Source organism: Maylandia zebra, linkage group LG8, assembly GCF_041146795.1.
Source record: "Maylandia zebra isolate NMK-2024a linkage group LG8, Mzebra_GT3a, whole genome shotgun sequence".
Taxonomy (NCBI): domain Eukaryota; kingdom Metazoa; phylum Chordata; class Actinopteri; order Cichliformes; family Cichlidae; genus Maylandia; species Maylandia zebra.
Window position 1 is genome coordinate 20,476,590 of NC_135174.1, and position 72,089 is coordinate 20,548,678.

At 40.4% G+C, this 72,089-nt stretch overlaps 1 protein-coding gene and 1 long non-coding RNA gene across 2 annotated transcripts; one reads left to right on the forward strand and one right to left on the reverse strand.

Annotated features, from left to right (window-relative positions):
* Window positions 1–678: 678 nt before the first annotated feature.
* On the forward strand, window positions 679–5,344 carry LOC143419972 (uncharacterized). The gene is made up of 3 exons (XR_013099997.1): window positions 679–848; window positions 1,114–1,160; window positions 4,912–5,344. It is a non-coding gene; the product is annotated as an uncharacterized LOC143419972 (long non-coding RNA).
* Window positions 5,345–6,207: 863 nt separating this feature from the next.
* LOC101469675 (carbohydrate sulfotransferase 15) lies at window positions 6,208–44,824 on the reverse strand. The gene is made up of 8 exons (XM_004561192.6): window positions 44,571–44,824; window positions 19,317–19,922; window positions 17,612–17,951; window positions 13,738–13,878; window positions 10,217–10,373; window positions 8,822–8,978; window positions 7,278–7,425; window positions 6,208–6,732 (listed from the first exon to the last, which is right to left on the reverse strand). The coding sequence occupies exons 2-8, from the start codon at window positions 19,755–19,757 to the stop codon at window positions 6,533–6,535; spliced, it is 1,584 nt and encodes a 527-aa protein (XP_004561249.1). The 5' UTR covers window positions 19,758–19,922; window positions 44,571–44,824; the 3' UTR covers window positions 6,208–6,532.
* Window positions 44,825–72,089: the final 27,265 nt, after the last annotated feature.

A 72,089-nucleotide genomic window follows, 5' to 3' on the forward strand; every position in this document is an offset into this window, starting at 1 on the left:
GGTTTATTTACAGCAGTGGGTGGAATAATTACATATGTACAGTGAGAGGGAGAAAAGGGGTCCAGGGATTCCAGGTGTAGGTCCAGGGTTGGGGAACAGTCACGCTCACAGTCCTCTTCAATCCGCTTGTGAAAAACACACACTCAGTCCAGATGTCCATACCTTTCCTCACTCACGCTCTTGCTCAACCAAAGGGTTTCCAGGGAAGGCAGGCTGGGGTCCAGGTAGGTCTGTGCAGGAGGAGATGGAGAACCAACAATTAGCCGCAGAACCAGGGAGCACAAGGAAAAATATCATAGAGAGCTGGGCTACACTAACTGAAAATAGCACAACAATCCAGCAAGGACCAACACTCCACTGAGGCCTTAAATGGTGTCAGGGGCAATTAGCCAGAACCAGCATCAGGTGAGTAGAAGGAGCGTGAGGCTCCAGGAAGGCACAGGTGTCCAGACACCACCCTAGCAGAGAAGTTGAGTAACACATCTACAGCAGAAGCTTGACACACCTGGTATGGTCTTCTGCTGTTGTCACCAATCACATTCAAGTTTTGACATTACATACGTTCACAGATGGTTTTCTGAATACCTTGGCTCAGTTGTTCCTCTGAGCTTTGACATTAACAAGGAATTATCACCCTGAGAATTACTGGCCAATGGATATTTCTCCTTTTCTGACCATTTCATTGACTGTGTGGGAAAATCCCAGATTAGCAATAACGACCATGCCATGCTCAAAGTCACTTGAATCACCTTTCTTCCCCATTATGATGCTCGGTTTTAATTTCAGCAGGTCATCCTGACTACGTCCATGTATCTGCCATAAGAGGTTAAACAGGTGTACCTAACAAAGTGAGTTAGCGTATATCTACCTACTGCATATTTCTATAGTAATTTTTTTACTGATATTGTTCCATCATATTCTAAGTAAACTACTTTATGATTTATGACACTATTTCATAATTAAACCACCCTGCATACAACTGAAAGCTAATAATGTTGCATCCGGACAGTATGGAGAAGAAACAATTATAGAGCCTTTGATGCTACTAGCTAACTGTTTGCAACATTTCACCAACCTGGAATCTGATTTTCTTTTTCCTTCCTGGGATTTTAGTGACCACCTTTCCTGAAGGAGCTGTGGGGAATCACGTCTTCACGCATGTAAGTTTATTTGCTAATATTTATTTGTAATACGTGTTATGAGTTTCTTGGTGGCTTAGCTTGGAGTTTTGTTAGTAGCCGCTAGCACTTGCAGGCCGGTGTTGCTGAACCTCTTGCATGACGTAATTCTGGGATTAATATTGCAGTCATTTATGAATTACTACACTTATTTTAGTTAACTTTCTATGTTTTGGTCTCCTATTTGTGCACTATAATATTTATGTTATTGGTTTGTTTGAGTATGTTTTGTGTTGTTTCATTTTGCTGCATATTTCCTGCTGTCTTGTTTTTTTTTTTTTTGGCTCACAACACTAAAGGACAGTAATATGTGTTGACTCTAGGAATGGAAATATGACAGCTTGTGCTAGAATATTTCACCTGATGCTTATGTCATCTAAGAATCAGGCAAATAATAGCTCAAAAATCCAACTTAGACCAATGCTACTTGATACTCTATATTTAGCTGGATTCCTTCCAACCCTCAGTGTTTATGTGCTGATAATTATGCTGATAATATATTTTCTAGATGTTATAATATCTACAGCTGATGCTGATATTATTATTATTATTATTATTATTATTATTATTATTATTAATATTATTATTATTGTCATCCAAAACATCCAAATTAAATTCAACCTTGTGCACCCAATTCTTGTTTTCTAAAGTTATTAAAGAAGAATTATTGCACCCTGGAAAAAGAACATCAATAAAAAAAATCAATAAAAGCCCAAAATTGCCTTTCATGCCCATGATAAGTGTATGTTTCATACTGTAGTCTACATACTGTTACATGCCCGGGTCGTAACTTATGACCACAACCCACATGCACATTAGTGCACTGTATTTCCCTTATAGTCTTTGTTGCCCTTTGCCCTGCTATGCTTGCTCTGTCCAGCTCTTCTGCTGCACACTGCAGCATTTCATAAACTCCACCTACATCAGCAGGATTCATCTGTGGGCTAAATTTCAAAGTTCCCTTGAGCTAAAGTTTAAATTCCTCATTCTCCAGCTTCTGCAGTGCTAGTTTTAGTATATACCTGTGGGAAGTGTTGAGATCAGAACCTAAATGCCAATCTGTTCAATGTTTGGTTATTCATTAAGAAAATTGAAATAGTGTGATCTAAGTGTGCATTTCAGAAAGTCTCTTCTTCAGTTTCTTCTCAGTCACTGTAATCTGTATTCCAGATTAGGATGAAAGATACTTTGATAATATTTGTGAATTCAAAGACAACTGAAATTGGTTGGAGGCTCTCACTAAAGCCAAACTCCTTCAGCCAGTCATATACACATCCAACTCTAAACACAGTATGCAAATGACTTGGAGTCACTATTTTTCCATTCAGATTGTCTTGATTTCAGTGAGGATAAAGTAGCCAAAATTGCTGGCACTTCGGGATTGCAGAGTGAAAGGGCTGCATTACCTTTTGAAAAACAGCAGCGAGAAGTAGAAGATCTCATGTCGTTAAACTGTTAAGCTCAAGTTTCTCATAGCTATTTGGGTCAGGTTGTCTTGAAGTTAAGATGGAAAACTACCACGGAATCCAAAGTACCATCAGGGTGTACACCCCACCCCTGGCGTCGTTGCCCACCTCTCAATGTTAAATACACTTAGTCATTGAGGGCTAGCAGGAGGGACCATGCGTTTACCTGCTGCTCTCTGGCAGGTAGCTCCATGCCCTCCTGGGTTTTAAATGCACCTTAGAACACACATGCATCAACACTACAATGAGCGGGTGGAGGGAGGTTTGGAGTCTTCTCTCACCCCCATTCTCTGCGACCTGCTGGAGCGGGGGGGCTAGGAGGAGGAGTTGGCCGTCCGACTGCGGTCTGGAGTGTGGGGCCTCCCTGCTGCTGCGGAGTCGGGGCGGTCTGCCTCCCCCCACCGCAGGGAAAAGGGTAACACCACCTGGGTCTGGGTGCAGTTCCCCCCTCCAGGGGCAAGGGTACCTAGACCCGGTTCGTAGAGTACGCTTGGGGAGTGTGATCGTGTGTACAGCGTCTCTTTATGTCTGTCTCCACATTGGTTGAGTGTGGAGTAAGTGCATATGAGAGCATGAGGGTGGGAATGGATGTTTGTATATGTGTGTGCCTGTATGTCTGTGTCTATATGTCAGGTTGGGTGTCAGACGCCACCTCGCTGGGGACATCTCAGGCCCTCCCTGCCAGTGGCGGACTCCCTCAGACATCGGTGCGTTGGTGGTTCTTTGTGTCTGGGGGTGGGCGTCCAGGTACACACCGGCTCACTCCTTGGCGGCCGCTTATCGGGGCCTGGAGCCTGGGGCTCGCTCGGGCCACTTCGGAGGTGGGGTGCCCCCGGCCTCTCGGCCTGGGGCTCAGTCACTCAGGCACGGCTGGCTGCCGGCGGAGCTCACGGGCGCGTCACTGCAACTCCCCCTGGCTTCTGCTCCACGGCTGCTGAGTGAGCCCTCATCTGGGACTCTCCTCAGCTCTTACTGAGACAGTGGCGCGGCTGCCCCTCTGTTGGTCTTCCTTGGTCTCTCGTGTTCTGGGGGCCTCTGGATGTCTGGAGTTTTGATCTCCTCCATACCTGCTTCATGCCCTGGAGGACGGGGCTGTGGCCCCCCCCCCCACGCCCTCTAGCAGATCATTACATGAAGGAACCTTTTAAAAAAAAAAAACAAGCGCGTCCATGCTCACAGGTGTACACATGGGTGATCACACCCACAAACTACACCCTTTTTGGCTCCTACCTCAAAGCACACTGTGTTCTGTTGATCTTATGTGCTGCACAATAATGTTTAATATTTAGTATTTACTGTCATATTCCCATATATCATTGTGATGTTGTTTATTCTATTACTCTTGTTCTCTTCTGCTTGTTTTCTTTTTTCTTTCTCAGCAGGTGATCCAGGTGATTGATATATGTATTTTTTTTTCTGCTCATTCTGTTGGTTTTTGTCTTTTGCCCTTCTCCCCCGTCCCTCTTCTCAACTGTTTCTCTTTCCCTCTTTCTTTCTCCCCTTCTTTCCCCCAGTCAAGTCTGTCCCGTATTCAGTAAGTGAAAATAAAATAAACAATAAAAGGTGAATCAAATGGACCATTACGGCAAGGCTGGGATGGTCAATTTGGTAAAGTAAATCCGTTGGGTATCTTTCTTTGCCTTTAGACAACAATTCTGATGGCAAAAGAGCCAAATGGGACAGGCAAAAAAAAAAAAAAAAAAAGATGGAAAACTATAAATATTGTCAGGAAAGAAAAATTACTGCATGATTTTTCTGTTTTTTTAACCCATATTCAAAATCGAGGCACATTTTCTTAAAGCATCACAATGTTTAATAATAATATTCTCATTAATGATGGCATTAATAATTGCTGTAACTTACTAAACGTCCTGCTAAAATCGAAGTTACAATTAGGTATAGTTAAGTCTTGTCTGCCCTCTGGTGTAGAGAATAGATTGTACTCGAATTTCATTTTCACAGTCTCATATTTTCGTAATTGAAGTCATGCAACATTGTTTTAAAGATGTGAAATATTGTTTTTTGGGGGAATTTTTCTGGCAATATTTTGCTCCTTTGTAGGTGTGCTTCTGTATAAACTGTGAAATTATTTGCATTGTTAAATTAATTTGAGCTATGTGTTTCAGCAACACTCTGCAGCTACAGAAGTCCAAGAATAAACAATGCTATCAATCAATTTTCCCTCGAGTTTGGGCCTTCCTCCAGATGTTGGCAAAGCGGTGACTCATTCAGCACCACTTATTAAAAGAGTATCTTTTTTACCCTAGAGAAAATCCAAAAGTGGAGGAGTGGACATTGCAATCGTCTACATGCTGCTTATGATACTGATGACCCGACAAGACAGACTGCATGTAAGACTGTGCAGTGCTCTGTATGATTTGGTGATGTTCAGTACAGGAGCTCCACAGGAGACTGTGCTGTCTTCCTGCTCACCTTGCAAACCTCAGAACTTCTTTGTAAGTTTGATTCATGCCACCTGCAGAAATACTCTGATTACTCCGCAGTTGTTGGATGAGGTTGGAAGTGGAATGAGGAGCAGTACAGAGCACTAGTGGATAATTTTGTGGAGTGGTCTTGAAGAAATTGTCTTCTGGATACAAATAAAGGACAGAGGACAGCTATAGAGCTTGTGGACCAGAAATGCTGATGTGGCGGAGGAGCACCTGGACATCCATGTCAGCAGCAGGCTGAACCAATACAGAGGCTGTATGCCAAAAAGGTACGAACAGGCTCTTCTTTCTTTTCTATAGAAAGAGATGATTTTTCAATGTGTACAGCAAAATGTTGGAGATTTTCTATCAGTCTGCTGTGATCAGTGTACTGTACTTTGCTGAGGTCTACTTGGGGAGCAGCATAGGAGGTAGTGACTCCAGCACTGGTTAACTAATGAGGTAGGCTGGTCTGTGACTGTACAGAGCCAGCCCAGAAGCTGTGATGGAGAGAAGGTTACTGAACAAACTGTTATCCATTATGGATTATCCTGACTCTCTGCACCTCTTACCGTACAGGCAGCAGAGCACCTTCTCTAACAGACTGATTAAGCTCTGCTGCAACAAAAACAGATACAGGAAATCTTTCATACCACATGGACTATTATGCATAATACAATATAACTATCTGGCAGGAAGTCATCTGCCAGATAATAAGTCCTTCAATTTAATTCAGAAACTATTTCTTTTAATTTCCTGTTAAAATCTCTGCTAACATTTAACATGAGACAAACCATTGTATTAATTTTGAGGATAACATATATTCCATTTCACATCTGTGTTTTTAACCTTTTAGTCTTGAATGAGGCCAATTTTAAGACTGCAGTTACACCTTCTTCACAGTAGAGGGCGCTGTTGTTTCACTAATCCATTGTGCCCCTACAAGCTCGTTTCACTATGCCATATTTACAATCCTTCTGATAAAGGTACAATCAAAGTAATTTGTCTCTGTGAGTATAGCTATCTTGGAAGAAAAGGACCAAAACTAGTAGATCTCATCTTTTCTCATCTCATCTTTCAGTCCTGTCGGACGTCTTCCTCTTTAAATTAATTAAACATAAAGAGACAACGTAATATCTTCAGTTTCACTATTTAATTTTGGTACATCTGGTTAAAAAAAACAACAACAACAATCAGGGCCAAGAACAACTCAACTCTCGCTCACACACTCTCACACAAAACCACCACACTTGCTTGTGCTATTTTTCTATCGTTGATTCATCTCTGCTTTTATAACTTAAAAAAATAATTTAAATAAAAAAACATAGATTTTATTGTTTTTGTTTTTTAATGGGCACTTGAGAGAGATGAAGTCCAAAGGGGCTGGTTGACACATCAGTGGTATTTTTTTTTCTTTCTTTCTTTTTCTAAAATAACAGGAGTTGTGATGTTGGGATGTTCAGAGTTTAGAGTTATTCTCCCAGAGGAAGGAGTCATTCTGCAGCACTTTGGCCAATTTTTCATTGAACGGTGTGTAGAAGTCCCGCAGGATGTCTTTAGTGATGGGCAGCATGGGTCCTAGGTTTTTGTCAGCTGGCCTCCTGGTGTTTGACGCCGGGCTTCTTGTGATTTCTGACTCAATTTCTTTTGTCAGCGGCCCTGTGAAAAACACAGAAACATTTCTTTCACACCCCCTCGTTCTGGTCCACTTATTTTGATTTTGACGCAACACTAAACAAATGGAACAAAATAGTGAGAAAGGCAAAAGATTCTCTGGAAGGTAATCACACCTTAGATGGTGTTGGCAGCTCTTTGAAGAGCTAAGTCTGAGCTTTGGGGCAATTACACTGTGGGATAAACCAGTGAGTTCAGAGGAAGGAAGCTTCCACAAAGCTGGAAGGGGCTGTTTTTGGCTGTCATATTCATACACTCAAACCTGTGTGCGTGTGTGGTAAACTGTTCACGATTACTCCTAAGTGGAGATTTTATACTCCCGTATTCTGCATCGACAGATTTTAATTATATCGTTGCATGCCATTTTAAAGTGACATTTGTTTGCACAGGTTTTAGGTCGACGCATTCGTTTTTCTAATAATCACATTCACTGCTACACTACATATCCATATTTGTATGTATCTAGGGCACTGTTTGGAACTGTACTGATCAGAGTCCCCATGACTACACTTACTCACTTGTTCACTTACCCAGGTTAAGGAACTCGAAGACTTGATGCATTGTGTATTTCCTGTTAGAGGCATGGTCTTCCAACCTTAGGACCAGAATTTGTTTCCTGCTGAAGATGGTCAGCCAGTCCATTAAGTACACAATGTATAAGCCAACTTGCAATCTGACCTGAGGGCACAGAAGAAGAAAGTCAACATGAGATAAGAAATTCCTATGCAAGGCACTTTTTCTTAGCAAAGTGGTGCATGCATCCTCTTCTTTAAGGAGATAAACAGGTGGAGGGAGGAAATTTTAACTGCTTTCTTTTTCGTCTTCTCCATGAATTCGGCTCAGTGATGCTAGATGCTGTGTAGGCATGTAAATGTGTAGTGTTTATTATTTGAAGTGAGAGAGGGAGATAAGAAAGAGGGAAACCTGCATCATCATCACAACCAAACTAAATACTTTACGGCCAAACATTATATAGTATTTCAATTTAGTTTTGCATCATAATAAGGTGATTTTCCCTCTTTTGTAAAAGTGCAAATTGAAATAATCTAAAGATTTAATAATCTTTAAATTATTTTCTGGTCAAAACAAGTATTTTAAAGATCTCAACTTGGGCTCTGGGAACACAGGATAGACGTTTCTTTTAATTTTCTGAGGTTTTATTTGAGACGTAGATTAAACCACTACACAATTCATCAACCCCAGAAATAAATGAGCACACTGATCTTTTGTGAGATCTCATCAAAGCATTTGCTCGTAGCCTAACCCTTGTTGAAATTGATTTTTGGATTCCTTTGTGACAGTTCACTGCAGAACAGTAGGTGTGCACAAAATACCCTGTCCTTTCGCCTTTTTAGCGAAAATTGAAAGGCCATTTAGAATCGATGATTACAAGCCAGCTCAGCAATTCCTTCTTTGTTAAATCAATTTGGTACAACAGTTTAGGTCAGACGTGTTCTCATGCTGGGGTTTATTTGTTTTTTTTCTCTAAGACACTAATCCAAGCTCTAAAACCTTTATCAAGAAACCACAGGCATGAGAGTCTGCTGTAGGGACAGCTGTAATGCTTCTCACATGGGCTAATAACTCTTATAGATATTTGCGGATGAACAATTAGGTCATCGCTAGAGAGCAAACATGCTTATGAAGGGCCATAAAGACTGTTGGAGAACCTCTAAATACAAGGCAGCATAAAGGGAAAGCCAACAGAGGACAATCCTCATCCCCATCTCACACAGTCTGCCTCAGGGTGCTATGAGAAAAGCTGACCTAACACCGGCCCGGGCACTGGCTGGCACTAATACGTGGTCCATGAGTAAGAAGCAAGTTCACAGGAAAACGAGCTTTTGTAGTACACAAAGAGGCTTGAGGTGTTGAACTGCTCAGTGGTCCCACAGTGCTGCCAATCCTTTCCATTAAGTCTGTCCTGCGAACTTTAGCGTTTGCTAATGAAGCACGGACTTCTCTCCATCTGTCTTTTCTTACTTTCTTCGTTCCCACCAGCTAATCAACTGGTCACTAAGTGCCGCTTTTCAGCGGAGCTTTGAGACAAAAGCAGGAGGCGGGGAACACTCACTGGCATGGCGTTGTTGACGGTGGTGTTGTACACACAGGAGCGCATTGTGAACTCCGTAAGGCACCCCTCAAACAACTGCAGTGACTCTGACACCTTCTCGTGGAAATCCTCTGCAGACTTATTGGCACTACCAAAGTAAAGGTAGTCAGAGTACAGCCTGCAAGACAAGAGACAAATTTGAACATGGAAAAGACATCTCATTATGTTTCAGGTTTTTGTCTTCAAGCATTTACAAGCTGTAATATCACAGATATATTTCCTCTTCTCTGGTATTTTTAATATGTCTCCTAATTAAACTGTAGACAGTCATCATATTGGTCCAGCAAGAGGAATCCCCAGTGCCTCAGCCTCCTCTGACAGCAAATTATTTTAGCTTGTTAAGCCAGCCAGATGTTTATTGATGCTGGCACTGGTCTTGACTCTTATCTCTGTCATCTTAGTGCTTCCATTATACTTCTGTTGTTCTCTCTTAAAATGAAAAAAGATATTTCGATTTTAATTAAGCTGCCAGATTAAGTGACAATTAAATGAATCAAAATAATCATTTGGGGTTCAATTTACTAAAAATTGCTACTCTTGTTTGCTTTCAGCCAGCCCTTGTGAAAGATTTCTCTCTGTAATTAATTTGATCAGTCAGTAATGGGTTCCAGAATTGACAGGCCTTCACAGAGAAACCCAGATGTCCAAATTAGGACCTACAATTTGGTATTTTGTCGTTTCCAGTCAGTCTGTTAATGTTTTGTATTTAGGCTTTTTTTCTAAGTCAATCAAAAGTATTCATAGTGAACTCAACTCAGTTCTTAATGGTTGACTCTATGACTGAAACATGTTTCTGCCCATATGTCAAATGAGAATGAAAGGGAATTGTGGCGACACTGATCCATATAAACTCTAAGTTGCAATTTAGTTTGAAATGTAAGATCGTATAGAGGAAATGCGGTACAGGGTGTAAACTGATCTCACCTAATAAAAATGACACAGCTAATCTAATTGAGCATGCAACTCATTTTTTCCTAGAATTGTTTCGGGGGAGAGGTTCCACGGGCCACGATTTGACAGACAGAAGCAATTACAGAGCATGCTTAGACATTCTCAGAAGTAAAAATCAACATTAACAGCGTTAAGAACCCTCCCCACCCCCGTCTAAACACATTATCACACAGGCATTCAGCTGTAAGGTCTCCACATGTCTGATAAAGGCATCATAATGATACTTTTGTAGCAGCCTGTCTGAGTAAAAGTCAACACATCTCTTGTGACAACAGGTCTTTTGTTTCTTATGAACCTGGAAAATGTCTGTCTGTGTCAGCAGTGTAAACACTTATGATAGGGGTGCAAAGACATGCACATCAGAACTAGATCTGCATCATCGCTAGCAAAGCAGATTTCTCCCACCTTTCCACTGGATCCCTGAGCATGACAATGAAGCGGGCATCAGGATGCAGGGCATGGATGAAGTCCTGGATAAGGAAGGGAGGCTCTCCCTTTGTTGTGTTGTCATAGAAATATACCCAAGCGTTGTTATCCCACATGGTGGATGCGCTGGCTTCTCCTGGAAAATACAGCCACAGTGCTTCAAGTAAAAACATGCACACATACACAAAAATATTGTGCAGTCACAGACACTTTTAGTTTTTAGTGTAAGGCTCATTATTTGTGTTTTTTGTGTATTTTTACCAAATATACACAGTACAGGATCCCTGTTAAATTACATCAAATTACTGTTATATGTGTTATCTTACACCTAATAATCTAAAACAACATAAAAACATCATACTAATACACTTTTGTATTGTTATTTTAGCGTTACTATTCTTATCACCATAAACGTATTTTATTGTAAAATGTGATGTTGATTGATATTTAAAAAAACAAACAGAATTTGGTATCTCGTTTGGCTTAAATGTAAACTGGCCAAATGTTATTAATCACTGAAAGTTGGGTTTTAGATGGTGGACAATACAAAATAAACAGTTTGGTTATTAAGAAATAATGGGCATGTATTGGGAAAACCATTGTTGTTGTTGTTTTTGCAACTAATTTTTAAGCCTATTTTCATTTTTCATTTCCGTTTTAGTTTGTCATTACCTGCAAATGATTGTCTGAGATTTAAATCGCACGTTGTTATGAAACTTGAAACATACAGCCTCTAAATTAAAGCTTGAAGTAAAACATGAAAGCAAAGGTCAATAAAATGAGATGTTCTAAAGCAAGTGCTCAATGGGAGAAAAAAGAAAGAAAAAAGACAAACAGCAAGGGCAGCTAAATAGTACAATGACTGCAGTCTTCAAATCCTTGTCCAGACTGGTGCTCATACCAAGTCAGAGGACATTGTTTCTCAAACAATTTAGGACCATAAACTTTATCAAGCCAAGCTGAGAAATGATATCCTGGATTCATTAGACTGTCTGCGCCTTCATTATCCTCTTATCTGTGAAGCAAAGCTGTATTTGGAAGGAACACAACAGGAGCCTTATCTGCCTCCCTTCCTCAGAAAAAAAGGGACGATAGCCAGGGCCTATTTTTTTGCGATGAAAACGGTGAGAGCGAAACAGGATCACTGTTAATGCTGTTAACACATAAAATGATACACACTGTGATCAAGTCTATTTAAAGGTCTCTGTATCCATTAAAAGGGCTTATTTTGGTCCAGAAGGAGGGCTGTACAGGACAAACAAATGCAGGAGCCAGACTGGTCTCTCTGGTGTTTCATAGTGGCTGGGTCTTGGCCGGGGGTTGAAAAGAATCAGAAGCCCAAGATCCTGGCCATAGGCCTGCGCCGTGCTGGGCTCTCCCAGGGCATCGTGTGAATACTGAGTGGGGTTTTGCTCCCCCACACCCCTCTAACTAGGATTATTTATTTGAAATCGCAAACAAAACAGTGCAACATGCTAAGCTGCACCCAATGCAGCGAGCCAAGTGTGAAAAGCCTGTTGTTGAAAATTGAAATCAGTTTTTCTTTGTGACCGAGCAATTTCTTTGACACAGTGTTTAAGCGATGGAGGGGGAAAAAAGACAGAAACAGATAGTTGCAGAGGGGCTGGAGACATGATATGCAGATAGAGGAAGGAGGTTTGTAAGACTTCACCACCCCACTGCGGGTATTATTGCTGTCCTGACACACACACACACACATTCACACACGCATGCACACAAAACAATGATTCCCTTATACAGCACTTCAGTGAAGTGGCTAAGTGAGGCAGACGGAAGTCCAGTATTATTAAGCTGTTAGAGCCTCTCTTTAAGGCTTAGTCACTAGCTCGTTTAGAAATACCTTCCCTCACTGAAGTGAAAGTGGCTGCTACAGAGCGGCCCCATGCTTCATCCTCACTACCTGCTGCTTTAATAGTAGTTTTGTAATATTGGACACAAGATTACAGGCGAAGTTTAAAGTGAGTGTCAGGTCACCCCAGGCCCAATGCTATTGGCTGCAGCCCGACGAGGGCACAGAATGCTGCAGGACCACGTTCTATAGATGGATCACAACAGATACATGACCCGAGTAATTAATAAGATTCTCAGTAGAGAGTGGGGAACAATAGCTGTTCCCTGAAGCAGTGAAAGAAAACAGGAAGACAGAGGTTACACTCAACAGGAAATGTTTCCGCTTAGAAAACTACCAAGAGATGCGATTAGCAAGAAGTCAGGCAATGTTTTACACACTATCGCCTGTATCTTGTTGGCTTAGCTACCCAAAAACATGTTATTCTGATGATAATCAGTCTGTAATAGTTGGGTATTTTTTTGTGTGGGGAAATGCTGATATGCAGTTTCCTGTCATAATGTGCAACTCAAAGTTTGATTTACTGTGCTTGCATAGCACAAAAAGTGCAATATGATATTCAGTGTTTGCATTCTGCGCAATCTTAGTTCATATTAAATGCAAAATGTAGCTGGGTCACTTTGGAATATGAAGGTTTTGATGACAGTTAGATTTGAACTGGATCAAGGAATGATTTGTTTGAATTATACCTGCTCCTGTCACCTCATATTACTCACAGTGTATTTATTCAAGAGACATTTCATTTAAGAGCATCAGTTCTTGTTTTCTTGTTCAAATATTGCAACAGTCCGCTTCAAAACTTTGCCTTTGGACTCAAATAAACCACATAGATTTGTTCGTCTACTGCGCAAAATTGTATGTCTGCCCTGAGACGGACTGCTGCCCGCACAGACATCTTGTCCTCTAACTGAACCTCTATATCGTTGCACTCAAGTCATTTCTGTTTGCTTGCAAAACTTCCACTTCTAAATCTCTGCTCCTGCTCCCAGCATTTTGCATAATGAGTGACAAACCAATTGCCAAGTGGTTAGTACTTATATCACATGGCTGCTAATCTTCTGAGCAATGGGTACCAGGTTTTATGACCTTTCCCTGCTCTTTGGCAGTCCTTGTTAGATCCATTAAATTACTGCAATGGGACATAAACCAGGAAGGTAATGTTGCTCACATCCACTGGAGGCTGCTGTGCAGTAGGCATAGGGCAACTACAGTATATGTAGGTATTCAGTTGTGCTGACTGTTTAATTCTAAAGATTATAATCTTCCATTGTATAACTTTTAAAGCCTTTGTTAGCAAGTTACAGTAGCACCAAGTAGAAACGACACAGAGTGAATTTTCAACCACCCAGAAATTAAACTAGATTTGGGCCAGATGGTGGATTTGAACCAAGGACCTTCTTACTGTAAAGACCACCATGCTGCCCAAAAATATTTTAAGTCTATTTTATAAATCTCGGTCCCAATATGCTACTAAGACGATAATTATCCATGTTATCCACACTGGCTAACAACTAGTGGTGCAGAGCCCAGTTGGAAAATGCTTCAATAAATTTTAATTCGAAGTGTTGCAATAATATATGTTATAATAGTTTCATTTCTACAAATGGGAGCTGGCTGTCATCTCACTTACCTATGATCATATCAGGTTGGCTGGATCTGCTGGTATTTGCTGTGAGGTTGCCCTGGATTTGGTAAGCAGCCTGATCGAACAAGTCCAAGTAGTCTTCCACTGGGTATCGATCATGGAAGCCCTCACTGAGACGAATGATACCTGACAGAGAAAAAGATGTTGACTTTAGGCAGGTATATTTTAGAATTTTTTGCTAAGTTATTACACTTAAAAAGCTGTTGGAGTGGATACGTTGGCTTTAAATGGGATTCTAGAAGCAAAAGTGGGTGTGTTTTCAGTCCCGCCTTCTTGTTTCTCTACATGTGTTTCTATGCTCACACTAAAGGGGGTCATTAGGGTTTTGTTGTTGTCCTGACTGCAGGATGACCTAATAAAATCCAAGTAAAGATCCAATCCAAATTCAGCAGGGAGTACTGTCTCTGCTCACTTTCTCGTCTTTCCAATTAAAGGCCAATGTCAAGTTAATCCTTAAAATGCAGGACTAGCAAATGTGTTTTCCATCTTAGCTGCTGTGGTGTACATTATAATTATAATTTAGTAGGCTATCGTGGAGATATGGTTTAGGACTTGGGAGCATCCATGCAGCATAAGGATAATGAGGTAACTCAGGCGGCTGTTACTTTCAGCGATGCTTTGATGGTGTCCTATTAAACCACCTTTTCTTAGGAGGAAAAACATGATTAGAAAACTCAAGTAAACTCTCCAAACACCCAGTCTGCATCATTACTCATCCAGAACGGTCACACTTGTATGAGGTGTGATGGCTCTGGCGAGTCTTGCTTCAGTGCTTTTCTTTTTTTTCCCCCGTCCCTGTGCTTTTTCATATGAATTAGGCATAGAGCAGTTTTCAAATAGGCTGTGTTTCTTGATGGGAACTGTACACAACAGACACATCTGCTTAAGATTCAAAATGCTCCTCCAAGAAAGTTATGTAGCACGGATCGCATCAAATCACCTTTTTACTGCATCGACCGAGCAGCGCCTCGAGGGGGATCGAAATAAATAAATACAAAACAAGACCATTTGAATTCTGTCTTAAGAGAAAAGTGCTGATTAGCAGCCCGAAGTTCATGACTAGAAGGAATAGAGAGAAAGAAAGTGACAGCAAAGATGAAAGCGCACCCAACGAGGGGGAACAGTAACTGAGGGGGACCTGTGTCCTTGGGATATAACTGCATTTGCTGCTATGCAACATCACAAGCAGCAGAAAACACGGAGCATGAGGCAGACAAATTAAGGCAAACAACTCATCCACAACCCACAGCTTTACGAGCTTCAAATAATTATCAACTCAGATTAAACCCAACACATTAAAATAAGTATTGCATGCAGACTGATCAATCCACCAATTAGGTTTTGTGAGTCTCGAAAGGATTAGGGGCATAGTCAGCAACTGGATAAACTTCAAAGGGATAGATTTGGCTGTGACACTTAAGCCTCTTTTGATATTTGTGGTGAGAATTTGGATGATTTTTTTTCCAAAGATTGTGGCCAATACTGTATGTAGTGCCCTTAACAAGGAGTACACCAAAGCCATGAGTGAATTTATTCAAATCATTAAGTAACCTTTAGACAGACAGCTGCTGGAAAAATAAAATGTCAAATTAGTCATTGTTGAGTAGAAGAATAGCCCCCATCCCCAGAAATCACAGTGAAAATCGAGCGCTCGTATTGCACTCGTGTTATAGCGTAGCTTCATTTACTAAAAGATAATTATAAAATAATCTGAGCACTGCATATACAAAATTCAGTATAAAGCTGTTGTGTTATTGACTTCTGATTTTGAAATCAGAACTGAAAACAGAGCCATCGGTCAAAAGGCAGATCGCTCCCCTAAAGTTTAACTGCTGGGCTTTGTATTTCTTTATTTCAGGCACACATTAGTGAGACGCACGCGCTGACTCACTCGCTGATGTCCGCATCCTGGGCTGATGAAGGATTCCCATTATTCATGAGTCTTAATGACTCTTTCAGTATCAAAGAGAAACAAAAAAAACCTCATAGGTATGATGATCTGCTTGTTTAGAGACAACAATGCAAGAGAGAAAAAGAAATCTTGGCCTACTTAAGATTTTTACTACAAGCCTTATTATCAGCTAAATTTGTAATTAAAAATATTTCAGATGTAAGAGGAAATCGAGTAAAGCCTTCGTGGTGTCTAAAATCACTAAATCAAACCAAACAAGCGATTTAACATTCAACTTAAGGGTGTCCAGAGGGTTTTCTTCTCACATGAGGTGCATTCAGTCTCACTCCCGGGTCTTGCGTATCTTTTAATCCCATCTGTGATGGTGTGGTGGTTCTTTTTACATCACAGATGCTCGTGGAGGAAGAACACCACAATGTCAGGCACACTGTTAGAACTGCCATACGACCCAGATGTCTGCTGCGAGGCAGCTCTTACTTCTTGACGCACAGGGTTTTCTCTTTGTTTGTGCAAATGACTTGTTCGAGTTACCACCTGTTCAAACGCCTTGAGTGCCAAAATTATAAGCCGGAATATTGGCAGTAATTTGTGTGCGTCTAAACAAACAAGCCAATATATTAACAGATAGTGTTAAACTCTCCATGAAATTGGCCAGTATTTTCACTATTTATCCATTATTTATTCAATATTCTATCCAATAAGAAGTAACAACTTTAATTGCCTTTATGCAACAGCTCTATCATAAAATGGAAAGATTTGTTGTGTAATTAAATAAACCTATAATTGCTCTGTTACTCTTTTCAAGGAGAGTGTAAAATTCAAATTTATGCACAGTGGGAACAGCCCAAATGATGCACCTAGAAGCTGAGGGAAGCAAATTTCACGGTAGAGAGATGTGTCGCAAGGAGCGACTGCAACATTAACGTGCTAAACAAGTGCAAAAAAACAGCATGCGTGGGTTCAGTGTGCCTGAAGAAGCTTCGGTTGTTTTTATGTTCCTTTCAAGTGCTTTCTACCACAGAGATAAGTCTATGTCACAGATGACAATAAAGCACAGTTAATCTAGATCCTTCTGCGTATAGTTCTAGTCGAGCTGTTAATGAGCTTTGTTAGCACATAAGCTTAACCACACATACCAAGATGAGAAAGTTGCACTGGTAAGAGTCTAATGAAGGTGTAGAAGTACGCAGGAGGGGAACAGGGAATGGTTATAATTCAAATTGCTGCATAAAGATTGTAAATATACAATTAGGGATGTTGATCTGGGTCAACTCTCAGGCAGAAAATTTGCAGTTTCTGTTAATTGTAGTGCTTTTGTTTTGAGTATTAATTTCCCTGTAATTATACTGTAATTGCACTGGGAAAAGCTTATATAGCACCTTTCTTCTTAATTTTGAGCACTGAAAGCACTTTCTACTATAAGTCTCATTCACCCAGTGACACACACATTCATACAGTGCTTTTATCTATCCCTAAGCACTTTTATCTAACATTCACACAAACATCAGGGGCATCAGGGTTCAGTATCTTGCCCAAGGTTACTTGGGAATATAAAATATATTAATATAGATACATAATACGCTGGACAGCCGGGGTAGAAATTGGTAGAAAGCCTGAGACAGCTGGAAACTGAACTATATGGAACTAAATGTAAAAACAAATACATAAATGTGTATTTGTTTCAGAAAAGTCTTACTCTAACATTATTGTCAGTCAATACCCAAAGAACTCAAATTACCTACTAAAATATGCAGAAACTGTGCAATTCACGCATAAAACAATATGATGATAGTTATAGCATAGACAATTTCAATATTATGTCACTTAGTGGTTTTGTGGGGTCCACTGAGGCTATTTTACTGCCAAAATAATGACAGTGACTTGAGCTTAGCATATGTCATGGTCCCAGGCTCCCTTACCGCTCAAAATTACGTGTTCCTTACTCACCAAAACGTTTGCGGGTCCACCAGTGTGGCTCTTTGAAAGTTGTGAACTTCACGTCCGGGTGCAGCTTTAGTCTATCATACAGGTCTGTTGTGCCGCACTTTGGCTGACCAATGATATAGAAATAAGGAAGGCACCGCATGCGGTAGAGTTTCCTGTTGTGATGAAGCAAATGTTCGTGGAAAGTGTTCCTCAAGTGCTGGAAAACTGTTCTGAAGCGCCGCGAATAGCGTCCATATAAGTTTGTCCTGTATGGGTCGGAAGTGATATTCCCAGTGTATTCCTCATACCAGCAGGGGTTCTTGACACCAGGCAGAAATTTGCGAGGGATAACAGAAAACATCTGTAAATGCAGAGAAAGCAGGTTGCATCAGTCTGTTAGGCCATTTAGACATTTCACGCAAAACTTTTTGTAAACTCTCAATTATCATCGCACGGTAGAAGATGAATATGTTTGGGGTTTTTTGTATAGCCTACAGACCATTATTTTGGTAGGACTAGGCAAGCACTGAGTGCGTTCATGACAAGTTTGTGCAGCTAGAATGTGGTCTCTGGCAAATCAGACTTATAATAAATTAGAAACACAAGCAAGTGGCTTCATGCTAAATTTGTTGAGCAATGTTCCAATAAACACCAGCACACTCTATCATATCTGTACTGCTGATGCTCAGCCACATAGTCTAGCCATTCATACCTTTTTCCTTGTTCTGGAGGCTTTTTTGCATTCAGTCTGGTCTTGAATAGTTAAAACGAACATTAGCTGAATTGTGTTTGAGGGACTGATTTGGCCAGAAGGGAACATTGCAATTTGTGGCCATAAAAACAATCTAACTCAGATCCATTATCCACCCTCACACTCACAAAAAGAGCTTCAAATTCATTGTTGAGTAAGTGTGGAGGTGCAAACTCACAAAATGTTAACTTTCATTCTGGTAATTTTGTAACCAGATTAACCTCTAATCTCATCTCACACTTTCTGGTAGCACTACACATGAGCATGCATGCATTCATTCACATTGTTAAGATGTTATTTTTTTCTTTTTGTTGATGAAAGGCAGCAAATAATCACGTCACTATGACTTGCTTGCACTTTGTAAGACGTGGCTACTTTAAGGACAATTAATGCCGGATCCATCCACAGATGCAGTATTGATTGTCCTGCAGCCACTCTCTCCAATTCATTAGGTTGTTCAATAAGAAATTAGTTATATTGCAAATAGCCCAAGCACAAGCCATTATCATTACGATTAGCAATTAATTGAACTAAGCTTTGAGGTGAGACGAACAGTAAGAAAGCCTCAAGGCCAACATGCTGAAGGACCTCGAGATGGCTTTGAGCTTAAGGGGACCTATGTAATTATCTGGTTTGGCATAAAGAGTTATAGAAGGATTTCAGTGCAGGTTTATCTCTTTATGAATTAAATTAGACACTGTAGCCAATGGGGAATTACACCAGAGTAGCCGTATTCAGCCCTGGGTAGACAGCATGTAGGCAGGAATGCTGATTTCAATCACCTTTTCAACACATTTAATTATAGCACAAGGCTCTTCGGGCTGATTAAAGGAGTAATATAAATAGTTATATAGTACTGAAGTATGAATTTAATCAGTTTTAAATAAATCAATTTTGTGATAGCATTTGATATCCAAAGCCAAAGTCCATGCGTTAAATTGGAAAAAGAATATATAGAATAATTTGGATACTCACATGTGGCTCACTCTTAACCAGTGCTTTAAGCTCCGGAAGCTGTCTACTGCTCTGAAACTCCACCTTAGATGCAATGGATTTGACCACCATTTTAATATGTATGTAATCCTTGACCGAGGAGAGATTAAAGGTTAAAGGTCCTGGGCTGACCAGGCTGCTGAAGTGATAGGGAGAAGGGGTGAGGAGAAGGCCCTTTTTGTCCCCAGTCAGAATGTATGAAGCCGTGATAAGGAACATGACAGCCAGGCCAAACAGGAAGCTGTAGACACGGATCTTTCGGAACCACCCCAGGTTGCTCCATCGTCTTGGTAGATCCCGTTTTACCTCCAGAACTGCAAACAGGTTCATAGGTGTTTCATCCACCTGCAGGAGTAGCGGTCTCTTGCGGTAGTCCTCCACCGTGGAGCCCAGCAGGCTGTACTTGTAGTCCATCTGTGTCATGATGTCCACAGCCTGTGAGTCCCGGGCGTCCCAGCTCAAACACAGGGAGGTGTTATGGAGCAGGAGCCTTTCAGACAGGATGTTTTGAGATGGGTAAATAGCCAGTAGTTGATATCCATAATGGGTTATGGAGAACAGCCCACCTCATCCACTGACTTCTGCTAACTAAATGGAGAGAGACAGAGAAAGAAAGAAAACTAAGTGCGATGACTAGGTGTCAACATTATCTCACTGTTTTCATTATCTGGCTGAAATATTGTAAAAGAGCAGAATTATTATAAAAAAACTCATTTAAACCTCTCTGATTGTGTGAAATTGTGACGTTGCTATATCGTAATTACCTGCTGTGAATACGAAGAAAATATAAAATTGCAGCAGCTCACAAAATGTCAACATTTCTACCTCAACAAAGCGGTATAATCATGAGAAAAATGTAACTAATTGGAATGACTTCTTAAACTTCCTGTTTCAATCAGACATTACAGCAGCGCTCTACTCATTGTCCATCCTCCCATCCTTCCTGTGCATTGGAATCACAATATGGAAGAAACGATAAGGATGAGAGAGACATTCAGCCCAGAAACTATGAGGCTCTCACGGGGAGGGACATAGATATAAGAGATACGCAGCCGGGCCTGGACCACAGGAGGGATTATATTATCAGAAAATAGTATTCCTCACTGTGAAGTCACTTGGATCAACACTCACCTGCAGATAAAAAAGAACGCCAATGTCTAAAGGGTGAAAGAAATGTTGATCTTTAAAGATAATGCTCTCGCAGTACTACCTTCTGGTTTTATCCTTGAGGTTTTCTTTGTGTCTAAAGGTAAGCCATAATGATTTTCTCTGAACAAAATACAGCAGGATGACAAAAAGGATACTTTTTAAAAGGGTGAGCAGAATGATTTTATAGCTGAAGGCTTTGGAAATGTTTCCCATCTTCACACTTGGAGCTGCATATATATATATATATTATACCCATGCAGTTGAAGCTGATGTATGCCATTCCTGCTCTTGCTCGCATACATCATAAGATAAGGGCACCGTGGAAGTGAGTCATTGCTCGTCCTCACAGCTGCTGATATTGTCTACCCCCAGCTACCCATTGCAGCTCTGTATTCCAGCAGCTTGCAGGCAGAGCTGATAAGAAGACGGAGTGACTGCCTCCCTGCTCAAGCAATGTCATTTACCCCCCGCTGGGCCATCAGGTTCACCCCACAGCAACAGTCTTTCTAGGAAACAGGTGTCGAAATAACAAGCTCTGCTCTGAAAAGGTTCCTTTCCAACCTACAAGAAGTTCACCTGACAGTACCTTCAGTTTGGAAAAGAAAGACGCAGATGTAAAATATGTTTTTGCTTTACGCCAGCAAAATAATGGATCTTAATCGATAGATTCTTCAGTTAAAGGATTGTACACTATAATCACAGCACTAAAGTTAGGATGACATTTACAGAATTAGACCTAACAAGCCCGCTGATTACTGTTGATGAGCATATCACTCTTCTGTATCACTCTTCTGTTCTGTTCCTTTATCAGTCAATTGGGGGTCATGGCAAAGACTACAAGGATGAAGGCAAAGAAAAATGGTGCATGAGGGTTACATATGAAGAGAGATCGAGATAGGTAAAACAGATGGATGGAAAATGCAAAAGCAAATAAGGGACGGTGTCATTGACACAACAATGTCACTCTCAAGGGAAGTTGCATCTAAATCAATCAGTCAGCTAGCTGTAGCAGTGGGTGACTGGCAGCTTGACAAATCTGCTATACTCATAAAGCAAATATGTTGCTCCTGTCCATCAAGTATGATGAAATAGCTTAACTGGAACTGAAATATGTGTAGAGGGCAGTGGACAAAGAGAACACAAAGTTGCATCATCTACCTTCCCCGGGCGCCTGCTTAGTGGGCTGCCCACTGCTTCACTGAGTGAATGGGTCAAATGCAGAGAAAAAACAAGTAATTTCCCCATGGGGATCAATAAAGTATCCATTATTATTATTATTATTATTATTATTATTTTTCAGCTGATAAACCTTTAAATCTGTAATAATTAAAGCATGGATTTGAAGACTATCTGCACTGAAGGCCACCCGTCACATTCATTTTTCCACCTTTAGCATCCTTAATGCCTCTGAACACTGCCTGTAAGAAAGTAGCTGAAAAGTTTTTTTGCAACTAAGTTTTAAAGCATTAGTAATAATTCTTTCAATAATGTGTAATTAATCTATATTAAGCATTAAAAAATCTTAAACTATTATCTGGCCACTAGCTATTCAGTTCAATTCTTCCTATTAAATTCAGTGTACTGATACTGTGTTGCACCAACAACAAAAGTCAACCAAACAAATTTAAAGAGGAAACACAAAAATCTAGGTATAGTTTTACTGCTGATATCTATCTGTACTGACATCTATAAATAAGAGAAACACCCTTCAATCATCAATATTATTATGGGTGTTGACTTTGCATAGTTTGTTCACCAGCTTCCCTTGGCAGCACACATGTTTGAAACGCCACAGACACAACAACCAGCTGAGCAGAATCGCGTGAAGCATAAATAAAAAAAAAAATACAAATAAATATTATGGAAATCTGTTTATGTTTCATGTCTTTAAAAGAAGAAGAAAAATGGCATAAGAAATATTGGATTTTTTTTTTTTTTAATTGACAAATATTGGTATCTGTCCTAAGAGTCCTATTGATCCGGCTCCAATGCCCTGCAGCTTGTGAGTAGTGAGACTAAACCTCTTTTGAAGAAAGAAATCTCATCTGCAAATATGTCTTTACTCAAATGTAATGCAAATGACTGTGTGTGTGTTTTTTAAAGATAAAACTTGATATCAGACTAGGCTGAGATGTTTTAGCTATGAATAAAAAAAATTGTGTGCATCTATCTGAATAGAACAGATTTGAGTGCAATATAGTATAAAACCATTTGTGTGCGTGTTCTAGTATAAAACCTGTTGAAAAGCTTTTTGTGCGTGCATCAGTACTTCATTTTCAGGTCTTTTTCAAACCACAGAATAATAAGACAGGATAAATTTGATAATACGATTTCGTGCTTTGTAAAATTAATAATGATCACTAAATATTTAATAAATTATTATCGCACAATCAATATCACCAGTAGTTTCAGATTTTATTTGAAATTGGCACTGAGAAATGAAATATCACTCATGTAGGGAGACCGCAGGTCAGGAAACTGGTTTGGCTGGAAAGATCAAACACATAACCACACAGATAACTCAAATTCATAATAACTGTAATTAACTTTGAATACATAAGCCTCAGTAGTAGTGGTGTACGTGCTGCGCTGACGGCTCCTTCCCTGTGTGGTACAAATGGAATTGGCCACAGTCTTAATAACTCATGAAAGCGAGGCCTCTCCATACTATCTACCCTGTCATTTAGGGACATATCAGCACAGCCAATCAGGCTGATTTGTTTAAAGTCTGCTGTCTGCTTTCCTCCAAGCTTCCCATCCCGGCTCTGGAAAAAAACAGCCCTCCTCACACCAGCAGTTAATTGCTATTCTCTTTTGTACTTTCCCTTCTTTCACAAACAATTATTTTCTTTGTGTTTATTTCTGTCAATACAAAAATGTTTCTTTGTGTGAAAAGTTGCTGTGTGTAACTCATTTTTTGGCCAATCTGAATCTATTGTTGGCGATCACTATCACGCTATTGGCTGTAGCAAATCAAATTTAAACAGGCTATGCTACAGCTTTTCTAATGTTCTGAAGATGAAAATTTGCTTTCTTTGGTATTGATTTTGCACACACACAAAAAATGGAAAAGTGGTGACACAAAAGCAACATGTCCATGCGTTTTGGTCTCATTCTTAGAGAAAGCGAATGACAAAAACACTCAACAGCCCTTTAACCATTCATTGCTCAAACCACAGCAAGGAATTATTGTTATACCTGGCTGGAGAAACAGTCTGTGTAGCAGAGAGTGCACTGTCCTACTTCCTCAGCTCTCTGATATTTCAAATGGTGGAAATTAATTGCTGGCCTGCTGATGGGCCGTCTTTGTTTTGATTCAAAGCAAACCAGTAGTGCTTTCTCAGGCTACGGAGAACTCACAGGAAACGTTTAAAATACCATCGCTGTCTTCATTTTTGACTCATGGAGAAGATTAAAAGGCCTTGTTTCTACTGGGTTTAGCACTAACCCATTTTCAGAGGAAATGCTTTCTCTTTGAAACATTGTGCAAGAAACTCTTGAAGATGTTCCGCAAGATAAGTTGGCCGAGTATATGTTTGTGTCCTCTTGTGTCTCCGGGCGTTCTTAAAATGTCAGACTATCTTTTAATATTCAGTGCTGTTTACACTGCACGATAGCTAAAACTTCACTTATCTGGAGAAGCAACAGGCAGATTAGAAGTTGCACTCGTGGCTGGGATGCAGTGAAGCGAAATGCTATATGAGGTTTTGCACAGGGTCAGTTGATAAGCTCAGGCGAGCCCGATTCATATCACCAGAAAGACTCAATGAAAAATGGTTGAATCCTCAAGCATTTATTAGTCACCGGAAACCCAATCCATAATCAAGTGTTCAATCAGAAATGTGGGTGATGAAGGAATAAATCAAGATAGAAGGAAGAAAGCAAACATTTATATTCTCTTGTAGTGTTGGTCCTTATATAATCTCCCTATATAGTACCGCCTCTGCCAACAAGTCAAGTTGCACTTTACAGCCATGTAAATCCAAACATACATGTAAAGATGCCTTCAAAGACATGTAATACGTGGGCACCGAATATTAGTTTCACAAATTCAAAATGATGAAAAATCTGGACATTTCTTCCACTTCTGTTCTGAGGCTATGGTGAATAATGGCCAACAGTATGATGATGCACTAAAGTTGACCTTTGAATATAGCTCCAGGGCTCGGTTGTGGGACACAAGCCACTGTACTCCTACTGCCGGTCCCAAGTCTGGATACGTTGGGAGCCTAGTGTCAGGCAGGTCATCTCCTGTGGCGACCTCTAAACAGAGCAGCCAAAATAAAGAGGAGGAAGTAATGTTCACCTTTGAATCTGTGGCTTATAAAGTATTATCAATCATCATTGAATCACATAGATTTTCCAGTGAATATGGCATAAATGAGTTGTCTTTTGTCCTGTCTTCTTCCTGTTAAAAGGGAGTTTTTCCTTCCCACTGTCACCAAATACTTCCTCATAGAGGCTCATTTGACTGTTGGGGTTTGTTCTATATTATTCTAGGGTCTTTACTTTATCATATAAAGTGCCTTCAGGTGACTTGTTGTGATTCGGTGCTTTATAAACAAAAACTAAATTGAACACAATCACACCAAGTGTAACATGTGTGTATTTTATGAGGCTTTTTTTGGGTTACTATGTGCACCAAAATCTAATCAGTTCAGTCCAAGTGAAGGGTTGTTGCAGATGTAAAGAACATTTAGAAGCTATCAACAATATCTCAAATTTATTAGAATGGATGGACTAATGAATGGATGGCAGAGTAATGTACAGTCCCGAAACAATCCCAAAGACATAATGCCTCTAGCCATGGCCATCGACAGCATGGAGGTATAAAAATAGATGAACATAAGTGGAATATGACAATACCATAAAAATGAAATCTACTGCCAGCTTTCCTCTGCGGCAACAGAGCCAGAGAGCTCAATACCATTGCATTGCTCAAGGTGCAGAGAAAAATAAAACATGAAAACAGTATGACAGAGTGGAATGCAAACCCTGCAGTGGAGTCACTTGAGAGACCTTGAGAACAGAACAGCACATTCTGTCCAGAGAGTCCTTCTGGGCAGCTACCCAGAAGTGCTCTCGACAGGCTGATTCCAACTATCCATTGTTATAGTGAAGAAACGGTTTATCATTCAGGGACGATCCTGTCCACACACCATTATAAAGTCATTTCCCTTTTAGGACCACTTACAAAATAAGCAAAAAAAACAGAAGAACAGAGGAGACAGCTAATGAGCCTACTTGCCTGCAGACTCCAGGCAACTTCCTGTTGTGGTGTTTTGTACAAAAACAGCTGATAAGTTAACTATAAAAGCCAATAGAAGCTGAAAACGTGAATTTACTGTACGTTCACATCTGTGAAACCATCTGGTCCTTCTTACTGCCTCACCTCTCTTAACATTTCCAAGAGACAGGAAGTTGAATTTGGTTGAAGTCCACCAAAAACACAGGAAGTACTGGCAGGGGAAGAATGTGATAGAAGTAGTAAGATGGAAGAAGAAAGGAATTGTAGTTGCTGTGTCAGCTGAAAAAAAAAAGGTTTTTCAACCAGGCCACTCACAATAATTAAAGTTCAGCATGAGGCCACTGCCAGGGTGGTACAGCCATTAAATGCTCTCTGACATGTGACACTGCGGCAAATGCTTGATTGGTCATATTGGAATTGTGATAAATAGCTGCTGGTGACAATGACACTGCCTCCTTCTGTGCTGGGGCTTTTTTATTCTGCCAGGGTGATATAAAGGGACAGAAGCTCTCTTATAATAAATTATGCATGTGTCTCATATTTAAATATTAATTTTCCATTAACATGTTGTCTATAAATCTACAGATGAGTGTTTAAAAAAATAGCAAGGCTTCAAACCTGAAAATGTTGTGTAACATTTTGTTTTCCTGGTTTAACAACCTGCTTCTGCTAAATTGTGTGAGACTGTGGGTTACTGGAAGTAGGACAGTGTGGGTTTTTTCAAACTATACTAATATCCATTAAACCACTGATCTCATTCTCAGAAGCAGTGACATGATGTTTCTTACTAATTTTTCTTAATACGGTATTACACAAAATGTACTGACTCGAGCAGCTACAAACATTTCTCTTGCAATAACTATCTCTTATAACAACATCTTTAAGTTATATTAGGTTTCCATAAACTTTGCTTTCCTATAATTCATCCAAACATATAAGTTGTATATAGAGTTGTTTACATAGGTATTTTTTATAATGCCTGGGAAATGTATAATCTAGTACTTACTTACTGCGTGACTTACTTCGTGACTTACTTACTTAGTAACTTACACTACTTAGTGATATTTATATATTAGCATCCTTAGGGTAACGTTGGAATATTTTTAGTGATTTCTGTTATTGTAACGTGATGTATGCTAATGTATGTTAGGAGTAATACAGTATATGTATTTGGTGTATATTATCTGATGTTTCTTGTATGTATGTACAGACATATCCCTCTTTGACTCGATTTTAACAATTTTCTATTGATTTACATGATCAAAACCTTTGGAGGCATTGATGAAACACATGAATATTGATGAATTCTTTCCTCAGACAACTTTGGCTTTAAAGCCAAACTGATTTCATTTAATTGCTCCTTTATTCAAGAGGTGTCACATGTTTTTAACACCAGATCCCGTTCCGGATACAACACTCCAGGGATTTGTGCCACTTCTTGGGATCTTTTACTTGTTAGGAAAATTTGTAAACCACTACACTATGGAACTACCTAATATGCACATTTATGTATATTAAAAATTGGATTTATAATAGTATACATAAAATTAACACAAATAATTCTTTTTTCTGTTTAGTTCACCCTTCCAATTTTTTTTACTTGCAGTTACTAACCTGAGGCCATTAACTTACTAATACTTATCAGACATCTGTATGCACAAACACATGATAAAGATGAGAAGGAAAAATAAATGACATTACTTTCTGGTTTGTTGAGTATCCCTATGGCATTAGATGAAAGGAACGCCAAGCTCCAACACGTGAAAAATTTACTCGCTTGATGTTATTATGTATTAAACTCCTTATCAGATGTAATTACTCATTATTGAAGATACGTGGGTGTGCAGCCCCATGGACAAGGAGGGCTTGATCAGTGAAGTCCAAAAACAGAAATCAACAAGAAGCACTCGGAAAGCTCAAACGTCCCCCAAGGCGGCTCACTCTCTGGATAGTATTTATGGTCAAGGGAATAGTATTATATTTTGTATGCAAACATTTTGATTTCTTTGTTATTTTTTAAATGTACTTTAAGATGTTTGCATTGCAGTAAAAATCAGATAAACATTATCTGGGACATTATCAATGGATAAGCTTATCCAGGGAAAAGTCTAGGGGTTCCCAGGCCAGCCGATGCAGTTAGGTTCATACATATTTAGACACTGACACAAGTTTTGTTTTGTTACCTGTTTACTAAAACATATTCCAATTATAATTAGATAATGGACATGGGCATAATATGTAGCCTTTCAGCTTTCATTTGAGGGTATCAACATTCAAATTGGATAAAGGGTTTAGGAGTTTCAGCTCCTTAACCCTCTCAAGGCAGGCGTTGCAGATTTGCAACAGTTAGAAGCTAACAACCTGATTACCCCACATACATATTTTATGAGTTTTCTTTTACTCAGAAGTACCACTGCAGGTATTCTTTTGTGCATTAGCAACAAAAACTTAATTTGAGCCTGAGAGGGTTAACATGTGTCGCCCTTAGCTGTCTCCTTTCAATGTGGAGGAGCAGCGACTATACTCAGAGTTCTCTTGGGAGAAATTTACTTTGGACAACTGAGGGAAGCAACTCATATAAGGTACCCCACAATTGCACCTATTACCATTTAGTAATTTGACTGATAATGGCACTAGAGACATTTTTAACCCACTTAGCTTAACAGTTTTGCGCCCTATAGCTTTTGGATTTGACCTCACCATGGCTATGTCCACATATTTTCTATGCAATCTGAGTAAACAACAGTAGAGCTAATATGCTGTTGAGTGTTAGAATCTGTAAAAACAGACGGTGAACCTTTTTACCCATATTAATATATTTTTCTAAAAACAACAATTTAAATGTAATAAATGCTCATAACGTGGCAAAAAGAGAATTATTAGCTTTAACTTTGATGTGTTTATTTGAAAGCAACTGAAAAAGGCTGGTTAGTGCAAATAAAGTGAGAACCAAAGCTATCTACTGAACCATGAAATTACTCCTTAGTATAGTTTGGGATTACAAGACAACACTTGGAAAAGGGGATTGTATTATATTGCATGTCTACAGTGTGCCACAAAGATGTCTGATAATAGAGTGAGCAGGAGCACCCTGACCTGTCAGATATGTCACTCCTTCTCCAGCACCCCCAAAGGTCTGTGGCCCAGTTCAATCATGTAAATTACAAGCACACATAAGAAAAACAAGGAGAAGATCTGTATTCACTGTGGCTTAGAGTGGATTCATTTGTCATATTACCCAAGGAGAAGTCATCCATCACATTCATCCGGATCACACACACTCTGTGGCCCAAAAGATCAGAATCTAATCCCCAGGAAGTCAATCTGACCTCAGCCTGACCAATGAGCACACAGGGTCAAATTAACAAACACAACCATCAGCCGCTCTCACCCCCGAGGAGGGTGGTGAGAAACGTGGCCTCTGCCCTGCATTCATAACTGCTTCTCAACTGGGATCTCAGACAGCTGGAATCCCAGTTCAGCACTTTCCAGTATCTTATCTTTTATTCATTATTTTAATTTCAGTGGCAGCACCTTCTGAGGTGAATAAGTGCTTATGATGGCGTCATTAAAAAGCAGAGAAAAACAATGGCTCCTATTTAAATTATTGATTGTGGTAATGGATATGCTGTGAAGAGCTGTTCTGGGCTCCAAACAGAACACAAATGATGAGGATAAACTAGGCCTGAAAATGATAACAGGGAAAGTGACAGGTCATGTGTCTTATGATGGGAGTATACTTTACATCAAACCCTGAACAAGGGATGATGGTTTTATTTGAAGAGCTCTGTCTTTAACACAATAAACAATTAAGGTGTATGTGTGTGGATAAAATGGTGTTTCAAACTTGAGGGGCATATGCAAAACAGTGCAGCGTTAGCACAGCAGTTTCAAACGAATAATTTATCAGGATGAACTTCGATGTGATGTGTCTGCAACTTATTATCTAACTTTAGAAAATTTATACCCATGTGAGTAAAAATAATTCTGAAGAGATCCTTGTGTGCATTTCAGCATTTTCCCTGCTACTGTTCTTTTTCCCCTTTGTTTTAAGCTTTCTAATACTAATCTTCCAGTCAATTAAATTCAGTTTCTCTGTTCTCTTTTATCAAGTGTTTTATGTCTGTCTATGTTCCTTTATGTTGATTATTCTTCTTATTTTTGTGAAATATTAATCCGTCTTGCTGACAGATTTTGTGATAAAAGAGATCCAGAGATCTTGAATACAGCACTAACTTGTCAGTAAGTTGCATGGAATGGGGAAGAAGATGTCATGAAATACTAGTTTAATTCACAGTGACTGGTTTTTCTGTTTGTGGTGGTAGAGATGAGTTCAAAAGAGTACAAACCCACATAAACTATATTACTTATCCAATTCAATTTAACTCGATTTTAATTATATAGCACCAAATCTGCTTTATATTGTAAGGTAAAGACCCTGCAATAATCGAATTACCCCCCTTGAACAAGCACTTGGTGACAGTGGGAAGTAAAAACTCCCTTTTAACTAGAAGAAAACTCCATCAAAAACATGCTCAGGGAGGGGCAGCCATCTGCCATGACTTCTAAAGTACAGAAGACCATTTTATACCACATGAGGTGCTCTTCTGTATCTTTTAATAGCAAAGAATTTGGGGACAAATAGCACATTTGAATCACCTGTGAGTCACTCATTTTGCAGATGGACACCAAATTTACCTGATAATTATCCTTCTGCTCTGTAGCCTTGGTGATCTCAGCATAGCAACAATTAATGAGGTAGATCTCAACAGAGATGCTGTCAGAACCCATATTTGTGATACCTTAAAGTACCGTAATTCTGACCACAAAATATTTTCTGTCTATCTTAGGTAATGTAAGCAGAATGGGGTAGTATATGGCTACAAGTAGTCTGTTGTATCTTTACATGCTGATGGATGACCACAGGCACAGGGAAAGTTCATAGTATAAAAGATGGACATAGCTACTGTGACGTCAGCCACTGGTTTCCAAAGTCTCATTTCGAGGTCTTGAGAGGCTAAAGCTGTCTGCCAGTACAAATACAGTAACTTGAACCTGAACTCCGATGCATAGATAACCAAGGCATTAAGGTGCAGGGGGATAACTTATTTCCTAAAGGCAGTATGCAAACAATGCTATCATGCTTTTCAGATCAGGGGAGGAAATACTTCCAATTTAGGAAAGCACCAGAAAGTCCAGCATCCAAATCTGTTTGGATTTAAATGGTAAAAACAAATAATTAAAAAGGTGAATGTGCTTCAATTCAACAACTTCATCCAATATTAGTCTGAATGTGTTATCTTTTGAGACAGCTGACATTGCTGTTACAAAATCCCCCACGTTCCATAGGCTTAAATGTTTGCAGTGGTTAATGCTATGCAGTGCACATTTAAGTAGGCAGGATAATCATTTTCTTTTGCTATCAAACTGGGTGTCAAGTTGGGTATCGTGACATCCCTTCGTCTCACGTTGTTTAAAATGAAGGCAAAAGGAATGTGCAGTGTTGTTTTTAGATTATATGGTGGATGTTACACCTGGGTGGACTGCTCAAGTGAACTCTGTGTGCCTGTTTGAATAACACTGAGTGTAATGAGAGTAGCTGTTAGTGGAGGCTTATGTCTGGAATTTATAATTGCTAGCAATGCATGTTGAATATGCAAGCCATTAACATGTATAGGATATTGTGCACCATCAAAATCACCTGTTTTCTTGGAAGGTAGAGTTTAAACATAAACAGATAATTGTCGAAATTAGCTAGTTTCGGTTATTTATAATTTTCAGCCATTGTAGCAGCTGTAAATGTACCTATCTGTTATTTGATCCCAATATCAAAGTCATTGTCCCCAGTGAGTGAATCCCACCGTCTTTGGTGACACAACAGCACATTGCCATTGCAATTTTAAAGTAAAGTTTTTGTGCTGATATTATTGTCAATTTTTATGTGTATTATACTGTCTGGTAAGGTGTAGATGATTAAAATAGCAATAATGCAAGTTGAAAATTCAAGCCACAAACCTCTATAACATATCGGACAACATCAGAATCCCAACAACGCACCTGTTTTCTTATAAGTTAGGTTTAAAAAAAGACTACTCACAAACAATGCAAGATAGACATAGAAAGTTTCAAACTTGCAATAACACTTTTGTAAAAACTTCAAAGATCTGTACAAGAGATAAAACTACAAACAACTACAAGATGCTAGAACTTGTCCCTTTTACCTAATCTGACCTCTTCTTTCAGACTTCCAACTTTTCATTTGTTCAACAATCCACCAACACCTGGTCCTACTCGCCTCCTCGCGCTTTATGAGACCTGACAGGCAAACTCTCTACATGTGGACCAAAGTTCATTCCACTGTTAACCTCCATTCTGACAAGAAACAGACAGAACAGAGGAAAAGGAGTTGGTAATTAATCCAATGGGAATGTTTACCATTTCCAGTGGAATGCCTCTCAACCCACAGAGCGGCATAAAAGATTTTGATCCCTACAGGCTCGCAGAAAAATTCAGGGGAAACTATATTCAGTCAATAACACTTGTATTAAAAAAGAAAACATATGCTGTGGTTAAGACTGTCAAGACTAAATTTAGATGTAAAACAATACTGCAGTTGTATTTTTCCATGCTCAGTGTCTTGCCCAGTGACCCTCTTAACAAACACATCTGTAAATGCTATTTTATACTTTGGAATCACGCTACACTTCAAAAGGGTGAACCACTACTAAAATACGATTTTATGGAGCAGCTGTGCATGCATAAATATATTTAAGGTTTGGTTTACACTCAGTGGAATTTGGTGAGAGTCCAGGTTGAGAAATTAAAGGACCTATGCGAAAATTTTCATCATGTTTTCTTCCCCAAAACAAGGCATGAGCATTGAATGTTTTTAGAAAGCAATTCCAAACTATTGTAGTCTTTGACTGGAGCTGAAACAAATAAAGTGTTGGACAGATAATTATCTAAATTAGATTCGATCTCATTCAAAGTGTATTTTGTTGTTTGTTTATGCAGTAGTGTCACTTGAGCACCACGGGGAATGGGTTTTACATTGCCCTATGTAGGAAACGCATTGAGAGCACAGGTGGAGAGAATTAGAGCCAGGAGGAAGCCACACAGATCTTTCAACCGTGTGGTTTTTGGTTCTGATGGTAGTGTCGTGTTTTTATCTGTTTTTGCACTGTGAATTTGGCTTTCAGTCATTCTCTCAGATTTGTCTGTTTTTTTGTTTGTTTGTTTTTTAAGAATTAGATGATAAAGTGTTAAAGGTATTGGCCATGGTGGACGTTAGTTTATTTCACCACAGCAGCTTGGAAATTACTTCAAATTGAGTCAAGTGGCCTTTTGGTGCTTGGATCATCACTACAATGACATGGAAACCAATACAAATATTTATGGTAACCCAAGTTTAAGGATCAGAAAATGTTTCCTAACACTCTGATGAAAGCATTGGGAGCAACTTGGCATTCAGTATCTTGGTCAAGGATACTTGACATGCCGAGGTCAAACCATTAATAGATGACCTGCTGTGCTGAACCTCCTGAGCCACAGCCACCCCAATATAAATATATTTAACTAGCAAAAGATTAAATAACAGCATGAGTTCAATGAGTTCCCCTTTTTCCCCAGCTCGATTAAGCAAAGAGGTTTGCATGACTGCCACATGAATGGGAAATATACCTGAAATATTCTTTATTATATATAAATGCATTGTTATATATTTGCATCAGTTTTACATAGCATAAATATTGTATCTGCTTAACCTAAGCTTTTAAGCATATGAGTGCAGCCTTGCCCAGACTCCTTAGAGTGAATCAATGTGTTTTCATCTCACCATGCACATCTGAGACTGGACTATCAATCAATATATCAACTGACATAAACAGATACAGTATATACAGAGTTATTTTATATACACTGTGTATTTTGAGAATGAAAAATTATAAAGTCATTGCTTATTCAGCTTTCAGGGACATAATTTTCCATCTTACCACCTTAAGTGAAAACATTTAACTCTTCATTGCTATCACTATTACCTGAGCTGCTTTGCTGAACAAGATATTCAGTGACATTTGGAAATTACCCACCATTTCTAGCATTATGTACTAAAAGCAACTTTAACATCCCAGGGAAGAAAAAAATATACCTATGAATTAAGTATTCTTACCGTTCCTATTCATTGAATCAGCCCTTTTTTGCAGATCCTTTGATAAGAAAATACTTATTTGGTGATCAGAAAAAAATGTTTCGGCAGTTAACAGATTTATGAATTTATCTAATTGTTTTTGTTAATGTATTTGAGCACATGATGAAATTAAAACTATCAAACATGCTGTACAAACTGTTAACTTATTTTTTGTTTAAAATTGCAGCTCCCGGTTCAATTCAATTATCTTAATTCTAATGTAATGTTTGATGATTCTTTTGTAATATGTATGATGGTATTTGTCTTAATTTGTAACTGCTGAATAAAAGAAAACTTGTATTTGCCTAAAGGATATATATAAGTATAGTGATGATATGCTGAACTCATTCAAACTCAAGTAACTACGTACTGAATAGTTAAGAAATTAAGATATAATCTAAATAAAACTGAAACTGATATGTTAAATTAAATTAGTCTTAATAGAAATTTTACATCCAGCTGAGCTCATTCTCCACTCCACTCCAGTCTCCTGCAAATAAACTTGTTTACTTGTGAGACTCTGACTAAAGCTGGAGGAAATAAAATAAAATCCTGCTGTTTTGAGGATTCCAGAAGCAACTTGACATAATCAGAGAAATGCAGCCTCTCTCTGCAAATACAACTTGGACGCTCTTGATACCCAGCAAGGCGCCATCTCCACTTAGTAAACTGGAGTCAGACAAGTTTTCATCTGCTACTATCTTATGATGAGGAGAAGCACCAAAAGGCCATGACGTGTTTAGAGCAGCTTCCTGTTTTATCTGTAATTCATTGATTTCTGAGCAGAATCTCTAGTAGACATATATGGTAAGCCTATGCAATAGTGTTTCACACCTAGTTAGCAGTCAGAGCTTGTCTTGCCAGCTATGAGCATGGTTTGAGTCTTAGCCTATGACTGCCAAGAAAACGTGTGAATTAACAAAATGTAAGCTATTACTAAGTCAGTTGGCTCCCTCACTAGGGAGCAGGTCTGATGTAAACAGTTTTAAGAAGGCTACTCAAGGGCATCCCACCAGATCTATAATAATAAATTGGCCTGTAGGATTTCAGCTTATAAGGTGCTGTGCTTTATTTTTTTGTCCCTGCTACATTATACAAATGACTCAACAGTAACGAAGGCTTGGACAGGCTTAACAGACAGCCAGGCAGGTTAATTTTCCAAATTAAAGGTGAGCATTAAGAGGTCTCCTTTTTAATAGCTAGGATTAATTCCATGGTATATTTTAATTTATAAGGCTGTCACTATGTTTCACCTCTAGCAGAAGGATTACTTACACTGTAATTTGAGTGTCAGGTAAATCACGGTAATACATCTGTCCTGTTCCTCCTAGAAGTAGATTATATATACACAATTCTACCTGCTTGGCCATATCCTGATGAACTGCAGCAGGCTGAGGGATGCTCTAACTACAACAGCACATCCGTCTTGCAAAGTGTAACAATTTCTCTGCTACACCAAAGGTTCATATTGGCAGCAGCTGCCGGCACAGATATAAAACTCCAGCTCCAAATTAACTTGGCAGGGATAATCCCACGAAATGATAGCTAAAGCGATGGAAATAACATTTGTACAAATCCCTTGTGACCCAAGCCACATCTGTGTCCTCACTGCCAAAAATTCACAAAAAAGTAAACAGCCTTACAGGTACGTCTGACACTTTAGCTAAACATTTGGGACCTGTCTGGTAAACTCGGTGTTGGCCTTTCAGCTAAACCAGACGTGCTGCCAAGTTGCATGTGCATGCTAAGATGCATCCTCTTCTTTGGGTTAAATAAGCCCCCGAGCTGTTGCTGTTGGTACTTCTAATTGCAGCTTTAACCTTGCGTTAAGGTACATTGCAAGTAACACAGAGTAACACACAACCAAAAGCAAAAGCTTTCAGCATAGTGCGGTTATTTTAAAAAATCCCATCTCACAGGTGAGAAATGACTGGGACACTGAAAGGTTTCCCAGTTGCTCATCAAAAAAAGAGTAGCCAGGGGTAATTGGGAAATCAACACATCTATCTGTGGTGCTCTATTTTGTTGAGGTGCCCACAGGTCTGTGCTGAGCCCCATTAGAGTGACATCTGGAAGAAAGATACTGGAGTCACACACAGAGAACCACTAATTCTGTCTTTCTACTGCCCTGCAACCCCAAGAAATTCCATGGGAACATACACACACACACACCCACACACATCTATCTATATATATCTATCTTCCTGAGAGCTTCCTGAAGACTGTTGAAAGAAAACTTGCCAAAAAGAGTTGCTTTTAGGAATAAAGGTGGTCATCCAATAATATTGTGAATATAAATAGTTTAAAATATTTCATATACACATGATTCTTGTGCTTCAATCCTGCTTTGCCCAGCCACTGGTAGGATTTCTTGATATCAGCCATTTTTTCTCTCTGCTTTACTAAGATTCTTTATCACTACTTATTTTAATATCATACTACACATCTAGACCTAGTGGTTTCACAAACCTATGTTGTTCAATTATTTCTCAATTATCTAAATTACATTTTCTTCCTTTTCCAACCCTTTTCAGTTTTTATGTTCTCCTGAGAGATATAAATGTCTCTGCTTTTACTAAACAAAAACAGTTGAAATCACTGAACTTCTTTTTGAATATTTAGTGGAAAACACAATATTAAACCTTGCATTAAATAAATAAGATGTATATCGTGAATGTGGATATTTGCATAATTGCAAATAGTTTTCTCTGCACACATTATCCCTTTGTGCCACAGTCCCATAAATCATACCACTGGCTGCTAAGGGGGGTTGTTCAGCTCGCCAAAATCCATCTACATGGCACAACTGGATACAGATGGTGTGGGAAATAAAAGCCAGTTCAGCTCCCCATGCATCATTAATACAAGCAATGACCCCCAGCTTGGCAGTGTCACGCAACCGTGAGTTGCCAGACTTACTCAGCACCTCAAAGTCCCAGTGAGATGTCTCAGTAGCACAAGGTTTGTTGCGTTATTGAAGAAATTTGAAATTGTTTCTCACAACAGTCATTTCTGCACATTAAAACTCGCATGCTGCTTGAAAACAGGTTGTTTTTCATGTGATTTTTTTTCCTTACCTTTAATTTTTCCCACTTAGCAGTACATGTAGTAGCTTATAATTTTTTTTATTCATTGCTTTAAATTTGCAAGGAACCAGAGACAAACCACTGTTTGACTAGCAAACCTTTGTGACTTATGGGATTACACCAAAAAGAAGATGAAGCATGTGACTTGCCATTAAACTTCCCATTGTTTACTGGAGCCAAATGAATTTTGCATGCAAGTCATTCACTTGATAAAGCAGATGAATGTCTGTCAGCATGGTAGCTTAATCACTGGATGTTCAGCACAATGACAAACAGCCTCAGTCCACCACTTCACACAGACAACATCTTCTGGAGTGGTTGCTCCTCCACCGCCACATAAATCCTCTCCTCTGATTCACTAGTCTCATCAGGAATACATAACATGACTTCATTGGAGGATCCATCTATCACCGGGCACCCTGCATGCACCGTTAGTTTCAAAGTCCAACTCCCACACTAAAACACAGCCAGAATGCAGCCGGATACTGTTTCTAGTACAGATCATTCAGTCATACACCGAAGCCCGCTGTCACTTAGACGCAAGCTTACAAAAACACCAGTCTGTTTATGAAAATTTACAAAGGCAACAAAGGATTTCCTGTGACAGGCGAGAAGCTGAAGACGACATATTTAAGAGCTGACATCTCTTTTGATAGACTGCTTGAATGGCCTAAGACTTTTAAATAGACATAGAGAACAACACAGCTTCTGACAGCCGGTTTGTTTACGGTGACGCAAAGAGCTCTTTTGCATACTAATGAGATACATGTATGTTTCCACTAAAGTCTGCAAGATGTGCAGTCTTCACAGGACATAGAATTAGTTGAATAATAAACCTCTGGCAAATAAATAAAGTCTTCAAATTACTTGTTTTGCTCAAACATTGAAAACACAAAAAAATATTCAGTTTTAAATTAGAGAAAATCTTTGAATACAGAAAATAAAAACAAGGTGGACGTTTTTTGTTTTGTTGACAATATTCTGTTGACATATAGGGAGGGTAAACACTTTACAGATTTTGAGGGTTTCAACTAGAGATGGACCGATCCGATATTATGTATCGGTATTGGTCCGATACTGATGTAAATTACGGATATCGGAGAGAAATAAAAAATGTAATCCGATCCATTAAATATCAAAAAAAGCACCTCACAGAACGCGTCATGTGATAGAGTGGCTGTGTGTATTTGTAGCCTTGCTACCAATCTGGCATTTCATCTCCGGAGAAAGTTATCACAGAGAGAAGAAAAGCAAATGTGTAAGTTCATCTCTTAATGTTTGTAAAGCATTCCCGTAAGCTTTACAACTGATATATGGAGCGACTGCCTCTCATTCTCTCCCCCTCCCTCTCCTGCTGCTACTTCAATCATGAAACTGATCAATGATCAGCTGATTGGCTTTTCTGTCAAGAGTCCGTCTCTCTTGCTTGTCTATCGCCCACTGCGCGCCAGAAAGAGGAAAGCAGCGGCTGAACAACAGCAGCACGTTTAAGCTTGATAAGCTGTTAGAATTTATTTACTTTCTACACCAGGATCCTTTTCTACGTAGCTGACGGCTGGTAACTGTGCAGGGGCGGATCTAGCAAAGTTTAGCCAGGGGGGCCGATAGGGCATGAACAGGGAAAAGAGGGCACAAAGACATACTTTTCTTTCTTATTCTCATTTGTCAAATGTCGAGCTTTTAATAAATAATTATCCAAATCTTACACCCAAAGTTTTAATCTGATGTAAAATGTATAGAAGTCCATTACTGTATATAGTAACTATTAAGTCTAATATACCCTAGTAAGCTATAGTACTTTTTCTTTGGGAAGGTACGATCTGTGCAGTCTGCAATTCTGTTGAAGAAAGATGTTGAATCTATTTAATTATTCTTGAAAAATAATTTATTTCTGTGCATTTTCTTTCACACTGCATCAAATTAAAGTTGATTACGTCAATTAAGCATCATGAGGTGGTGGGTGGGGTGTTCCCTTTTTTTTTTTTTTTGCTGGGAGTTTTAGAGCCCTATTAGTTAGGTTGCTTACTCTTTAAAATACCAGAATAGGGAGAATGGAGTAGGTTTAAGTTTATTAGATTGATCAGTATTGCTGAACTATGAAATATTTTGGGTGCAGTGTATTTTTTGCATACAGGTATAACAGAATAGCTTTAGTGTTTTTTTTAAACTTGAGTATGAACTTATACAAAAAGGAGCAAGATATTAAAAAAACTGTTTTATTGATTAAAAAACACACTATATCGGATTCATTTCGGTATCGGCAGATATCCAAATTTATGATATCGGTATCGGACATGAAAAAGTGGTATTGTGCCATCTCTAGTTTCAACACTGACCAGAAATCTCTTAGCCAAGTGGGTGTCTAACCCACAAAGATTAGTTTTCAAAACAAAACTGCTCTGCGGCCGTGGGCACAGTTTATGAATGCACATTGCAGGAAGACAGGTATTATAGGGTTTTTCCACTGTGGTGGGTTTAGTCACACCAAACTATGCCATGAGCGACTGAGAGCAACTGAGTCGCCCTGGCTCTGTGCAACTTTTCACCTTGATGTGTTGTGGTGTGACAGTGGAAAACAACAGCAAGGACCAAGACACGTGCCGACCTTTTCATCTCGCTATGGCTGCTTCTTTTCATACGATTCTCCCACGCAAAACTCCGTAACTGACCAAACAGTACAGAATCTGTACAACGCTGCATTTCTAATAATGCCTTCACAGCAACCTTTTAAAGGAAAACATGGATGTGTCAGTATGCGTCAACGGTAGCACAACGGGGCTCCAATGACACTGAAAATCTCTAATAGGATAAATGACACAGATATCTAAAATTGAAAAAGCAGAACTGAAACTATTTAAGCAAGAGGTGAATACTAAATATGGACATTTTCAAAAATGTAAGTTTCTCTCTAATCCTCAGAGCAGACTCATAGACCCTGAGGACACAGCTTAACTGAAAAGACGTCATGTTGTGGGAGTGGGAGGGGTTTGTATTGCTGAGGGTTGATTACATACTGAATCTACAGCATGCAACATGCAGCCAGTGCTGAAGAAAACAAAGGTTTCGTAAAAAGCCTGAAAGGAAGGTGAAAACTTGACAGATTTTTTTTTCATATTTCGATATGTCTAATGATCGGTGCACCAGTGAAAACTTGATATAAAGCATCCTGCAGCAGTGGTTGAATTTTTATTTCAAAGAAACAAGACACAGGTCAGATGCTTCACTTGTGAAACACAGTTGTGCTACAGGATGGAAAAAGGCCATGTAAGAGAACAAAATGGGTGCCAGTTATCAGAGCAGGGCTGGAATGCATGAGTCACTGAGAAAAAGAAAGCTGTGTTCAATATCAAAAGCACTGATCTGTGGTGTGGTGTGAGGTACAATTTTGAGGAAGCCAAGTGAGACAGTAACCCTAAACCACACGATTGCATTTTACACAAAACATGCAGATACAGGATGTGCAGAGAGTATGCAACATACCCGATGCTGACGTTTACCGACATGCAGTGTGCTCTCTTTCCCAGTGCAATCAGGGCACCTTTGCTTACAAACCCTGTTTTACTTGCCTGATGTACAATGATACTGTCCATGCTTCCTTATCATTTAAAGCTAGATCAAATGTTCAGGGCCCAGCATAACAGACTGAGAACACAAACAAGCCTGCACAAGCTGTAAACAGCCACAATCTCTCCAGCATTGAGAAGTACAGTGCTTCAGTGCATTTTACAGACGAGTCCTCAGTGATGAGTGAGAAAGATAACAGGAGGGGAGAAGAATTACTGAAACTGTTGGACAGATTGTTTTTTTCTTTAAATAACTACTAAAATCTGAACAGAAGGGGGGGTAGTTGGCTTCCCTTGACCACCAGGGAAAAAATGCCACAGGGTCTGATCAGAGGCTTTTGGGATGAAACAGAGCTGCTCTGGGACACACTGTTGCCCCATCTGGTGCAAAATGTCCCAAACGAGTTCTCACTGAAAACAAAGAAATGTGGGGCAAAAGGAAGCTGGCAGGAAGACAGACCATGCACCAGTGTTCATTAATACTTCCGCTTTCTAGTTCATTTTGATAAATTATGACACCACCAGCAGAATATGAAAACGTTTCAAGATTTATGGGCTGGATTACCCGGTGAAAATTACACCTAAATTAAAACTGCATGAATAAACAAACGCACCGACGTGGCAAATGCATGTGACACTAAATGCACAATGGCACGATTCACATGAAAGTCTTCACTTCTCTCTGCTAATAAAAGCTGCCCCACTGCACAAAACACTTGGGTTCATCTTGTGCACTTGCACTAATCCGGTGTGTAATTCATCCTTCGTCCAAACATTGGGATACGTTTCATCACTGTCAGTGTCTAATGACTTTAAATCCATGACTCTGAAAAGACCACAGCCCTTTGCATATTTTCTTTTAAATTCTCTATGGTAATTGTAATGGTAAAGGTCACTTAAATTGAATTCCTATAGAATGCATCTGCTGTGTCTATTGCATCCCCTTCTCCTGAGAAAATTCCAACAAAGATAGGTTAGCATTTCTTCTTTATCAAACTCACAATATATAACAGCCTATAGCTTGGGTGTAGTTTATAAAACTACATCCTTGGAAATATACTTAAAGTTAGCCTTTGTCATTTGCTCAACAGAATGCTTGATTTTGAATACATAAGAAAATGCATTAGGAAAAACAAACCCTGCTTAAACAGCTTTAGCTTGTTATTTACATTCCTGTGATCTATACAAATCTCATATCAACTTAAATGAACTCGGGCCCTTTTGAAAGATTCTTGGTGAAAGTAGAGGCACTTGGAGCCAGGCAATTATTCATGGACTAAACGGTGGATTGAAAAACAAAGGAAAACGCACAACTCACCACTGCAATGAACAAAGATAGGTCTAAAAAAGAGAGCTGCAAAGTTCAGGACAAGCAGCTTCCACTTCATAACCAGCAGAAAAATCATTTACATCAAGTCTGAGTCATCGATTTTGTAAATGAGATACATAACGGTTTGGAGATGACAAATTTTAAGCCGCAAGTTTGTTTTTTTTATCATAAGTTCTGCATTTTGGCCATTGACATCGCTTCCACTCCTTGCTCAGATGTCATGGGCGGGAAGTGGAAGTGAATCTTTACCCATTACGAGGAGTCACTTGTCAGTCATTTATTGGGTAACAACTTGTCATAGTCATTTTCTGCTTATCATGTGTTTTACGTCAATTTAAACCTTCAATAACCCTTAGGGAGTGAGAACGTGTTGGCAATAAATATGGCTTGAAACTTGTAAATAAGGCCAAAAATAAAGAAATGTATACAAAAGAAAAGTATACTGAGGTCATAAATCGGGAGAGAAGTAGGGTTATTTTCTCTTAAAGTTCTCTCTTCTTGGCTTCTGCTGATCTGCTCATGCATTCCCCATCGTTTTTCAGAAACCGAGGAATCTTTTACATACAGACTGTGATCTGCTTAGCAATAAGATGATCGCCACGTCATATTTATATGCATTTTTCTGCCGACGTGATGTTTCACATCAAAACTGATCTTATCCTTTCTGTGAAAGAAGCGTGATCATCTTCAGGACCGGAGAAAAACCAGTGTTTGAAGCTGTTAATCCCGCTGTGCTCACATTTACACGTAATCAAAGCCTCATTGAAAAAAATCTTTCTCCTCATACTTGACAGAAATATTATTCATTCATAGCTCTGCTTCTTCAAGATGCGAAATGAATGCCTCATCAGCCCAGTATGAAGAGAGACGTTGACGCTACACCAGTTAGAAGTTTGATATGATAGATCAACTTGGGCTGGCCAGAGTAATTCATCAAAGTGCTTCAGTCACTCCAGAAATCTGTTGTGGGTAGAAATCTTTAAAAAAGAGCTTGAACAAAAACAGTGAGGCTGCTAGAGGCCACGCACGCTACCCTCAGTCGAGGCATTTAAATCATTTTAATCATCCATCCCACTCACTGTATAATAATATACTGCAGTGAGAAAGAGAATCCCCACCACACTTACGCCTACGACTCGCCTTCCCACATAGACTGTGTCAACTTACAAACAGCTACACATCCTGTCACAGACACACACACACACACACACTGTATATATCCTGCCGCGCCAATGTAAACAACATGACATGATATATAAGCTTTAAAAATAAGTGTTCTTTATGGATGATAGCAATTATTAATTTCATCACGGGTTGTTCTTTAATTTATTTTTTCAATGAGTGCTTAGTAGTTCATGATATGTAATTAAAAAAAAGATGACGTCTTCACATTGCTTGCACAGTTAACTGCCCTTAAATCCCACAAATATGAGATGTATGGTGACACAAATCATTTAAGTTGATGGTCGCTATAGGATGCGTGGCATTTCTGCTTGATAAATGTCTCAGCTCTTTAAACACTTCATTAATTCCCTGGCATTCATCTAATCAATGAACTGCTCCAGCCAGCACTAGTGCTCTTGACAGATTTCCCATCACCTCTGCATTGTCCTGCTACTTAAGTTCTCTTTCGCCGATTAAGTTCTCTCAGCGTTTGAGACCACTGCAGCCACTTTGCTACCTGTGCTCAATTAAAAGCTCAATTACAGTAATTAAAATCCCTTGTAGTAGCTACTGTGCACATTAACTTAACCAAGCCGAAAGTTAAGGGGGAAGGAGGTTAAAGTGAGGTGATTCACACCGAGGGGCATGTGTCAGCCACTAACCAAGCACATCACATGACTCCATAAAGCACCAGCATATTCTAATTTAAATGTCTACCTCCTGCAAATTCTTTCAGGCAGTTAAAGATAAATGTGCAGGTGTTTTCAGATCCTGCTTGACTGTGAGGTGCGCCTTTACGCGCAATCGCAAAAAGATGCCGTCTCACTCCCAAACACCCCCCGGTCAGGCTGGCTTCGCGGCAGGCATCAGTGGTCGGTCTGGTGTTGTTGGACAAAGAGAGGACCGCTCCGTCCCTCCAGAGGCTTCCCCTGCTCTCATTGGTCAGCAGGAAACCTTTTGTTTGGTCTCTCACGGTTGAAAATCCTGCATCTCATGAATGGAAGCCACATTTTCTCGCAGGAAATGTAACCAAAGACCTCGCTGTGGTTACTTTGGAATAAAAGCGACCGCTTCACTGATTGCGACTCGAATAAGATTTCCTCGATAGTTTTGCGAATGATCTCCACGATGTTCGCCCACGATTGGCGCTCTTTTCGGTAACTCTCAGGAGCGGCGGCTCTCTCCGCCGCTTTAAAATGAGTCAAATCTTGGGTTTGATTAGAATACATAGTGACCTATTCATTCCCTTTAGGGAGAGCGGGCGCCTCTGCGCTGAAAGGAGTCCGTTATACTTATGATGTCTCCGTAGCTATACACTGTGCGCGCACAGTCAAATCAGCCATAAACTTTTCCATTTCTGCACCCGCTCCCTTCAGACACACAGCCAGAGAAGCGAGTGCATAAACTATTTTGAACTGGCGCAGACAACAGGTTTCACAGCAGAAAACTGATGTTAAAAAGGTTAAACAGCCGTGAAAATACAGCAGGCTGCTGTGTGAAATAAAACCTACCATGAGTTTATTTGTGCCGGCAGCGCTCGCACGTCCGGTCGGATCAAACAACTTCTCATAGCCGGCTCATATTCCCTGGTCAGTGGTCACGAGATTTAAAGGCATTTGTAAATCCATGCAATTGTTCTGTTTTCTTCTTCTGCGTCTTTCCTTCACGGGCGGTTACATGAGAACAAGTTAAAGCATGCGAGCCAGGCTGTGTGACAGTCTTTCTTTCGCTTCTGCCTCTCGCTCAGGCTCCCAACGCGAACAGTGGGAGTCAGTCTCTCTCTCTCTCTCTCTCTCTCTCTCTCTCTCTCTCTCTCTCTCTCTCTCTCTCAGTCTCTCTCTGGTGTTGTGTGATGCTTGGGTGAGAGGTCAAACGGATGACACGCGGGTTTCCTAAGAAGAAATGTAGAAATCAGTTCTAACTGTGGAGTCTGGGACCTTAAGCAAAAATTCACAGAAAGGGAGCGATGACCCTGCAAAGAGTCATCACTATTGTGTTATAAATAAGCTGACACCAACAAAATAAATTTGAAATAGAAACTGTTTAGATTTCCAAAGTTACCTACTATAATTTTCAATGTAACATGAAATGTACAAATAATAACATAAAAGACGATTTAAAGAAGAATTAAAACACAATTATTTAAATAACTTAACTCTAGAAATGGCAGAGGTGGTTCTGCCGGGATCTTCTTTGTCTTTACATGCCAAAAATCCGTGATGCATTTGCTGTGGTGACACTTGGGAAATAAGAGCGCATCTGAAATGACCTTCTAGACTGGAGAGGACATGTTTATTTCCAAAACAATGCCCTACACCACGCAGACTGGTTATAAAGTATTGACATAAATAGTAGCTTTTCAGCTCTGCTGCTCGTGTCCTAAATCCAACGAACTAAGTTAACAAATGTCAGACATCAAAGTAAACAAAGGAAACGATGCGATGCTAGACAAAGTTATCCTATTCAAGTGCTTCTTCCCCAAGGCGGGTTCTCTAACTAGGTTCATTATGAGTGATTTACATCAGCAAGTGTAAGCATGTTTAGATTACTATGAATTTCAAAAAATAATCAGTGTTTTTTAATCCAACTGAAATATATAAATATGTATAAATAAAATATATCCTAAGAATAAAAAGAAAAATAATTAAATGGCTTACTCTAGAAATGGCAAGAGTGGTTCTAGTAGTAGTTAGCACATTTCCCTTTTAGACCTAAATCCCTGGTTTGATTCTGGGAGGAGACACAAGCATCCAGTGTAAAATATGTGACAGGTGGATCAATCTGTGGTGACCCTTGGGAAATAACCCAGAATCTGAAATTGCCTTCTTCACTAGAAACAGCCAACACCATTCGTGCCCTAAGACCACGCTCACTGTTTATGAAGTGATAATACTGTAAAAATAGTCTGATCGTACTAGGCTGCTCATCCAGCTAATTTAACTAGCTAAGCTTTCCATGATGCACTGAGCGTTTCTCCTTCATTTATCTGTTTTCAAACTCTGTCTGTTTATACACCACTAATTATTTCTAATGATTAAATAAAGCAAACTCTGTCCTACAGTTTCCCTTTTGTCCTGTTTCTCTCTGCTCTCTTCTCTTTCCCTTCATCCCCCAAACCGTCACAACAGATGGCCGCCCCTCCCCGAGCCTGGTTCTGCCTGTTAAAAGAGAGTTTTTCCTTCCCACTGTTGCCAAGTGTTTGCTTATAGGGGATCATGTGATTGTGGATGGTTCTTTTGAATTATGTAGGGTTTTTTCTACCTTGCAATATAAACCACCTCAAAGCAGTTATTGGAGTCAGATGGGAGGTAAATTGTCTGGTACTTATATAGCATCTTTCATTCATCCAACCACACTCATTCATTTATCTGACATGATGCTAACTAACATGATAACAAATGCATCAGGGACAACTCAGGGTTTAGTATCGTGCCCGAGGACTGGAGGAGGTCGGGATCAACCCATCCACCTTCCGATTGTTAGATAATCGATTGCATGAGCCATGACTGCCCCTAGGTCAAGGTTATGCTATTGACAGCTGTAGTTTAAAGTTTGTCCATCCTAATTATTGGCTAGAATAAACACTATAAAACTTAAAATAACTATTTATCCCGGTAAATGTGTTTACATAGTCAACAAATGCCAAAAGATTAAAAACTACAACAAGATGTGGTCGCCATAAATTCTATAGTCACATAGAGCAGAGTGTACATTGAAAGGGTTTTTTTAAAGTATCATGATAGTTCTGTTTTGGTTTTTTTAAAAAGTGAGGCAAGATCACAAAAGCAAATCTGTCCCCACAGAGTCTCATGAAAAAAAAGGCCCAAATTTGTCTTATCCAGCTTCCTTATTCATTAATTTATGAATAAGGAAGCTGGATAAATATTACCTGATGATTTATGGGATTAAATATGTGTGCAGTGCACTTCTTCCTACTCCTTTTCGATATGTAAACCAAATCAGAATAGGTGGAGCAATTTTGGAGTGTATGTAATGGGAACATGTGAAATAACCAATTCTAGGTTATGTAGGTTACTCGTGCCAGCTCTGCATCTTAAGAAAAGGGCAAAAAGTTTATGTTTTCCATATTTCTGAGTCTATAAAACACAATGGAAGTACATGGAATTACTTGGACATTGCACTGATGAAAAATTTCAGGCTTGTTCTGATGGGTTTTTCCCATTTATTTTCCTATAACCTAAGAAATAAAAACGGGTTTTAAGAAAATGTGAAAGCACATATTTGTTAACATGTTTAAATATTGCATTGGCATAGACCAACAGGGACAAAAAGCAGCGAGAAACTGATTGTGCAAAAATGTTTTGATCTTTTGATGAGATTTTTATGACATATTATTGTAGTAAATAACATAGAAGTGGAATAGTAATCATAATAGTGAAAATAATGTGTTATAAAACATCATAAACCTGCTACTGTTCAATTCATCACTGGACTGCTGTGAGGCTTTTTTCTTCAGAGACGGGAGTGACAGTGTGTAAAATGGGATGCCTTTAAACAACAGTATTCTGTTTGCCCCAAAGAAAAATGAATATAGCATAATACACTTACTTAAAAAAAAAAAAAAAGACACAAAGACCACAAGTGACACATTCATGTTCTTGGGCTTATTTATTTAGTTATTTTTAATCTTGGTGTTTCAAGAACAAGCGTGCATTCTTATATGATGAAGACCAACAGGGAGATGCAATCTCAGCCAGAGATGTGGGAGATGATTCATCGTGACACATCTGGAGGATTCAAAGCTAAACGGGTAATAGCTTGACTGTGGTGACCGTACAGCACATGGACACACTTCTATCTGCAAGCAGCTGGGTGGTGGTGGTGGTGGTGGGGGTCCAGTTAAGAGAGCTCTCAGCTGGAAAATGTGTTGTCTCATATCGTGTTTCACTGATGCTGCCGTAATTCTGTAACTGCTGTCACTGAGTCAGCAATCACATCATCATCGCAATCATTGCACTGGATACCATTAAGCCTTCAGACGCTGTCTTCCACATGCTGGTTTCATAAGCTTCCAACGTCCATTACTGCTAATAGACAAGATACCCAATAGGTGTTATAGATTTTCAAGAATTTCATCTTCTCGCAATATGAATTTTTCCTGACTGCTGGCTGCATTTCACTCATGGATAATATTAATGTAATCCACTACTGAGACCAACAACATGATGACGATGATTATGAGGAAGGTGGTAGGCCTGTTTTTTTTTCTTCAGAAAGTCACCCAGAGCATATGAGCCACCCTGCCTATCAGAAACTGCCTCCACTTTGTTTATGCCTGGTGGAAATCAGAGAAAAAAGGAAACAGATGCAAAAAAAAAAAAAAAAAAAAAACCAGCTGGTTTTTGTTTGTTTTATCTTCCTGTGTTGTTTTTTTTATTTTGTGTATTAGGTCACATGTAACTCTGAGGACAGGGCAAAATATGTGCGTTCATTTGCAAGCAGCTTTTTCTTTGAGCTAGTTCAAGTACTGAATGGCAAGGTATTCGTACCACAACCTGATGTAATTCAGTTTGTCAGTGGTATTCGATTTATTATTTCATCACACACATCCTAGGATTGCTTTTTTAAAATATGGCTTGCCAAAGATCAAAGTGCTAATTTTTGGCAGCGTTGCTAGAAATGACTAGCTCCTTTATAAGCATTAACATGTCACTGCAATATTCAATCAACAGTGGGGCAGTGGAAAGCAGTATCTTTAAACCTTCAAATTTGATCAAAGGACTACAAAATATTCCATGAATTCAAGTTCTCTTCATATATTTTCAAAATTGGAGCCAAGGTAGATCAAATTGAAAAGCTTCTTTTTTGCAGTTTAGTCAAATATAACTTTGTTGCACTTTCTGCTTCAGGTGTGCAGTAGTTCAGTAGCTGTCACACTTTGATTGAGATGAGAACATTTCTTCTATCCCAATTTAACTAAACTCTACAAAGAGTCTCTGAACTGAGCGAGACGCTTCACGGTTTGTCTGTTAAATATCTACCATTGAGTCATTCTATGACCCGCAGCACTACCAAATCTTAACATGGTCTCTTTTGTATTCTGCATAATAGGAAGGGTTTAATTTGTTGCAAAGAACTCAGCAGGACAGTCAGATGAGATTTGAAGCAGAGGCTTTTGCGCAAGCCTGTTGGTGAGAGGGGGTGGAAATGATGTCTGATAAAATCATGAGTCATGATAATTGAAGGATAAATGCTGAGCTCATGCATAAATGATTGGGTTTCCATTGAATACAGTCTGTTTCCAGTATTGGTCATGAAAGGGGGGGTAAACTGTGTTTATTTCGTGCTCTGTGAAGATGTGTTTGTTGCTAAGTCTGGTTTAAACTCCAATGGGGTCAGGCAACTTCTGCCATGCCGTTCTTTCCAGCCTGCGCATTACTCATCTCTTTCATTTCACGTTGTGTGAGTGAAGGCTGAGCAGTGATTACAGCCTGACCCTGGCAATATGTGTGCGCTGTTCAGCACTAATATGAGGACTAAACAAAGACCCTGGGATGCAATTTCAAAGATTGAATAATGATTTTATTATTTCTCGGTGACAGTCGTGCCCTCAGGCATTATGTTTTTGAGTTGGTAGTCCCATTCACAAAAAGGCAGTATTTCTTTATTCAACACAAACATTCATTTGGACTCAAGGATGAACTGATTAGAGTTTGATTTGGTAAAAGGTTTAACAAATGCCTCATAGCTAGAATGATAAAAGGTCAAACCTCAACCTCACACTGACACACACTGAATCTTCAGCAAATTTCTCATTACCCTAATCTTTGGTGGCCACCTATTAAGGTCCTCCCTATTAAAAGCTTTACAAGCCACTTTGTTAGGTACACCTGTTCAGTTACTACACAGGCATCTAATCAGCCGATCACATGGCAGCAACTTGCATGGTCAAGATGATGTGCTGAAGTTCAAACAAGTATCAGAATGGAGAAGAAATATGATTTAAGTGCAAGATAGGGTGGTCTGAGTATTTCAAAAACTGTTGATCTACTGTACTGGGATTTTCCCACACAACCAACTTGAAAAAGAAAAAAGAGAAAATATTCAGTGAGCAGCAGCTTCCTGGGTGAAAATGTTGTGTTGATGCTAGATGTCAGGGGGGAAAGGCCAGACTGCTTCAAGCTGATTGGAAGCAGAAGAGCATCTCTGAACGCTGAACTGAAGCGACAATTTACATTATTTCAGCAAAAATGGACAGTAGAAGATTGGAAGAATGTGGCCAAGTTATGCAGCAGAGCATCTCTGAATGCACAACACGTCAAACCTTGAAGTAGATGTGCTACAGCAGCAGAAGACCACATCAGATGTAAGCTGAGAACAAGAAGCTGGACCCACAGTTTGATTAGGCTCACCAAAACTGGGCAGGAGAAGACTGGAAAAACATTAGCTGTCTCCATTTCTGTGGCAACATTCAATTGGTAGGGCCAAAACTTGGTGTAAACAACACAAAGGCATGGATCCATCCCGCCTTATATTAATGGATCAGGCTGCTGCTGGTGGTGTAATAGAATGGTTGATATTTTACACACCACGACCTAGCTGAGTATTGTTGCTGTCCATGTCCATCCCTTTATGAGCGCAGTGGAATCATCTTCTGCTGGCTGCTTCCAGCACAATAACGCACCATGTCACAAAGCGCAAGTCATCTCAAACAGTTCCTTGAACATTAAAATGAGTACACTGTATTTAATATGCCTCCACAGTCACCAAACCTCTATCCAAGCACCTTTTGGATGTGGAACAGGCAATTTGTATGTTTTAAGCACAATGTTGAATCTATGTTACCAAGAATGAGGGCAGTTCTGAAGGCAGAACGATGTTCAATTTGGCTACTAGCAAAGTGTAGCTACTAAAGTGAATTATATGTCGTACACTGCAATAAAATTTGTAGTGCTGTCACCGTTAATCTCATTAAAATGACGTTAACGCCATAACCGCATTAACATGGCAAATCTCCGTTAGCGAGTTAGCGCAGATCACCCCGTGCCCCGCACGGCGCTAACGTGTTAACAAGCTAACCGTGCTAACGCGTTGACGCCATGCAACCCAACTCACGGGCCGATCCACGCTAACTCGCTAACGGAGATTTGCCGCGTTAATGCAGTTATGGCGTTAACGTCATTTTAACAAGATTAACGCTGACAGCTTTAAAAATTTGTCATTTTGCTGAAAACCCACAGTCATTAGGGTTAATCAGTATTGGACTTTAGACTAGTATGTCCAAAGTCCAATATATATATAAAGTATTACCCCAGAATATGTTTTTTTATAATTATTTGTTAACAATAAGACAGATGATGAGCAACAGTAGCCTAAGTAAATTAGATGGCACCTATCTTCTTTGAATTTATTGTAATTTTCCGTTCTAAGCATGTAACACCCCTAACTATTCAACCACTTACATCTTTTCAAAATATTTTTGATGTAATGTAAATAAAATTAATAAAATCAATTTTTAATCTTTTCTCAATACCTTCTGCCTTCCCTACCTTTCCTGTGGCCACAGCTCTATCCCTTCCTGTTCAAAAGATTCCCCAAACATTGCCAATCTTTAAAAATAGGTCAGAAATATATAGTTTCCATTTTTTAAAGAAATCTTTTCCTAATCTTAACCTCACAGTGGGCCTCAGTATCTCTTTATCTCCACCATACACCCTGGCAATCTCCCTAAAACTTGCATGTGACACAAAATGGAGCATATTCTTAATTTAGAAAATGTTCCTGCTTTCCTGAACACAGTCCAACAGCTGAGATTACATTGCCCTCTAACTCTGTTTGGTTAAAAAAAACACGACTTGATTTGATTTGGTGGAAGGCAGTGTTGTACACTCTTATAAGGCTTTCCAGAAGATGATGTTTGTGTCAAGTTGGTTTACTGATGTGTTTTAGCAGTTTTTGAACAATAATTATGGTCTATGGCAGAGAGGAATATAACCGTAGGATTTTTCTGATGTTTTTCACGTCTTACGGCAAGTTATCAAAGTCACAGTCTGCAAGTAATCACTTTTCTCAGACATGTTAAAGATAAAAGAGAATTTAATAACTTATTTTTTTAAGTGTGGGTTTTCATGTTTGGGTTTTTCTTGTAGACTTTTAAACGACCTTTTCAGTGATGTATACTGGAAAGTGCTTTGGATCAAGACCATGTGAATAAATCACAGAAAATCCCCTAATGGCTTTGCACAGAATGGGGGAACAGTTGATGATTTTCTCAGGAAGCAGGGTTTTTTCTGTGGTCAGATGACCAAAGCTGATGTGGACCCATAGCCCAGATCAAAAGAACAAATATTACAGCATGTTTTAATCTGCTTTATGCTTGCTAAATCATTTGATTCAGCATTCGCAGGGAGACATCTGTATCTGACACCACAGTGAACGTTGCTGCCTCAGCACTTCACTAAACCAGGACTTTGGGCCAAAGCTGCCACAGTGCATTGTCTTCGTCATACGTCTCTGTGCATTAGGAGGCTGCTCCTTTTGACTCATCAAATGAATGGAAAAATGTAATATTTCTGTTGCAGTACTCAATAAATTGCATCATGTGTTAACTGAGCTGAGCAAAAAGAGTCACTGCAGGGAAAACAGACAGATTTTCTTAAAATACATGTTTGATTTATGAGCGCCTGTTTGTTTGTCTAGTAGAAAGACCATTTTTTCGAGAGGAGGACATATCTCTGGAGAGGGCCAATAGAGAAACTCCTGCAGTGCTGAACAGGATCCCATACATCAGTTTAGCAGGCAGGTTCATCACCCATTGTTTTTTTATAACAACACAACACACTTCCCAGAAATACATAAACAGAAATGAATTCCACGTGTGCCAGAATAACCTCATGCAGGCTGAAGAGGGTTTTTTTTTTTGACATTATGACTGCAGTTATCACTTGGAAAAGATAATTAAATGGCATTTGTTTAATTAATTAATGCTTATTATTTTTTATGCCTCTGCTTTCACCTTTAGGAAGAGGGGACGAGGTCCTTGTTCAGATTCTGCACTGCAGTGCTGTGAGGTGTTGAGTTGACTCATTTTTAATGTTGTTTTTAATGTTATGGAGTCTTGAGCATTTAACCGGACAAAATAAGGAAAATTAAGACAACATATGAAGAAAAAGTGTAAAACTTTACAATCAATCAATCAATCAATCAATCAATCAATCAATCAATCAATCAATCAATCAAAAGAAGCTTTAAAAAAGAACCACTGCACCTCACTTTAAAAGTGTTTTGCTTCAAAATAAAGTGATAGCACAAAAACCGTGGTAGTCACATATCACAAAGACACACTGATTCATTTAAAAGGTTTCAGCAAGGTGAATAGAAACGGTCTGATTGTCTCCATCTTAACCTTGAGCCCATTCTCTTTCAAGACTGACTGTATGTTTGCTGAAAACACTGAAATAATACACCCGAGGTTGGAACGTACAAACAGTGCAGATAGCACTCAGTCTGAAAGTCTGTAGAAGGAAATATAACGTCCCTTTTCTCTTCCATTTATCATTCATACATCATGAGATGTATTTGCATGCATGTACACTCAATGACCGCTTTATTAGCTATATTTAATTAGTACCGTATTCAACCCCTTCGAAAACTCTCCCTATCCCACCACATCCCTAAGGTGGCTTGTTGGATTGACATAAGGTGACCGTGGAGGCAGTTTTAGTGCAGTGGGCTCAGGTGGGGTGGCTGTGGCTCAGGTGGTAGAGCAGATCAGCTGCTGATCGGAAGGTTGGTGATTCAATCCTTGGCTTCCCCAGTCTGCATGCCAAATATCCTTGGGCAAGATACTTACCCCAAGTTGCCCTCCGATGCATTCATCGGAGTATGAATGTGTGTGAATGTACTTTAGTTTGCACTTGTGTTTAGAAGTGAATGGGTGAATGAGGCATGTTGTATACAGCGCTTTGAGTACTCCGGGAGAGTAGAAAAGCGCTATATAAGAATTACCATATTTCATGTTGTTTATAATAAATTCTGATCCTGCCATCTGAATGATCTGGACTCATCAGACCAGGCAATGTTTTTGCAGTCTTCTGTTGTTCGATTCTGTTGAGCCTGCAAGCCATAGCTCCAGCTTCCTGTTCTTAGGAGTGGAAGCCAGTGTGGTCTCCTGCATAACTTGGTTCTAAACCCATGACTGTACAAAAGACAAGTGGTTAGTTGAGTTACTGTTGCCTTCCAGAAGCATTCTGGCTATTCTCCTCTGACCTCTGGCATCAACAAACTATTTTTTGCTCAGAAAACTTCCGCTCGCTGGATATTTTTTCTTTTGGATCCTTCTCTATAATCCCTAGAAATCCCAACAGAACTGCAGTTTCTGAAATACTCAGACTAGCCCATCTGGTACCAACCCGGCCACGTTCAAAGTCACCCTATTCACTTTTGTCCTCCTCTCTGATGATCAGTTTGAACTTCAGCAGGTCTTTTTGAGCAGCTGAACAAGCGTGTCTAATAAAGTTGGAAATCAGTTTATAAAACATCATTTTTCATAATAACTGTGAACAGGAACCTTTTAATAAAATGTCAATGTTATTGGCGGTATCAGTTGTTCAGGTTATTGCTGGGACTCTGCATTTCCACATTTTTCCACTCTATTTTTGTGGGCAGGAAATTCTTTCACTATCACCCTTGTGTCTTCCAAAATTTAAACATGCCAGGTGATGTGAAACAAACATCACTGGTTTGGCACTGAAGATTTTAATGAGCCAACAAAGGAATTCAAATAGCAACTCAGACAAAAACATGAACTGGAAAATGGCTGGAGGACAATGAGGTACATATAAGTTTTTTTCCTCATTTGCATCTTCTGGGGATTTAATGAGGTTTAGAAAGGCACCATCATGTAAATAAACTGTAGACACTAAGACGGCAATGATGAAGTAATTATTACAAAGTAATGGAAACACGTCAATCAGATCCGCATTATTTTCAGGCACTGGCTAAGCATCTTTCTTCACTTGTCTGACAGTCAATGGCAACCCCATTGTTGCCGGTTCGGTAACCAAAGACACGGCTTGAGCAGCATACTTCTGTAGTGTTTATGTCTGAAATGAGTGGGACCACAGAGCTCTTTTGAAGTATTATGAATTCTGCACTGCATCGCGATGTGCCAGAGCATGGATGCACATGTTATTTTTCATTCCGCTCACTTCAACTCTTTTCCTCAGTGTTTCAGATGCACAATGAGGGGTGTGCGCGTGTGTGTGTTCTTTTTCATATGAAGCAGTTTGGTTGCGTGTCTTCACCTTTGCATACTTTTGTCCTTATGTAGGAATTCATGCTGAGGACCTGCAGTCTCAAAACCACATTTTTGTCTTGTCATTGTTGTCAGTGGCACTGCAGCTGTGCGGCTGTTTCTGCCAATCAATATCAATTTTCATCCAAATAAGTGTGATTAGAGCTGATTAGACAAGCACAAGGCTTTACTGATGTTCTGGTTATAGACCAAACACAAATAATTACTTTAACCCAAAAGATTTGAACTCTGCATTACAGGATAGGATGAATGTAACATATTACAACAGTGTGATCACATTTGTCTTCGCATATGACAACACGGGTGTTTTGGTGGGTTAACAAAGCAGAGAGCACACAGAGATGCTCGAGCCGTGGCCAAAGGCAGCTATTTCATATATCAACGGCTGCTCGTGGAAGCTAAATTGGATTCCGCAGCTCTGTAATCATCAGAACTTTTCAAAGAGCACAAGGTCATAAAGCCTGTAAGTTTGTCAAGGAAAATGTAATGCACAGATTGAGCAGGAAGACAACTTCCATTAAGGAGGATTTTGTATGGTTAGGAAGCACAGCCATGAATAAAACTGGACAACCTCAGGGAAACAAAACAGCCAATAAGAAGATTGTTTATTCACTGATGATCTTTTTTTTTTAAACAATTGAACTTCTGATACAAGAGCCAGTATAATTGTCTACAGCTTGAAAGTGAATGTTTGGTATGGCAACCTTTATTCTTCAACACAGGGCGAATTCTCTTGGCTAAGCCTTTTTGTCATTTCTTTAACTAGTCTTGAGGAATAGTTCTCGAGGCTTCCTGAAAGATATTCAAAGCTTTTCTATGAATGCTGGCTGCCTGTTATTCCTTTCTCTGACAAAATGATCCCATGTTGCTTTAATAATAGTGTTATTGAATGGATAGTGTTCCTTTATGTTTATTTCTATCCAGCTATGCTTTTCCTGCTTTGCCAGTGTTTATGGATCACTGTCACGCTGAAAAACGAAGCCTTTGCAATCAGATGATTTCCACATGGCATAGTGGATAAAAATCTGATAGTACTTTGCTCTGTTCATCATTCCATCAATTTTGAAAGATTCTTACACTACTGACTAAAATGTAGACCTAAACCAGGGCAGATCCACCACAGGGTTTTACAGATGACTCACAGTTTTACCTCTCATATCTCCTCTGTACATATTGATGACTTCAACCAAAAATGTCAAATTTGCATTCCTCACTCTATAAGACCTGTTGCCACTGATTTCCAGGCTCTTTTTAATTTGGCATTTCTCAACCTTTTGTCCTGTGTAACTTTCTTAATAATGGTTTCTTGACAGTCACCCTTCCAGTGAGACCATTTCTGATGAGGCTTCATAGATAAATCAACTGAAAGTCCAGCTGCCTCTCTAAGGTGCTGTGTCAGATCTTTGCTGGATTGGATGTGGCTTTTGGATTCTGTTCACCAGCTCCAGATAGCTTTTTGTTTCCTCCTCCATTTGTTAGTTTTACTCACACCGTGACCAAGTATGCCTAGTTTTGGTTGATTAATCTTTAGGAATCACCTTTTTGGTGCATAAATACCACTTCATACCTGTAAAACTGTGCTATCTTTGACATTTTTGTACATTCAACTGAAAAAATGGGAACAATTTAAATGTTTTTGCAACAGTCAGGCAAGTGCATTGCTTTTGTTGTATTTAATTTTACTTTTTTTTTGTATTGACAATTGACAAGTGAGCCCATTCTAATATCTAGGGCATCAAATTTAGTAGTTAAAACTGCTGCTGTTTCGGGTATAAACACAAGATTTCCTTTATAGCTAATCCCTTATTGCTAGAAGAAAACAAGACCACAATTAATTATATTCTTACCCAAACCACGATCACTTCTTAAATCTCACCAAGTACTTTTGGTACCTATCCCTAAAAAAGGAAGGAAAAAAAGACTTAAAAATTGGTACTAGTACACTTCTCCATTCCCCCATTCCATACTTTCACTCTCCAAGATTGTGTTAAACAGTCTGGTTAAAAAATCGACTGCCCACTCTCTCAGACATCTCCATATCTCTACTGGTATGTCATCTGAATCCACTGCATTTCCACTTCTAATCATTGTCATAGCTGCCTCACTTCTGCCTTGCAAATACGCTACACTTCCTGATTCACTAACTGTTCTCCATCTGCATTCCTTTTAATCAGCCAATGAAATTAATCTGTATTTATTCCAGACTCATAGTCCATAGTCTTTTCTCTTATTTTCCTCATTCATGAACTCCTTAAAGTACTCCTTCAACTTTCTCAGTACTCTCTGTTCATTCCTTAGCACAGGGGTCGGCAACCTGCGGCTCCGGAGCCGCATGTGGCTCTTTAGTCCTTATAGTGCGGCTCCGCGTGGTTTGGGAAAATAAATTAGAAGTATTTAGCTGAAGTGTATTTTATTTATGTTAGTTCTTTTTTAACTTGTAGTTCTAAATTGGAAGGTTATTGTGATATTGAAATATAAAAATAAAATTATATTCTATTATTTTTTCATCGCTCAAAATAAGCGTCACACTCGCGGAAGCCGGTGTACCTGCCTAAACGGCGTGCATTTATCGAGACTTTCAACCCCAGGTAGGCCAATTTTGGCTCTTCGGATCCACATTATGTCAGCAGCTATTCTTCACCTTGAACTCTGTTGAAAACAAACACCGCTCACGCCTCACAAATGACAGCTTACAGTCCTGCGTAAAGATGAAAGCCCCGATTTGCAGACGCTGTGCGCAGAGGTTCAGGACCAGTAGTCCCATTGTAAACATATCACGGCAGACCCGATGATGTTTCCATGAACACGCTTTTCAGCATCTCTTTATTGACCACTTTTCACACACGGTTGCTGACGCATACAGCCGGCTGTAGCTTTTCAGCTCACAGCCTGACACACACCAACACAACAGCATAGATAGCACAGACGTTAAGGCGGTGAGGCATGATTGCGGGTGCCGCTCAGGTGCGTCCGCCTCCCCTGCAGCGGTGCTGCAGACCACGCCCCGCCACACACATTAACCAGGTAAAATACATATTTAGGCAGAATTTTGCAAATATCTATTTTTCATTTTGTAGCAGCATAGTGCTTTTTTTCCAGTTATTTTTTAAAAGTCAGGTCAAGGCTCCAAAAGCCCAAAGGCAATATAACAGTTTTGTTTGCTACATGGATCATTTTAGTTCAGCTGGGTGTCTTTCCTTTTGTTATATTTCTTTAAGAGTTCAAAATGAGTTCATTACATAAATAAAATGTAATTTTCTCTGTAGCACGTCATGGATTTCATAAGCAACACACCTTAGTTGTTCACACAAAGCATAAAGGTAAAAAACAATATATACAGTGTTATCTTCATTTTAGATGTCAAAAAGTATTTGCGGCTCCCAGCGTTTTCTTTTGTGTGGAAACCGGGTCCAAATGGCTCTTTCGGTGTTAAAGGTTGTTGACCCCTGCCTTAGCACATTTCCAACTCTGTTTTTAACCACTCCATCCTTTTCAGCTCAATCTCTCTGTCTAGTCAATTAATACAAGTCCTTTTCTCCTTCCATACTGTCAAACCTCACATTCAACTCCCTAAAAGTCTACATCTCTCTTTGCAGTGTACCTAACTTCCCTGTACTCCTGTCTAAATTCTTTATCTCCATGACCATCCCACCTTTTCTTTACTAACCTCTTCCTTTGAATACTTTCCTGTACTCCCTCATTCCACCAACAAGTCTCCCTGTCCTCTTCTCTCCATCCGGATGATACATCAAATACCTTCTTGGCAGTTTCCCTCACCACTTCAGTGGTATTTTCCCAGTCATCTGTTAACTCTTCCCTAACACCCAGAGCATGTCTCATCTCCTCTCTAAACTCTGCAATATATAAAACTTTCATCATTTAATTATTGCCTCTACCTTCACTTGCTCCCTGTTCTTGATTTTCATACTTATCCCAACAGACAGTCACCTTATGCTGCCGAGCCACCTTCACCCCCGACACCACCTTGCAGTCTCCTGTCTCCTTCAGATTGCCCCTTCGCCATACAATATTCTTGAAATCTGTGTTGACCACAGCCTTTTCAATGCTTTATGCAAAATCCACTACCACCTATTATTCAATATTCCTCTCCTTAACACCATACCTATCCAACACCTTCTCATCACCCCTCTAATAGCTACAGATCCATTGAAGTCAGCTCCAATCACCACTCTCACCCTGGGGACACTCTAGCACTTCATCCAACTTACTCCAGAATTCTTCTTTCGCTTTTAACTCACAACCTGTGGGGCACAGACACTGACAACATTCAACATCACCTCTAGTATTTCTAACTTCAAACTCATGATCCTGTCTGACACTCTCTTCATCTCCTCAGTGCCCTTTATGTACTCTTCCTCCAAGATTACCCCTACTCAATTTCAGCAGCTTGAATCTACTTCCAGTGCTCCTGGCCTTGCTTCCCTTCCACCTGGTATTTTGTACAGACAATATATCTACCTTCATTCTCTCCTCCATATCAGCGGAGACCATCCTATCAATGACCGAAAAACTATTCAAGAAATATCTGTCTACTAACCCACTATGATTCGTTTTTGCTCTCTGAAACATTTACCATTTCAATATTTGAATTAAACATGGTAAAAACAAATGAAAGGTGATATGGGTCATCAAAATGACAGACTGTGGGCTTTCATGGAGACATATACTGCAACTTTAGACTACGAGGTTAATGGTTTGAGAAAATGTACCTATTCATTCAAGAACCAAAGTAAACCTCTGTGGAAAAGATTAGTTGGTTTGTATTACTGGAAATACATCCTGCTGGACTTGCCTTGTGGGATCTGTCAAATGTTATTCTGTTAGAGAGATATAGAGGTCTGTGTATCCATTTCTGCTGTCAAATCATTTGGATGTGACTGTGTTTATCCCAGGTTGGAGAAATGGAAAAGGAGGATATCGTCTAGCTGGCTCCACTCCTCTGGTCTGAAGTGGGAACACAGGTGAGTAAATCTCCATCAGAGTACTTGTGGCTGAGTCATAATGGCCATGAGACTGATGGTGGTGGGATTAAATTGAATGGCTGGTATCCAGTGTACTGTCTGTCTGGCCATGTTTCACAAACTGCAATCCGTCAGTGACACACAGCGAGACAAATGCTCCATCCAGGTGCTAGCCTGTGTTCTTCTGCCAGTGGAGTGACTTCACATTCTCCATTAACAGTGAATCCCTTTCATTCACCACTGGAAGAATGTAGAAGGAGGGGAGGATAAAGTGGACATAGAGTACCCATCACATGAATTTGGCAAAATTGAGTATTATGCTCACATATAAACTGGAAAACTGAACAAATTTCACCGTATTGGGTTTATGAGGATTAAGAGGATTCTGGCTGCAGGAAATGATTGTTTTCATTAAAGGTCCTCTGCGTAATATCCAGGAAGCCATTAGGGCTCAAGCTGCTTGAAGCGTGTATTTGCATCCCTTGAGCATAACATAACCGCCTGGCTGGATAGTTTTAACTACGTTTCTTTTTTCTTAGCTTACTTAAAAATGAACACAAATTCCTAGCTACCCAGCCCAAAAGCTAGCTGGCTAACATCGGTCGGTTGTTTGAGGACATTAATGGTCAAGTGCTCCATTCTGTAAGCTGACCTTACCTAGTGTTACCTCACCCCTCGAAAGCAAAAGTGAGACATTAATGCAAAGTGCCTGGGAGGAAATAGAAAAATGTCACTGAAAAGAACACGTGAAAAGCACAAGCAGACTCTTTAATGGTCCATCTGTTCACAATTTAGACATAAACTGATTAATCACTTGGTCTTTTTACTATGACATATCTTCAAATTGCTTTTTCAGCTAGCTAGATCTGAAAGATGTTGAACATCTTTATAGCTTCTCTCCTCTCATCATTTCAGTAAAGTTTAAAAATTTGTCTAGGTTAAAAATACAGAATTAATTCCGAGACAGGATTTTCTCAGACAGATCTTATTCCCTGCTGGGGATCACATTTAAATAGAGCACAAATTAAAAAACCACCACAGGGGTTTGTTTCTTATCGCCACAAATGACTTGTTTCATTTTGACATTGTGCTCTTATTTTGAGACAGAATGAGTAATGCAAAGATAAGAATTCATGAACGCTGCACGGAGAGCTGTCTGTAATCTTCATATCAATGATTCCTCTCTCCTACAAATTCCCCCGCACACCCACCTCCTCTCAGCCGAACATTATTGTGATGGCTTGCTGTTTCACGCTCATTCAGGTGTCGTAGCAGCCGCACTCACAGCAGCAGTACACAGTCTGCTGAGTGAAACAGACGTGGGCACACATCCAAGGTCATTATTCGCCTCCAAGTTGCTGTTTCCTAAATACAGGTTTCTGCACCGAGTTAAACTTATTGCCACCATCACTCTTTGTTAATTAATGGGTGCTTTAGCTCACAGCTTGGTAAGATACACAGTTGATCACATCTATTATGATTTCTAGAAATTAAACTGGAATGAAAACAACATTTAAGTTAACAGAAACTAAAATAAAATTCCAACTGAAGACTGGACATTACCAAAAATGGCTTTGCTTATATGGTGCAGAGTGCTTTAGCTTCACCTTGAAGCGTCTAGTTCTCCACTTTCTGCTTTTATTTCTTCTACCTTTATGACATAAAGTCATTAAATTGTCACGATTTTCATTTGGCTTAATTCATGTCCTCAGTGGCCATTGATTTCTTATGTCACGCCACAGCTAAAATATTGACCATTTTAATGTTAAGTACGTGGAAACACCCAAATTTAAAGCAGTAAAATCATAACGCAGATCTCTGGATATTGGCTCCTTTTTCGCTCATTTTCAGTCCAGTCCTTGTACCTGTCTAGCCTGTCAAAATAACCACATAACCTGTTCCCTTTGAAATGGAATCGGAAAAAAATACCAAAAATGAGAAAGTTTAACAGTCATAAAATAGCATTTTGTACCAACAAAGTACCAAAATCAAGGTTTCTAAAGAGATATCAGATTAAAATTCAAATAATTTGAATAAACTGGACAATTTGAGGACAAGAGAAGATGTGGCAGGCCAAAAAACATACTGCAGGTGAACAAAATTATATTTGAAAGTCATGTCCTTAAGAAATAGGAAAACGTCAGGCAACGACCTGACACACGATTCATGCCGTTAGCCGAGCCATCTACTGTTCACCGAAGCCTCATCAAAAATGGTTTCAACTGAAAAGCAGCTGTCAAGAAATATGTATGGAGGATATCAGGAAAAGGGTACAACAGTGAGTGTCTGCAGCCATCTGAAATACGGTAAAGCCTCTGTCCATGGTTGGGCGCTGCATTTCAGCCAGTGGTGTTGACATCTTATCAAAATATATCACGGCAACAATTTCCCATTTTCCTGACAAAATATAAAGAAACGTCCACAGTCCTGTGCATCACTTATTTTCCTTTTTTTGTGCTGCAGATTTCATGCAGTCTTGTTCTCAGAGATTTTATTCAGTTCAGTGTATCTATTTAATTGCATGCAACCATCAGCTTCTGCCTTTCACTTCCAAGGGCAGCGATATTCTATAAAACTCAAGGTCATTTTTATTTTATTTCTTTTTGCATTTAAAATGGCACAAAATGACCTCATGAACTTATGGCTTTTTGCTGTATTTCTTTCATTTTATCCCCACAGAGTTTGCACACAGCTGCAGTAATGTAACCATAACGTCCACTCCAGATTGGTCTATTGAGAAAAGTATTTTTTTTGCTTCCTCCCCAAAGGTTTGACAAGGTCAGAATAACTTTTTACATATTTAATGTGTAACCCATACACAAAGGGTGCTTTGTTCTTCATTTTTGCCATATAATACAAACAAACAATCTTCCTCCCTTTGAATGCTACCTCGATTTATGCTGGAACGGGCTGTTTTTCTGGTGATGACAGCTTCATACATGCAGATATTAAATTAACAGACGAGCAAATAGCAGCTCAAATATAAAGCAAATATTCCTTCAATCTTTTCAATATTTGTATTGTGACATGTCATTACACCCTTCTCATTATTCTTTCTTTTGAATTCTTTCACCCCTGTGTGTTCCCTTTGTCATTTTTCAGACTGCTGTTTGTATAGGCAAAGCCAATTGGATTCTGTCGCTCATTTTCTTTTCATGGCCTTGAGCTGCCAGAGTCCTTTCAGCCAATTAGCTCAGACAGCAACAGTCTCCAACATGAGCTGAGAGGAGGGCATGTAAAAAAAGATTTACAGCTTTAAGAGCCAAATCCACCCTCGCGTCTTATCTCATCCCCCAGGGCTTTGGCCACCATACAGCAGAGCTAAAGGCTTTATTGCCGGATAATGGTTGGTCCGAGCCGATTTCATAGGGAAACACTGGGATGATGCCTGCTGTGTCTGACTATGAGAAACTGGGGCATAAAGTTCAAAGTAGGCTCAGCTCTGTGTCCCACGACGCAGAAGCTATGGGCTTAACCTCCCCGTAACTGCCTCACATTTTCCGAGCAAAAGTGACTCATTTTACATTAAATCTGTTTGTCATTGCTTCAGTAGTTGTGGGTTAGTTACTATCCTCCTCAGATTGCTTGGATTTAATCGGATGAATTATGCTTAGTTACTTGTCCCACCCCTGCGCTGTTCCTCCGTTTATTTTCTGCTGTTTATCACCAAGCGTCGGCTCAGATTTAATTTACGCCACTTAGCAGGTGATGTGTCTGAGATGTTTATATTGGAATCTTAACTGCTGCTGGGGAAAAAATCTTTTCTTTTCGGTTGTTTACAATTAGACTAGAAACACAGTAAATAAGCCTGCAACCAAAACTGCAGTCTCAAAGGATGAGCAGACACAGCCATAATCATTGTATAGACTGCTGTAGTTTTTCATTGCATTTTGCACAGATGCAGACAAATTGCAGAGAGCCTTTGCAGCATCCAGAATCCTACTGTATCTTGTGAAACCCAGAAAAGTACATTTAAAATGGCTTTTTAAAAATCTGAATTATGACAATAAATCAGCCTGAAAAAAGATCCTTTCTTATTCATCACAACAGACTAGAGGTTGCAAAGACTGTGGCAGAAAACTCAGATATAGGAAGGGTTATAAAAATGTTTTAAGATTTTTTTTTTATTATTTTCTCTTTACTTATTTATTTTTTTGAGAATGCAGGGAAGTAATAACATTAATTCCTGATTCTGATTTGGCTCAGAGGAGGAAACACAGTCTCGAATTTGTGCCGTGTGATCGTTTACACCCGGTTTCTGTCAAGCCGAGATTGGGTACATAGCCCCAAGTGCGATAGGAGAAGGATCGTTGAGTGCGAGAGGAACTGACCTGAAAAATAAGATCATGGCCAAGCTTGAAACCTGGATCCCCCGTAGCCGGTTACCAAGATTACGTGAAGTACCCTCAGAAGGTCTGCTAGATGATGTTAATGCAGCACTACGGGCAATACCTACAACCACGATTACAGACACTAACAAGCTGATCTACAATACGGCAACAGTGATCAGTGAGATGCTTGGCTACAAGTTGAACAGCGACAAGGGGCAGTACCCTCCATGGAGAAGGAGGCTAGAGGGCAAGATCAAAGTAGCACGGAGGGAGGTTAGCCAACTTACGGAGTTGCAGAAAGGTGCGACAAATAAGGTGCCTAAGAAATACAGCAAGCTGTCCATACCTGAGGCCTTGGAAACTGCCAAGCAAAGACTCACAGCCTTGGCCAGCCGCTTGAGGAGGTACACCAGAGAAATAGAAGGCAGGAGAATAAACCAGCTGTTCTCCACAGAACCAGCAAAGGTGTACTCTCAGTGGCAAGGGAACAATAAGAGAACAGCACCACCAAGGCTGGAGACGGAGCAATACTGGAAGAGCAACCCATAACGGCAATGCTCAGTGGCTAGAGGATCTGAGGGCTGACCACAGCGACCTCCCTGAACAGGGTCCAGTAACCATCACAGTGGCAGATATCCAAGAAAGGGTCTCCAGTATGAAGAGTTGGACAGCACCAGGGCCCGACATGGTTCACGCCTACTGGCTGAAGAAGCTGACTGCACTCCACGAGCGTCTGGCAGCACAAATGAACCAGCTGCTAGTTAACGAGAGACACCCGGAATGGCTAACCGAAGGTCGGACGGTCCTGATCCCCAAGGACCCCAAGAAGGGACCGGTCCCCTCCAACTACCGACCAATAACCTGCCTCAGTACTACATGGAAGCTCCTGTCAGGCATCATATCGGCTAAGATGAACAGGCACATGGGTCAATACATGAGCGGGACACAGAAAGGGATTGGCAAGAATACCAGAGGCGCAAAACACCAGCTACTGGTAGACAGAACAATCAGCCGAGACTGCAAGACCAGACTGACCAACCTGTGCACTGCCTGGATTGATTACAAGAAGGCCTATGACTCAATGCCCCACAGCTGGATACTGGAATGCCTAGAATTGTACAAGATCAATGGGACCCTAAGAGCCTTCATCAGGAACTCAATGGGGATGTGGCGTACAACACTAGAGGCCAACTCCAAGCCCATAGCACAAGTCACCATCAAGTGCGGGATCTACCAAGGAGATGCTCTGTCCCCACTGCTGTTCTGCATAGGCCTGAACCCCCTCAGTGAGATCATTAACAAGACTGGCTACGGATACCGACTACGGAACGGAGCAGTTGTCAGCCACCTCCTGTACATGGATGACATCAAGCTGTATGCCAAGAGTGAACGAGACATCGATTCACTGATCCACACTACCAGGCTATACAGCAATGACATTGGAATGTCGTTCGGACTGGAGAAGTGTAGTCGGATGGTAACAAAGAGAGGGAAGGTAGTCAGAACTGAGGGGATTGAACTACCAGAAGGCAACATTGCAGACATAGAGGACAGTTACAAGTACTTGGGGATCCCACAGGCGAATGGGAACCAGGAAGAGGCCGCTAGAAAAGCTGCAACCACCAAGTACCTGCAGAGGGTCAGGCAAGTCCTGAGGAGTCAGCTGAATGGTAAGAACAAGATCCGGGCCATCAACACGTACGCCCTGCCCGTGATCAGGTACCCTGCTGGGGTAATAGGCTGGCCAAAGGAGGAGATAGAAGCCACTGACATAAAGACAAGAAAGCTCCTTACCATGCATGGAGGGTTTCACCCCAAGTCCAGCACCCTGAGGCTGTACGCTAAGCGGAAGGAAGGGGGCCGGGGACTGGTGAGTGTCAGCACCACAGTCCAGGATGAGACAACGAACATCCAAGAATACATTGGGAAGATGGCCCCAACTGACCGAGTGCTCAGTGAATACCTCAGGCAGCAGAAACCCAAGAAAGAGGAGGGAGACGAGGAACCATCATGGAAGGACAGGCCCCTGCACGGTATGTACCACCGGCAGATAGAGGAGGTGGCTGATATCCAGAAATCCTACCAGTGGCTGGACAAAGCTGGACTGAAAGACAGCACAGAGGCACTAATCATGGCAGCACAAGAACAAGCTCTGAGCACAAGATCCATAGAGGCTGGGGTCTATCACACCAGGCAAGACCCCAGGTGCAGGCTGTGTAAAGATGCCCCAGAGACAATCCAGCACATAACAGCAGGGTGCAAGATGCTAGCAGGCAAGGCATACATGGAACGCCATAACCAAGTGGCCGGCATAGTGTACAGGAACATCTGTGCCGAGTATAATCTGGAAGTCCCGAGGTCAAAATGGGAGATGCCCCCAAGGGTGGTGGAGAATGACCGAGCTAAGATCCTGTGGGACTTCCAGATACAGACGGACAAAATGGTGGTGGCTAACCAACCGGACATAGTGGTGGTAGACAAACAGAAGAAGACGGCCGTAGTGATCGATGTAGCGGTTCCGAATGACAGCAATATCAGGAAGAAGGAACACGAGAAGCTGGAGAAATACCAAGGGCTCAGAGAAGAGCTCGAGAGGATGTGGAGGGTGAAGGTAACGGTGGTCCCCGTGGTAATCGGAGCACTAGGTGCGGTGACTCCCAAGCTAGGCGAGTGGCTCCAGCAGATCCCGGGAATAACATCGGAGATCTCTGTCCAGAAGAGCGCAGTCCTGGGAACAGCTAAGATACTGCGCAGGACCCTCAAGCTCCCAGGCCTCTGGTAGAGGACCCGAGCTTGAAGGATAAACCGCCCGCAGGGGCGTGCTGGGTGTTTTATATATACATATATATATATACATATATATATACATATTAGGGGTGCAACGATACACAAAATTCACGGTTCGGTTCGGTTCGATACTTTGGTGTCACGGTTCGATATTTTTTCGATACAAAAAAAATGTTCATGCATTTTTTATTTGTCATTTATTAAAATTATAAATATATATTTTAACTCAAAAGTACAGTTTTTAAATTTAACCCTAACCCTTGTGCGTGTTTTTTATTTTGACAGCGAATGCGCACCTGCGGACCACTTATGTGCAGCCCTGGTTATTTAGCTCATCATATTGCAGCCACAGAAATTCTTTTGTCCATGAAACCATAAAGCTGCACTTTCTTTTTGCCTTATAGTCTGATTTGTCATAACTTCTCCGTTTTGTGGTAAGCTTTTCTTTGGCTGTCACTTCTTCACCCTGACCTGTCTTATTTGGCTCAGCAGAACTGAAATGCTTTTACACATGCACTCACATAAGCTCAGCGATTCTCTGCGCGATCAACCTCTCACATGTGTAAGCTGCGGGAGATTTCACTTGTCATGTTTGCATAGTAAGCTAACAATTAATAAGACGATGTCAGAGGAATTGGTGCACAAATTATCATCACTCACAGATCAGTGCTGTCGCTCTCTATACACAGTTCGCACGATTGCAAAGTGAAAGCAAAAAAACAAGCGCAAATTCAAACGCGACTTCAATATGTCACATATTGACAGTGGCTCACTGATGCCAATGACATAATTACCCAGCTACATTTCTGAAAGAATGCAAAAGCATTGACATATATTTTTCCTACAATAGCCCGACGGGCAGGGAAGAGATAGATTTTGGTAGCCCGACTGAAAAAATCGCTAGCTCCAGGACGTCGGGCTAGCAATATTGCGAGCCCTGTATCTGATTGAGGAATCACTCATCTTTGGAAAAGAGAGTTTATTACAGAGAAATGGCTCTTTCCAAAATAAAAGCTATACTATCCGCTTCTTCTGGGCTATATTCTCAGCAGCATAAGGAGAATCATGTGCTAACAGCTGTCTAAATGACTCGGCTAAAGTTAGTAGCATGCTTGTTGTTTTTGTCTTTGCACTAGGATAATGTCGGCGTAAATGTGCAGTCATATTCGTTGTGTTCCCACTAGTGCTTTCAGGTTAATCTCGTTGAAATGACCTTAACGCCACAACACGGCAAATCTCCGTTAACGAGCTACCGCCGATCGCTCCGTGCATGGGGCTAGACGGCCAACACGTTAACGAGCTAACTGCGCTAACGCACTAGTTCACACCAATGTAATTGAGCATTGCATGGCACATCCAACATACTGTTTTACTTTAGTCCATGACTCGCTTACCTTCAGGGTCATACGTCACATGAAAACCAAAATAATTCCAAACGCCAGATCTGAATGAGGGTGGGGGAGGTGCCCTGCGCTCTTCCTTCTGACTATGCTGTCTGTGTGGAGCACTCAGTGGATCTGCGCTCGACAGTGCAGCCTAGGCGGAGTAGTCGAACGCAGATTCACTGAGCGCTCCACACAGACAGCATCGTCAGAAGGAGAGTTGATAAAATAAATTACAAATGTTGTATTGTTCGATACATATGCGTACCGAACCGAAAGCACTGTATCGAACGGTTCAATATCGATACGAATATCGTTGCACCCCTAATATATATATATATATATATATATATATATATATATATATATATATATAGAGAGAGAGAGAGAGAGAGAGAGAGAGAGAGAGAGAGAGAGAGTGTAGCCTGATGTGTTTCACCGAATCATGGCTGCACCAGGTCATTCCCGATGAGAATGCTTCCGTGGAAGGCTTCCACACTGTTCGGGCGGACAGGGACAGCATCGCTAGCGGTAAGCGTAAAGGAGGTGGGCTTGCTGTTTTAGTTAACAACCGGTGGTGTAACCCTGCCAACATAACAATCAAAGAAAGGATTTGTTGCCCGGACACTGAACTGTGTGCTGTTGGACTCAGGCCGTATTATTTACCCAGGGAATTCTCTCACGTCATCTTGGTGGCTGTTTATGTTCCCCCCTCTGCTAACCCCACAGCTGCATGTGACACTATCCACTCTGCCATAGCTCGGCTACAGACTCAGCACCCGAGTGCCTTTATTGTGATCTCGGGTGACTTCAACCATGTATCACTGGACAATACACTACCAACATTCAAACAATATGTGGACTGTCCCACCAGGGGAGAGAAAACTTTAGACTTACTGTATGCTAACGTCAAGGATGCATACAGCTCCTCCTCCCTCCCCCCACTTGGTAGGTCAGATCATAACCTGATTCACCTCACCCCCCGCTATGTGCCAATTGTGAGGAGGGAACCTGTGACCACCAGGACTGTTAGGAGGTGGTCAGAGGAGGCAATAGCGGAACTACAGGGCTGTTTCGAGGTGACCGACTGGGAAACACTCTGTGAGCCTCACGCCGAGGACATCAATGGGCTTACTGAGTGTATCACAGACTACATAACTTTCTGCACCGACTCCATTGTTCCAGCTCAGACTGTTCATTGTTACCCAAATAACAAGCCGTGGGTGACTAAGGACATCAAAGCCCTCCTCAACAACAAGAAGAGGGCTTTCAGAGGGGGCAACAAAGAGGAGGTGAGGAAGGTCCAGGTGTTACTAAAGGACAAGATCAGAGAGGCTAAGGACAATTACAGGAGGAAGCTGGAGTGGAAACTCCAGCAGAACAGCATGAGAGAGGTGTGGAGGGGCATGAAGACCATCACTGGATTCAGGCCAACCAACAGCAGGGGAGCTGAGGGAGGTGAGAATAGAGCCGATGAGTTGAATCTGTTTTTCAATAGATTCGACACCACAGTGTCTGCTCCTACCCCCACAACCTCACCTGTAGTCAGCCTGGAATCCAGAGCCACACCACTGTGCCAGCCTCTCTCTTCACATGTTGCCTCCTGTGAGATTCCTGACACCCCTCCCCCACCCATCACCTTCACTCAATACCAGGTTGAGATGCAAATGAGGAGACTTCACTCAGGCAAGTCTGCTGGACCAGACGGAGTGAGTCCCCTTGTCCTCAAGACCTGTGCCCCCCAGCTGTGTGGAGTCTTTCATAAACTGTTTATGCTGAGTCTGAGTCTGCAGAGGGTCCCGGTGATGTGGAAGACATCATGCCTCGTCCCTGTACCAAAGACGCCTCGTCCCAGTGGCCCCCAGGATTACAGGCCCGTGGCACTGACCTCCCACATCATGAAGACCCTGGAAAGGCTCATCCTGGACCAGCTGCGACCCATAGTAAGACCACATCTGGATCCCCTTCAGTTCGCTTATCAGCCTCGTCTCGGAACAGAGGACGCCATCATCTACCTGCTCAATCGTGTCTACACCCATCTGGACCAGCCGGCGAGCACTGTGAGGGTCATGTTTTTTGACTTTTCCAGTGCTTTCAACACCATCAGGCCGACCCTCCTGGGTGATAAGTTAGCAGCGATGCAGGTGGATGCTTCTCTGGTGTCCTGGATTGTTGATTACCTGACAGGAAGACCACAATATGTACGTCTCCCACAGTGTGTGTCTGACAAGGTGATTAGCAACACAGGGGCACCACAGGGGACTGTCCTCTCCCCCTTCCTCTTCACCCTCTACACCACAGACTTCAGCCACTGCACAGAGACCTGCCATCTTCAGAAGTTTTCTGATGACTCTGCGGTGGTTGGATGCATCAGCAGGGATGATGAGACAGAGTACCGGGCTGTGGTCGACTCCTTTGTCACGTGGTGTGAGCAGAATCATCTGCAGCTCAATGTGGCAAAGACCAAGGAACTGATCGTGGACTTCAGGAAGACCAGGAAACACTTGACCCCTGTTTCAATCCAGGGGGTCAGTGTTGACATTGTGGAGGACTATAAATACCTTGGAGTACACATTGACAATAAACTGGACTGGGCTAAAAACACCACAGCACTTTACAGGAAGGGCCAGAGTCGTCTCTATTTTTTGAGGCGACTGAGGTCCTTCAACATCTGCCAGAAAATGCTGAGGATTTTCTATGAGTCTGTGGTGGCCAGTGCGATCCTATATGCTGTTGCATGCTGGGGGAGCAGGCTGAGGGTCGCAGATGCCAACAGACTTAATAAACTGATCCGTAAGGCCAGCAATGTTGTGGGGATGGAGCTGGACTCCCTCAAGGTGGTGTCGGAGAGGCGGATGCTGTCCAAGATAAAGACAATGTTGGATAACACCTCCCACCCACTCCATGACATGCTGGTCAGTCACAGGAGCTCGTTCAGTGAGAGACTGAGATTACCGAAAAGCACCACTGAACGACACAGGAAATCATTCCTGCCTGTGGCCATCTCCCTGTACAACGCATCCACTTAACACACTGTTTGCTGCTACAACTACACATGTTTCTTTTCCAAATATTTATTTATAAGTGACTTATGTATGTATGTATGTATATATATGTATATATTGTACTATTCTTAGTTAGCGTATTGTCTGTCTTGTCTTAATGTTGGTTTAAAATGGAGCACTGTAACAAAAAATAATTTCCCCCAGGGATCAATAAAGTATTCTGATTCTGATTCTGATATATATTCCTTCCAAGGAGTCAGACTTCA

Bases quoted from the DNA above. Each gene is read 5' to 3' on its own strand.
- LOC101469675 (XM_004561192.6), bottom strand. From the start codon at position 19,757: ATGACACAGATGGACTACAAGTACAGCCTGCTGGGCTCCACGGTGGAG. The intron at 10,374-13,737 runs GTAAGTGAGATG...TGTATTTTCCAG, and splicing joins CCAACCTGATATGATCATAG to GAGAAGCCAGCGCATCCACC. The intron at 8,979-10,216 runs GTGGGAGAAATC...CTTGTCTTGCAG, and splicing joins CTCAGGGATCCAGTGGAAAG to GCTGTACTCTGACTACCTTT.